The following is a 72,089-nucleotide window of genomic DNA, read 5'->3' as shown; positions in this document are numbered from 1 at the left end:
TTTATTTCCCATCCTCAAACGTATTCTCTCAGGTCCAACTGTGAAGGACAGCACGTTTGACTCCTAATTCCCACATCACTCCTTCAGCATCCTTACTCACGTGTTCAGAACTGCTCTAGGCACTGAGCTACACTTCAAAGAACAGAAGACTCCCGCTGTTGATTTCCTGGTGGCATGTTGAACAGGTCTGGCTGCTTACTTCCTCTCTGATGAGCACATTTCTTCTGATCGCTAGTCCCTCACACTGGCTTTGCATCAACGCCATGCACCCAGGTACCAATACTAGACCTCTACTCCCAGATCTGCACGCACTTCCTAATTCCTGGATTTCTGTTTGTTGGCTGCTGCTTCAAGCTCTTTTCCTACTTGTACTTGTTTTTGCTTTAGACGCTTCATTAGAGTTAACCACTTTGCTTTCTCCCAACAGTCAAACATCCTGGTTTCACCAACATGTCCCCTTCACCAATAACCTTGATCCATGTTCTAGAGTTGGCGAGTTGGCTTCGTCCTGAGCCCATCCATTGTACCTCCTAGAGGTCTTCAATCTGACCCACTGAAGAGGACTAACTCAGCCTCTTCATTACAGGGTCTATGACAGTATCTTTCCACATGTGTTTCTTGTTTCTTTTTTCCCCCCAGCTTCCACTGATGTACAACTGAAAAATAAAAATTGTGTGCAGTTTCTTCCTCAAGATGATATTGTGAAAAATGTAGGAGATAACACATTAAAGTCCTATGCAAGTAACCAAGTTTTATATAAATGTAATTATCATTTTATGAATGAGCCATCTAAAAACTAAATCTGTCAAGATGATATTCATTCAACTTGAAATAACTGAAGTTTTGCATTAGTATCAGATGATTTCTTCCGGTCTTAGTTGCTGGTGAATGGCCACACTTGTTGCTGTAAACAAATGGGCATGAGGATGTTTCTAAAAAATACATGTGGCCCAAGATTATGCTTCTTCCTCTTTGTGGTCTCACATGTCTGACCACAGCAACTATTTTTAATCATGGCCTATGCTTTTCAGTGACATCTAACTCCACGCGTAAAGTCGTCACCCTTATCGAGACAGAGATGTATGACGTGTTTAACTACAATGTACTTCTTTTTTTGTTGTTGTTTTGCTTTTAGTTTTCATTCTTATTTTGACATGTGTTTCAATTTGGGTCATTCTGAAAACATTCCAACTACCTCACGATATTGAGATAAGCAGACCACCAGTTCCTCACGGCTCTAAAGTTCGGAATGAAAACGAGCCAGCAATTCTTGGCCCAATTCATTTCACTAATAGAAAGGTTTCCTAAGAAAGTATATAAAATGGCAATGAATTACCATTCCTTCCAACTCCAAATGAATTTTAAAAAGTACTAAAGGCTGAACAATAGTATGCTGATAAATACTTGGAATCCCAGCTTTGGTTTTTTTCTTATACATAATGGAGGTTCTTGGACATGTCACCTGCTGACGGTCTTGATGGAGAAAACATGGCAAAGACTCATGAATATTTGGTCCGTGGAATTGCCACAACCTCACTAACATTATGAGATTATGAGTTTTGCAGAGTGTTTTAGAGTGAACAAAGAGCTTACACATACAGTGCATTGTCCTGGACTGAGTAGCAACTTGGGGGTTCAAATCCAAATCATTCTATCTCCTAGCCCCGTGAACCCTGGCAACTTAATTATTTGTATTATTTGTAAAAAGGAGATAATATTTATCATGAAAGATTATTTTGAAGAGTCAATAAAAAGCTGAGTTAAGATTAGTTATCGTGGTACCTAATATAATAATAAAATGTAATCTTCCCCTTCTTCCTGTTATCTGCAGAAATTAGGAGTTATAAAACATAGGTGTTCTTCTATTCTCATGTAGGATGAGGTTCAAAGTTCAATGACTTGCTCACTGTCATACTGATTGCAAACAGAAATGGGACAAGATCCTAAGTCTCCAAGATCAAGTCCAGTGCTCTGTATAATATATCAGAATTCTAACCTATTTTTCTTGAATTGGATTAGTCATTTTACATCATTTAGCCACTGCCCCCCAAAAACCTACCAGTTGCGTACAGCACATGTAACTCACTGTAAAATCTACATGTGGGCAGTGACTCAAAAACATGAGTGAGGCAATGGCTGATATTGTCATGTGTAGGTATAGATGTCATGTAAATGGTTGTGTTATGAATTTCAGTAATGTAACCCAATTATGTCTCTATTTCTATTCTATTTCTAAGAATTGACATAGAAACTGTGGCTCCATTTTAGTGCTGTTGTATAACCATATCAGAAAATGACACCCATTAGAAATAAATACATCAGAAACCCAAAGTTAAGGATCAAGAAACCTTTTCTATTTTTACAATGTCTAAAAGCATCTATTATTAAAATGTTATTACTGGGCCAATTAAACTTCCTGCTAAATACCTGTGGAGATAGGCCAAAAGCATAAATTTCACACATGCAGAATCATATGGACTTTTTGTAAGTCCACAGATGATTACAGAGAAAATTGTTCCAACAAAACTCTCTGGGCTGTCAGAAAGGATCTGTGACCCAAATAAAATCCCTACCATTAGAGTCAAATCCCTCATGCATACAGAGTCATCTGCTGCTCTCTTTATTTACGCATTCAGATACTGCAGCTCCCAGAACACATAAGGATATGAGAAGTTAGCCTCCTAAAATGAGTGCCCCCCACAGGTAAACACTGAGAGGAAGGTGGGGGCCAGCTACCCATACCACAGTATGGAATCAGCCTCCGAGGCCATTTTGACCCCAAAGATGGAGAAAGGAGGGGTGGGGGTGTGGGTTGTCAGCAGAAAGATATCTGCCATTGACTATTTCTTCTACGTCATGCTTTCAACCGCTATGGCCTATCTGTAAATTTTTTCCAAATAAATATAGTACAGTTCAAAAGAATTGTGATGGATAGAAATGTATTTTCCTTACCACTATCCTTCTAAACATAACAAAGGCATTTTTTTAAGAACAAAATAGAATATTAGAAAAGTTGATAGCCAAGAAAATCCTCAATAAATTCCCCAAAGAAGAAATTATACAGACCACAATTCTATAAAGATTTGCTATTAAAAATACACATTTAAACCAAAAAAAAAATGTTTCTGATTACAATATTCTTAAAAAATTCTTAAGTCCAAAGGAGAAAATAAAGGGCTATTTGTACTATTAGACAACAAAAATGAAATGAAAATACTATGTATTAAATCATGACTTCACTGTGTTTTAAAAAGGAAAATAAACATTATAAGTATTTATATCACAAAAAGAATGAAGAAATAGCCACAAAAGATAGCAATTACTCAATGAACAATGAAGTTATTCAATGAAGAAAATATTAGAGTAAAAGCTGAAAATAATAAACTGTAAATTGATGAATTTAGGAAAAGTTAATTGGAAGAAAGACAAAAAATAAATAGAAAAACCTCTGTTAATTCTAATAAAACAGAAAAAAAGTAAATATGTTTCAAAGGAAGTATAATAACTAGGGGAGGATTCATCTTGCATCCATTCATTTGTTCATTCAAACGTCTACCGAGCGTGAAGTATTAAGTGTAAGTGCTGGGGATATAATAAAGAATGACACAGGAAAAGTCCTAACCACGCTGAGCCAACATTCAAACAGAAAGAGACAAATAATAATAACTAATAATAATAGAAAGATGGACAGAGGAAAGAATGATAGAAGAAGGAAAAAGAAAGAAGAAAAGAAAAAAGTGAAATCACTTGGGGATGAGTGCTGAAATTAAGAATAGTGGGATTAAAGGCGTAGAGAATACGGGGACAGAGAAGTTTCCATCACAGGTCATGGCAAAGTCCCTGTAATAAAATGACACTGGAACCTGCAGGAAGTGAAGAGGGGACGTTTGTGTATTTGTGGGAAGAGCGTTTCAGGGAGAATGAAGAAGTACAAAGTGCCTGGCCTACCAAGGGGTTGGTGGTGGGGGAAGAACACTACAAAAGCCCCAGGTGGTTGTCGGGAATCCAGGTACTGAGGGAACGTGACGGGTAGAACCTGAAAAGGCAGCTCCTCTGGCAGAGATCACCCATATCCAGGATGCCGCTCGGGTTCCCAGGCTGCTGGGCCCAGGAAGCCCCAACATACCCGTCTCCTTGCTCCATGGAGAAGCATGGAAATAGCCGGAGAACTGGACTGGAAAGGCCTTGCAGACAGACCTGAGGAGAACTCACTGAACCAACGAGTGAGACTACACAAGACCAGGGATGACCAGGGCTCCCATGAGGCTTAACCACCAAGGCCCAGAGGGCAGTGTGCAGGGACACCGGCATGAACAGAGGATGACAACCGAGGACCAGAGGGTCTCTCCTGTTAAAAACAAGACCAGAGGCCCAAAGTGGAGTAGTTTATGCCACGCCCCTTGTCACCCTACTGAGACTTAATTACAGTTTCAGCTCTCCCAAAAAGGGAATTGCAGCCCAATGAGGAATCTCCTCACCACCAGCTAAGGAATATGCGTCATAGACCCCTACCGTCCCCTAAAGAAAAGTCACTATGCAATAACCAACCCACTGTCTATAAAAACCTTTCATTCTGTACAGCTCCTTGGAGCTCCTTTCTATCTGCTACATTGGATGCTGCCTGTTTCTAACTGATTTTGCTGAAATAAACTCCTACAATTTTTAGCATGCCTCCGTGCATCTTTTCACACTTCCCACCCCGATACCACAGTTCAGTGGAAAGCCCCAAAACAACCACAGGTTTTTAAATTAAGTTAGAAGAGATAAGAAATTTCAATTTCTTGAATACTTGAGTTCATGGACTGAAATTCATACTCACCCAACTGTTGAGGGCAACGAGAATGCCAATGATGTATTTCTATACGAATATAAAATACGCACCTGGCGTAGAATATATTCACTGCGTGGCCAAACATCTATTTTTCTTGCTCTATTTTCTTGGGGATTAAGGTTACCTACACTCTGGCTATGTCATCAATCTCAGACAGACCAAATCCTGGACGTGCTAGGCCAATAATATTCCACTGTAATTAAGGAAATAAATTTCAGCAATGAACTGCTGTGAAGAAGTAAAGCGTCATGGGAACAGATGCAGGGACATCTGACCTAGGCTGGAGGGAAGGTTTCTCAAGACGGCAGCATTTTAACCCTGTTTCCTGAGTGAAAGAGCCTCACCACAGCCTGTCCAGTAGGTTTTATCACAGCCAACTTACAGGTGAGGAAAGGAGTGCCATGTTTGGGGAAGGCTCTGGGGAAGGTCAGGCTCTGGGCCACTGCAGAGCTGTCAAGGACTTGTCTAAAATTGCTCACTTTTTATAAGTAGAATTATTTTGAGTATTACATGTGTAACTAAAAATCCCTTTCTACACAAGTTTACGTCGCTCCTGCCTGAGATCACCTAGCAAGCAATTGCCAACAGTGGGATTTGAACTCAGGTCTTACCCAACATACTCTAGGAAAACATCTAAACTTCCAATACTAAGGCAATGTGCATGTAAATCACACTAAAAGGCATATGGGATGAGACATTTTCATTTGGGGTTCTGAGGCTCGGAGGCTTCTGATGTGGAGAAGGCATCAATCTGTCCTGGAAACTGGAAGTATTTAAGTCAGAACTCTTTGTTGTAAAGAAAAATAAGACAAAACAAAAACCTCACTGAGCATGAAAGGAATGCGTGCGTTAGAAGTCCACTGGGTGGCTCTCACAGCCTCCAGGAGGCCCAGATGCTGGAAACTCCACCCCAAACCTTGCTGCACAGCTGCCCCACAGACCAGCCGCCACCACCCCCACCCCCCGCCCTGGGCACACGCACTGCTGTTTGAGGTACCATGCTCCACACACCAGGTGCCATGTGCTGCCCCCTCACCACTCTCACTGGGAGGATGCTGCCATTTCCTTTTTCTTGTGACTCACTTATGACTCACACCCCCGAGCAGACACATCTGACTGGCAGCTCCTGACATGTGCCCACGCCCTCGTTACAAGGGAGGCTGGGACATTTTGCAGCTTCATTTTAAAAGTGAGAGACAGGCTCTTTCTTATCACGTAGGGGACTCTACAAGGGGTTCCAATATTGGGAAGTAAAACAGAATGACCAATATCAACCCAAGAGTGTGGTAGTGATGAAGAGAACCCCAAATGTCTTCTTCTACCCTAGTTTTCTTTTGTGAAACAAGTGACTGAAAAGCCAAAGAAGTCAATGAGGGATGTGACAGACCCATTCTGAAAACTCCGTAGCACCTTCCTGTTTGGCCTAGAGGAAATGAGTATTTTACTTGTAGACAGGAGACTTCCACAGATGGGTGAAGGGCACCATGCATACCGGGGTCCAGGAGAGAAGAGATGTCAGCCAGGCCCAGGGACATAACCTTTGAGCACAAAAGCTGCTGTTCCTGCAGAACCATCAGAGATGATATTCTTCCCGCACCCCCCGCCCCATCCCCCCCAAACAGAACCATTCAGGGCAGATCTGGGTCCCCCACAACCTTCCCTCTCTCGTGAAGCAGCAGCACAGCAATGGAATCCCCACATGTGCTGACTCTTGTCACTGTATCAGTGGGTCACTAACATCCTCAGTGTTATACCTATTCCTAGGCCATGGACCATGAAACCAACTGTGTGAAATCTATTCCTCGTCAATCTGTCCACCAAGGGCTTAGATGTAGAATCGTGGAGCTGTGTGTTTAGTTCTACCGAGGTGTCACTTAATGTTTCATCAAAATTGTCACTATGGCCTTTTCCTGCAAAAGTATCATACTGGCTTTTAATTATAATGGTTTAGGAGGACACCTAGTGGCTAACGGGCATATTTTGAAATTTCAATTAATTGAATGAATTTTCTAGTTCCTTGTATTTCATCATATTTCCATTTATGGATCCTGACACATTTAAAAAAGAAAGTAAACAGATAAAAATTTTCCCTCTTCCATCACAAAGATAGAAATGCTCACAGAGCAATCTGTAATTAAGAAAGGACGCCTTTTACTGAAATAAATCTTCAGATATTAGCTACCAATCATAAATTGAAAAGACAGAAAATAAAATGATGCACGTTCAGAATGAACGCATGTATTGCAATCAGTTAACCACCCCCCTCACAACAAAAGTATAAGAATATGAGGCAGAATCATTTCACATAAAACTACAGGGAGAGAAGACACAAAATTCTAGTCCTGACTGTGCCACTAATTAGCTATTGTGAACTTGAGCAAAGTACGTAACCTCTCCGTGCCTCAACTCCATCGCTGGCAACATGAGGAGGATAGAATTTGCATGACTTTTGAGAGACTTCCACTGTGAATTTCTACAAACTGCTGTCGGCCACGTGGTCCTTCTTATTTTGGTCCCTGTTCCTAACACCACAGAACCTAGATGCCCTGTTCTGAACTCCAGATTAAAGATTTAATTAATATATATATTTTGTGTGTGTGTGTGTGTGTGTCAGCATTTCTGGCACATGAATTTCTTTTTATGTTCTAAATTCATAGTGTCTCTAATATTTAATTCATATATAATCTTAATCTTGAATAAGAGTTTCCTAATTGGGTTAGCTGTTAAATAAAGTGATACCTGCTTTGAATGTTTTCTCAGCTCCACTAAAGTGAAAAAGGAAGCCCTAGCAGCCTTTACCTAATATTTAATAAGCAGATCTTTTTTTCACTTGATCCAGAAATTCATAACTTTGTGTAAGTCCATCTAGTCTTCCCACAGGCTTTTGCTTTCTACGTCTGAAAAGCCCTGGTCCTGTTAGTTTGAACTCCTTCTTCCAATTGAAGTAGAATGATGGGAGTCCTCTTTTTAATACCTTGAGACTCTCCATATGCATCTCTACCAACAGAGCACAAGGGTTCCAATTCCTCCACATGCTCACCACCACTTTCCTGCCGTTCTTTTGACAATGGACATCCTAACAGGTGTGAGGTGACATTTCATGGTGGTTTTGATTTGCATTTCCCTGATGATTAATGACGCGGAACACCTTTTTATATAGCTGTTGGCCATTTGTGTGTCTTGTTTTGACAAATGTCTGGTCAAGTCTTTAGCCCGTATTATAATGAGGTTATCAGACTTTTTGCTGTTGAGATGTTGGAGTCCCTTATGTATTTTGAAAATTAACCCCTTATTCGATATATGGTTTGCAAATGTTTTCTCCCACTCCATAGGTTGCTTTTTCACTCTGGGATTGTTTCCTTTGCTGAGCACAGCCATTTAGTTTCATTTAGTCCCACTTGTCTACGTTTGCTTTTGCTGCATGTGTTTTTGGTGTCATATCCATGTTTAACTGAATTTCAGTCAGAGGACAAATGATATCCACTCCTTGATATTTTTCTAGACGTGCTTTGGAAATCTTAGGACGATACATTTCTACTTTTTATTCATCCACACTGAATTTTACATATGTCTTGTAGATCAAGTTGTGACTTGTATTATTCAATTTTATAAACCCTTCCTTACATTCAAATTGCCTGATTAATCACTTCCAAAGGAGGGGGGATTAACATTTCCCACTATTACTATGAATTTGTCCACTTCTGCTCATGATTCTCTCAAGTTTTGCCTTATATTTTAAATTGTTGTTATGTAGTGCCTGAAAGTTTTGAACTTCCTAGCAAATAGTTCTTTTTATTATCATGGGATGACATTTACATGCCTGATAATGTTCTTGATACTGAGTCTATTATCCATCTAGCATTACTTGCTTTTATATGTAGTTAGTATTTGCCTGACATCTTTTTTTCAGCTTGTTCCTTTCCAATTTTACTTAGATTGACATTCCTTGGGGTTATTTACTAACTGGATTTGTCTTCACTATTTGTTAGGTCCTAGGCAATCAAAAGATATTTGTTAAAGTAATAAATGGACATATTTTCATCTGTCCTCATGTCTGGGGTGGAGCTCTTACATAAGTAGCATATACCTGGAGAATATTAACGTTCTCATGTGAAACTGTTGTTTTAATTCAATCTGACCACCTCCCTCTTATGACTAAAATGCTTAATTAATGTTTCTCTTTATTGTGACTGGTGATATATTTGGATTTATTTCATTCTTTGTACTGTGAGATTCATCTTTGTCCCAAATAAAGATTAAATTCATTTTTAAAAAATGCAAAACGCAATCAAGAGCAGGAACTGTGCCTTATTCATCTATGTAACCCCCTTCCTCGCTTAGTACCTGATTTTACCAAATAAAGTCAGAGCGATCTGAAAACATTTGATCTCTTTTAAGTACTTTGTAAAGCACCTTACAGTTCATAAGTAAAATGTATCATAAATATAACTCTTCTTGGAAATAAATGAAGACTCAACCCTTAGCAATTATGTCTACAAAACACGTTGAGGTCTAAAATTTGAAATCATCATTCTCTCCTGTAGCAATTGCGTCAGTCAACAAATTCAAGTGTGCAAAAACTTCCTTTTTCTAAAGTGAACTTATCGTCTTTAGCAGTAGGTTTAGATTTACTACAGAATAAACCAATGAGACTTATTACCTCAACGTAACTTAGGCCCTGTGGTCTCAGGATTAAGCTCTTCTCTATGGCCCTAACCAAAGAAAGTGGGCATGTTTCTACCATCCCTAACCCTCCATCCTCCCCAGAACTGTCCTTGAAACAGGAAGGCACAGCCCCTGCTCAGTAACTACCATCATCTCCTCGGAACAAAAGGTTCCTGTTGCTACTCAGACTTTCTGGTACCAAGATTCTTTATTTCATCCTGGGACAGAGGGAGCAGAATTTCTACTTGTCCTCTAAATCTGTATTTTATATTCTGAATGCATTTGAACTTCAAAAGCCAATAACTGTATTTCCTTCATGCTATTCTCTCTCTCTGTGCTTGTGTATCATCCTTCCCTGAATAAAGAATGTTGCAGGCCTCACAGATCTCATGACTGCAACAGGTGCATGGGGGCGGCGGGTGGGGGGAAGCAGAGTATGGAAGGGTCAAAAAATTTCCAAAGAGATGAAGTGATTTGCCTACTGCATCGACAAAGACAGAAGTCTTAGAAGTCAACAAAAACTGGCTTGACACATGAGTAAAGATATTAGCTTGAATCATAGAAAATATCAATAACCCCCCATTTTTTACCTTTAAAAAAAAAGACAATTTCCTATGGGCCTCCCTACTGGAAGTGCTGCAATCAGCCAGTTCATCCAGCGTAACATATTCTCTCTTTAACAAGGAATTCAAGCACCATCCTGAATCTATATAATCCGTGTTTTTCTGGAGAGGAATACACTTCCTCTCGTAACACCCAATGAAGAGATGAAGGTCAGCCGCCCTCCAGCATCAGGGAATTTTTATAAGGTAAAAGCCACGTGGACAGAGAGAATACCCAGAGGTGGTACAATGTCCTCGGCGTGTAAAAGCAAGGACACTGGAGCCAGATGGCCCGGGTTCTAAACCAATCCACTATTTTCTAGCTGTTTGCCTTTCTGTACCTCGGTGGGGGTGGGGGTTAATCTATAAAGAAGTGATAATAACAGTATTGATCTCACTGGGTTGTCATGAGGGCTGAAAGAGTGAATGCTGAGTAGCGCTTGGCTCATTCTGTGCCATGTGAGTGTCGTTATTATTATTAGATGTTAGGGGCTGAATTACATTCCCCACAGATTCGTATGTTGAAGTCCTAACCCCCAGACCCTCAGCATGTGATCTTATTTGGAAATAGGGTTGTTGCAGATGCAATTGGTTAAGATAAAAATCACACGGGAGCAGGAAAAGGGGGGAATTGTGGACACAGAGACAGACATGCACTTAGCAGGACATCCTGGGAAGATGAGGTAGAGATCGGGGTGGTGCGGTGCCAGCCGAGGAACCCCAAAGACTGACAACAAACCCCCAGAGCCAGGCAAGAGTTGTGTGGTAGACGCTCCTTCCCAGCCGTCAGGAGGAGCCGACTCCACTGACTCCTCAGTCTTGGATCTCTACCCTGCAGAACTGTGAGACACTGTACTTCTGTTCTTTAAGCCACCCGGTTTGGGGAATTTTGTTATAGCAGTGCAGGCAAACGGATACATTCGCTAAGACACCCCTTTCTAGAAATATGACCAAGAAGTCTAAAGACAAATCTCCTTTTTCTTTTAAAAAACATCCACTTCCTTGAAACACGATGCAGTCTGACAGAGAGTGGCTTCCTCAAATATCAGCCAGGGCTCTGGAGAACACTGCCTTGTCACCTGGACAGCACACATGGAGAGCGTGTTAGGGCACTGACAGCCGGCCAGTTCTCCATACGTGCTCAGCAGGCTTTGTGCACTCGCCCTGATGGACAGGTAAGTTTCAGTACGATGTCGATGTGTGTGCTTCCAACTCAAGCGAATGCCTGGGCAAACACGTCAACATCTAAAACCAAGGTCAACTACACCTCAGGAATGCCTTTAGATTATCCCAGTAAATATGTGTTTCCTCACTGAGAAAGGAAGAAGTGGAGGGATTATCACAGCACTCGATCAAACATTTTCATCTAAATTAATTTGACATTTCAGGGGAAATGCCTTGGTGTTTAATATCCTTGTTTCATTTTGTCATCTCTCTGCATGTAGAGCGTGGGTCCCTTTTTAGCTCTGTATCTGTGATCTCTATCCGGAATTTAACCCTTAAGTTTATCATTCACCTCTGAAAGGACAATGTTACTCTCACTTTCCCTAGTTGTATATGAGATTTTTAAAAACAAGAAACAAGCTTTACTCTTTTCTTAAAATATACTCTCCATAATCACTAATTCATAGAAATCATTCAAAAATCATTTGCTGTGAAATGTTCAGAGCAGACAAATCTACAGAGACAGGAAGCAGACTGGTGATTGCCAGGGGCTCGGGGGAGACTGAAAAATGGGCATATGGAGACTTTGGGGAGAGATGAACACATTTTAAAATTAGAATATGCTGATGGCTACAGAACTGTACATATTTACTAACATCATTGAATTTTACAATCAAACTGAGTGAATGTTACGTTATGTGTAAGTTATTCCTCAACGAAGCCGTTAAAAATAGTAATGACTTGATCCTTTTTAAATTAAAAATATATATATATGCTATTTGAATTTTTATAGCCAGGAATATGGACCTGTAGACACAGGAGACAAATGGAGAAGCTTAGGGTTGTTTTAAAAAGCTGTCGCCATAGTATAGCTAATTAACATATTTAATATCCATCCATTTTCCTCCCATTACACAAAACAGCTCTTGCCGGGGAAACATTCCTAGTGTTTGATTATGTGTGTTACTTAATTATGTTTTACAGTCTTTAAGAAAAAGACTGTTGATCCCTCAGAGGGACTGACTGCCTAATATTTAGATAGCACCCACTAGTATTTCACATTCAAGACACTGCTGTTTGAGGAAAGATTATTTGCCATGACAAATCCTCAATGGGAAATGAAACAAAACCTTAACTAGAAAAATGTTTCTATGCCACAGTCATATGTGCAACTGCAAGAGGGAAAAACAAAGTTCCCTTTAAAGTGGTTTTAATTATTCAGAGTCTCTGACGTGATTTCAACATAATACAACCCAAATGCTGCCTTAATCTGCCAATTCCGATGAGTAGTGCAACAATAACCTCCACTGTTGGGGCAAGGATCCTTTCCCTTCCAGATCGTGTGGATTCCATACTCAGAGCGTCTGACTGCCATGAAAAACTGAGTCACTGGACTTACGTTAATTCAGTTTCCTAAGCGTCTCTAAATGCCCCTTTTGGTTCTTCTCTAGAGCAAACTTTTAAAGGCCACATCAACACAGTCTAAAACCCCAGACTCCGGGGCTGTCGGCCACCCATATTGAAATTCTTTAATACTTCCTTAGAAAGACACAAAATCTCACTTTATCTTCTCAGAACTATGCTGCGTAATTATTTCTTAGATGCTTCCTCTCGTCCACTGTTCTCTGATTTCTATCCCCTCATTCAGTCCTCATTTCTGCTAGGAAGTCTTGGCTATTCTCAAAGACCATGCCTTTCCTCATCTTCAAATGCCCAACCCATGAAAGTGTTGGATTTTGCCCATTTTCCAAGAGCCATACCATAATATACTTCTATCACCAACCAGATAGAATATCTGACTCCTTTTATATCCTTTCTATATTGTACCATTTTCACTACATTTATTATGTACACTTAATACATGTGTCATACAGCAACTTAATTGTCCTCTTACCCCATTATACTGTAAGCTTGTGAAAATAAGAGGCACGTTGGACTACCTCGTCGTGTTCTTCCTTCTGCTCTAACCCTCAGGCTCACCCAGTAGCATTCTCAGAATTAGAAAGTGGTCTGTCTGGTGCAGCCGCTATGGAAGGCAGTGTGGCGGGCGGTTCCTCAAAAAATTATGCATAGAATTACCATATGACCCAGCAATCCCTCTCCTGGGTACCTACCCAAAAAATCTGAAAACATTTATACATAAAGATACGTGTGCTCCAATGTTCATTGCAGCTTTGTTTACGGTGGCCAAGACATGGAAACCAAAATGTCCTTCGATAGATGAATGGATAAAGAAGTTGTGGTATATATATATATATATATATATATATATATATATATATATATACACACACACAATGGAATACTATTCGGCGGTAAGAAAAGATGATATAGGAACATTTGTGACAACATGGATGGATCTTGAGAGTATAATGATAAGCGAAATAAGTCAGACAGAAAAAGCAGAGAACCAGATGATTTCACTGATATGTGGTATATAAACCAAAAACAACAAAAGAACAAGACAAACAAATGAGAAACAAGAACTCATAGACACAGACAATAGTTTAGTGGTTACCAGAGGGTAAGGGGGGAGGCGGGTGGGACATGAGGGTAAAGGGGATCAAATATATGGTGATGGAAGGAGAACTGACTCCGGGTGGTGAACACACAATGGGATTTATAGATGATGTAATACAGAATTGTACACCTGAAACCTATGTAACTTTACTAACAATTGTCACCCCAATAAATAAATTAAAAAATTAAAAAAAAAAGAAGAAAGTGCTCTGTAATGTCAATGACATCAAATAGTGGAGGTCATGCCATCCTGACCTATGATCACAACCCCCACGTACCCCTTCCAACGGCGGGAACACTGCACAAACAGGCCTTACCTGCTTTATGTGTCTAAGCAGCAATCTGCACTTAATGAAAAGAACGTCTCTGTACAGACTTTGAAGGGGATGCATGTTGTTACCAATGCCCCCTTGCCCGTGTCCCTACAAACCTCCCCGTCGCTCATGTTTTGCAAGTTTCCATCAGCACCTGGAATGATTTTTATGTCACTCTGCTGTCCTGATACACAAAGCACGTGGTGTAGAAGATGAGGTGTGGACTTCTCTGTGACAAGGACTCAGTGCCACATGCCATGGCTCGGCGGGACGACCTAAGGACACTGTTGTCCCTGAGTGTCACAGTCCTTCTGTATAAGTAACAACCTCCTATGTTACTGTCAGGATTACAGGGGGAACGTGCCCAAGGCAGTCTTTACAATGCCTGGCAGAGAAAATGTACTAAAATATGTTCAATTGAAGGTACCAACTCAATTCAATAAATGTTTATCAAGTTCCTTACCGCTTCATGTGTTGCACAGTTGAAGATGAATATGAGGGCCACGCAGGAATTTGCTCTGAGGAACCCAAAACAAACAAGCACAGGCCCTGTTGGCAAAGAGCTTAGAAGCTAGCGAAGGAAAGAGAGTTTTGCACATGCAAAGGAAGTACCTTGGGACAAGCCCAGCGATTCAGAAATGTGTGCCGAGTGCTTTTAGAGCACAGGCGAGGGACACCCGTGGAATCGGAACACACATTTTCTCTCTTCCGATAGCTTCACATCACAGTGAAAACTCAGTACCTAGACAGTATGGTCGTTATGAACAATGAAATTGCTATGACGATCTGGTGCTGGGGACACGATGCAAGGTGCCAGGTATTATATGACCACATTCCAGAAGCATCATGCCTTGTAGGGGATGCCACATGCTGGAAACCACCAGTGCGGTCTCATGGAGAAACAGGACTCAAATCTGCTCACAAATGTGCAGGCTTGAGATGTACAGAAGAGCCTCCGGATAAAAGCATAATCGATACATATGCCTCGCATGTTTTCCTATTTCGGGTGATAACTTTACACTCGATGTGAAGACACAGGGACAGATGCATAGTTTCTGCAAAGCAGATGCCCTCGCTATGCTTCTTAAAGCCTGCTCTCTTTCTTTTCTAAAATAGCACGTTAATTTTAAAAGGCCAAACAAATAATAAAAGACATACAGAGTGGTGTGTGGAAAAGTTGCAAAGCTCACGAGGCCAATTTCTCATTCTAAGTGGCCCCTGGGGAGGGAAGAGAAACTTCACTCTGCTTGTCGGACAGGAACCTGTGTGGCTATTTCACACTTCACTGGCCTTACAGCAACCTTCACCGACGGAGACTACCATACGGGGAACAAGACATGGTTAGGTAAATGAGGTCTAGTGGGTGACTGTTTAGCATGCATGACAGTGCTGGAGGAAAGGCCACGTCCTCTGCCTCTGAACCAGGTGACAAAGAGCCGCGGTGGGGGTAGCCCCACCTACAACCCCGTCCCCAGACTGGCATCCACTGCACTCCTCTTCCTTTGCACCCCCTCCCCCGCGTGCTCCTCTGCACCCAGCAGAAGGTGAATGCACCTTTTCTGGCTTACACCCTGATTCTAACCATCTTGGGAACAAACACAGCCTACAGAAGCTTCCATTTCTGGGCAGCTCTGCCGAAACCAATTTCAAAGACTGGTCCTGCTTATAATGGAAATCCTTTTTGCTTGACTATGCCTTCCAGGAGGTTGGCGCATACACACAGGCCACCATAATGGTTCCATTAAGTGACCCATCATAGCGCTTTCCCACTCCCACTTCTCTCACCTGTACTCTGTCAAGGCGAGTACGCATTTCCCCTCAGTAATGGGACCAGGAGGAGTAACGAGAGCCAGTTCTATGTCATCAACTGGAAAAAAATAATAACGTAAACTACCAGGAGTTAATGCAAATAACAAAAGTCTAAATGTTGTGAAGTAAATATCCTCGGAGTTAGTGTTCTCTGTCTTGCTCGGCGGTGAAGGATAGATGGAAGGGCTCCCACCGAATGCACTGGCCTCTGCTCACAGACCAACAGCTGCTAAACTCTTCGGGAAGGCTGGTGAAACCCTGAAATTGATCTAATTTAGGGCCAGATGACAGTGAGTCCTGATTTCCTCTTCTGAAAAATGAAGGGAATAAGCTCTACCTCTGATGGTTGGGGAAAGGATTGGGTGAAGTTCAAGATCACTGTGCCCATCGTAGGTCCTATATAAATGGTAATTTTTGTTATTACTCTGATTAATAAACACTCCATAATAACAACCTGGGGACATCAGTCAACACCGAATGCACCAACACTCCTCAAATATACCGATAACCAATCTGACTGCCTAGAAGGCATGTGTGATACAAGGAAGAAACATGGAGCCAGAGGCTGAGAGATCTGGCTCTACACCCTGAGCTGTGACACCTGACTCATTCATTACCCGTCTCTCTTTTAATTTTGTCGTCTGAAAGGCAAGGAGATGACCTCAATGGTTTAGAATGCCCGGGACAGCTCACAGACTAGCATTTTTATGAACCGTCTGGATTAAGCCGGTCCCCTCTACAATATCTGAGAGACCATACTGAACTCTATGAGGAAATGTAACTAGAGAATATCCTGGAGCATTGGGGGTGGGCGGGGGGTGACTGCTACATATAAGGTAGCTCCCTGGAGAACTCACTAGAACATGTAAACTACTAAGCTTCTTCAAACCACATCCTCCTTGGTGACTCTACTAGACCCCAATTTCACTTCTTTCTGTTGGTAGGAACAAACTGCTGTGCTGCCTGATAAAGCGCCTATCTGTGAGGGGTTCAGAGCATTTGACAGATGCTATCACATGAGAACTGTCAGTGAGGAGAGGGTAGCCAGCGGGAAAAATCACTCTACTGATAAGGAAGCTGAAACACTGAAAGTCAAGTGACTTTCTCTGGAGCACCAAGTGAGTCAAAGGCAGTGTAAGTCTCCACATCCACATCCTGTGGACTCGTCAGGCCTCCCACTTGTGTCAACTGCACACGCCCAGGGAACACTGACGTCCCCGGTTATGGGCCTGTCTCCTGGGGGCCTCAGCTGCGCTTCTCCCTCTCAGACCCTTCAACCTCACCACCTGCACCAGGTGACATTCAGCACTGCCCTCCGGCCACCAGGAGCACCTGTCATCTCCACCGTCATCACCTCTCCGCCCTCAGCAGCTCCCCGGTCAACGGCCCTGCTGATACCCTGATATCTCATCCCACTGTAACACCAGGAGGGCTCCCTGAATGTCTTCCCTCTACACCTTGTTAGAGAACAGGAGTGTCCGCAGCCCAAATTAAAATGTACACAGCATTTGCCTTCTCGTGTTTATCCCCTGACCTTGGATGTTTCCTTCCGGCAGGAGCAGCCAAATAATGTGTGGGACCCAGAACCAAAGGAAAACGAAGGGTCTTTTCGTTAAAAACCATTATGAACTTGAAGGCACTACCAGTAGAGCACTACACCCAGCTCTGGTCCTGTGACTGCGGGACGCATCGCACACACCTGAAGCTGGCCCCGCCTCCCAGGGGCCCTTCTCCAGGAGGTGCACACCCCTCTAAAGATGTACATTGTGCTGGCCTCTCTCCCACAGCCACCTCCACAGAGCTTTGGCCAGTCCCTTGTCTGCACAGGTTTATTTGGTGCCCAGCTGCCATCTGTTGTTCCCCTGTGTCAGCTCCTCAGAGACAGAGCTGTCAGCCAGTTAATTCTCTAGATTCACGGGCCACGTGTTTCCCAGAAAGTCATCCTCACATTCCCCTTTCCAGTACGGACTCCATGACCCGGGCTGCGTTTTCATGGACTTGTTGGCCCAGCGGCAACTGTGTGAAGGTCACTTTGCATGTGGTCCACCTTGGGACAAGGCTTGACCCTGGACAAAGTCTCCTCGGCAGAGGGCTCAGTTCCTCTTCTCCAGGATAACAGACACTTCCTTCCTTCCTTATTATCTAGAACCAACGAAACATCTGCAGGCCAAGAGCAGCTCTGCCAATTAGCAGAGGCCGCAGCCTGAATCAATAAACTGCAGCCTAAAAATAAAGCCATACGGTCCCTTTGGAACACTGCTTGACTTCAAACAGACCGAAGTGGAATATTCCTTAATGACCACTGTTTCATAATCTTTTTTTTTTTTTTTGACCCTCTTTTCTCAGGCACATTTGACTCTCCAGGGTATTTCTAGGCATTGCAATTTAGAAATTTAAATCCATTAGCGATCTGCAGATAGCGCCATTCATCCTGCCAAACAACCCTGGGCCTTGGCAGAAAGTAACATACTAAGAATATTACCGGGCATATTATTGTTTACATTCTCCGATATAACTAGTGTTTTGAACTGTTGGAGTCATTTAGAAAAGCTGGGGTGCTCTACACTGGCCGTCATATTCAAGTACATTCTGCTTGACGTTATGTTCTAGAACTATTGGGCATCGAATGAATCTCAGAAATTTAAACTAGAGGAATTCCGTACAGGAATCCTTATGGGATTCTTTTGCAAAGGAAATCATTATTTTGAATGTAAGTAATGATCCCTTAATCTATCTTTTGCTGTAAGGTATTTTATAATATGTTCCCAAGCTACATCATTTGAGACAAGTTACATTTAGAAGCATGACATTCCATTTATTCAACTCAATAGAAACCGTGTTAAAAACCCTCAGGTGGAGAGACCAAGTTCTCAGTATGAAGTGAATTAATTGCAATGAGTCTACTGCAGCAATAAGGGGGCCGAATTTGTGTCACAGGCCTTCCTGGTAAAGAAAGAAAGCAGCGTAGACACACGGGCACATGTGCCTGAGGACTTGTGGCTATCACAGCAGTTGAACTGAGAATTCAAGATGCACATAACGCTTCAGTTTTCAATCATAAGTAAATCAGAAAGGGAATGTAAGGCCTCCTCCTAATAGAAGCTCTGAACTCGGGCGTTAGGAGGCCCGGGTCTTAGTGAGATTTGGGGCAATCACAAGAGATCTGTGTTGTGCTCAATAAAATGAGAGTTTTGAACTAGATTATCTCCAAATTTCCTTCAAATTCTAAATTTCTGTGGCAGAACTTACATGATAAAATGGGGCTGGAGAAGCAGTCTCTGGTAACAAGTTCCTCAACTTCCTGCACAGACAACTAAGATTTAAATACAGAAACGCCACCCTGATTGTAAAAGTCTCTTTCACAGAGTTGTTCAGCAAATGTAGTAAGACCACCACCAACTGACAGGACTTCCCCATTCCTATTTACTCTCGAAAAGGACTAAGATGGGAAAAATGTACACTAACCTGGAAAAAAACAAGCCATTTTTCCTAAATCACTCTATTTGAAAATTATTTAACAGATTTCAGCTTTTACTAAATATTATTTTCTGGAGCATTTGAAATGTGTTTGGGGAAAAAAAATGGACGTTCATGTTAACTGGCCAAAAATTTTTCTTTTTCAAACTAAACTCATGCCTCTTCTCTCTTGGCCCCCATGTCTGCTTCCCACTCTGCCCCTTTCTTGGTTTCCTTTATAAAAACCATTCAGATAATCTCTGCTGGTGTGATGGGCCCTCAGGATTATACCTTTTACGACAGCATTACTTCTCATTTCCCTTTGGGTACAATGTTCTTCAGGCCAAATTACTTTTCCTTGATGTAAAAATGTTTTAAGGATATATTTTCTATATCTGGAGGGGAGGAAAAAAACAACACTTATTTGATGGACTAGTTTTTGAGTTGTTAAAACAATCCCCAAATAGTCAAACTTGAGGGGGAAAAGAACATGAGTTTTTAATGGAGGAAAACATACCAAAGTAGGTTTCTAAAGCTCTGGGATGGCAAGTTTTAAAAACTCTTTGCCTTTCCTAAACATTGTATGTGTTTTAACCAATGTTGTTTGCATGTCATGCCCTTCCAAAGGTCTTAAAATATAGTTTCATTATGTTATTTGCAGATCCTAAGGACAAATGTTGGCTTTGTACTTTATACTAGTTCCTTATTTGATAGAAACACAAGAACTCCATTGTTCAAATTTGCATGCTTCATAAAAATACGTCTTTAGTAAATTATACTTACAAAGCTTAGCATCTAATTGCAGGTTATAGAAAGGTTGTTGCAGAGACATAGGACTATCTCTAAGGAAGTTTTGCAATGTGGGAAAACATATAAAATATAATCCTTCTTCCCAAACGCCACTCCACAACTTTTATATTAGTAGAAATTGGTTAAAAGAACATCACGGATAGTTTTTATTTTGGATGACTCTTGCTAGAAAGGCAATATATTTGATAACTGTTCAAATATTTACGAGCATCTGCTATGCCAGTCTCAGTGCCATGTCCACATACGCAGTTGAAGGCTGTCTGAAAAAAGCCAGAGATTGCTTTGGGAACGGAGGGAGCAGGCACGCAGGCTAATCCTGGGTTCTCCACCATCCTCTCCACCACCTGCCCGCTGGTGGAAGGGCCTATTTCTTCTTCAATTGCCCTTGCCTCTGCCTCTGAGTCCCTGCCTCGCCATCTGCTTCCAGGAGTCCCCGGGCACCACACACACCTCCATACGTGGGTGGGATGGGCTATGTCCATCACCACTTGCCACTGCCCTGGGGACAGATCTGTTGCAAGATTGTCAACGAATTTTTATGCAGTGCTCTACAGAAGAGCCATTTTCATCACTATGGCTTTTAAAAAATCGTAACAAAATTGGAACTATGGCATGGGTGTGTTGGTTCTGACCTTCTAGAGCAGAAAGTTCATATGCCTTGGTGAAACTGACAGGCTCCCTAAAGACGAAGGGCAGTGAATTGTTTAGGTGACGAGAAACCGGACAGGCCTCCACATCACAACTACACACCGGTGGGCCGGTCTGGGTAAGGCGTCCCTCATTTCCAGAAGCAAATAATGGCGCTTTCCATGTGTGATAACAAGGAAATTCTGAAGTTCCAGTTTCCTTGATTATTTCATTGCATTGGGTTTTATTGAAAAATGAATATATCACATTATTTCATATAAAAGAAACTATGGATTATGGTAAATAAGACATGTCTTGAAAGATCTTCTTACTACCACACCCTTTGAAATGCTAGAAAAAAACATAACAAATACCCCCTTTAAATGCATACAAAAAGTAAGGAAAACCCCCCCAAGGACAAAGAGAGGGCATCTTACATCTGAGTGGTAAACTAGCATTTCACGTAGAGCTGAGCTCTGCATTTGCTGATCTCAGTTCCTAGAGCACTGCCTGAGGAGTCCGTTGCAAACCAGAAAACGAGGTCTCGGGGTACACCAGGTAGGATGATGCGCTAAGGACCCTCAAAGCGATACAGCCTCAGTAAAAGAGGAAAGAGGAAAAGCCAGATAGCTTCCGAGACTGACAACAAGGAAACACGGATTCAGCATAACACCAGGTATGTGCTCTCTTGGGTTTATAATTTAAATTTACCCTCCCTGTGTCGTCCAGGAACCCGACAAGCCAAGAAAACAGCACCACAGGCCTGGGATCTGAGAGCCCGGGCCGCCTGACAAAGCCGGTGCCAATCTTCTTCAGAAGGGATGCTCCCTCTGCCCCATTCTCAGAGGGTCCCACCCATGAACATGAGCTCACGAAAAAGCTAACAGACACAGCCTTCTCCCAGTGAAAGAACCGTGGGAGGTCTCCTTTTTCCCAGGAAAAGAGCACTGCTTTCCTAGCAGTGTGGCTATTGCATTACATACCCTAGGAGGAAACATAAGATTCCAGCTGAGCTCCTGGAATCTACTTGGTAAGGACGGAATGAGACCACTAAGTGCTCAGGAGAAAATGGAAACCAAGTAGGTCTGCTGTTCCCTTTTAGTTACAAACGAGAGCAGAAACCAGAAAGCACCACTGATTTCCCAGGAAGGCCCTGAGGATGGCTTCAGGGCAGCTGCCACGTGGAAACCACCAAAAGTCTGCGACTGAACTTTTTAGAGTCTGGCAAACCGTGACTGTAACAAAGGTATCTTTAGAGGAAGCCATTTGAATAAATGCAGACAAAACTGGCAGCTAATTTTAACTGCTTAATTTAAGTACATTTTTATGCTGGCAATAGCATCCGGTGTTCTAATTTCTGTTGTCACTATGTTTTTACTTCACATAAGGCAGAAGCCAAAGTTATATTGTTTCCAGTGGGCAGCGAGCCAGAAGACAAAAGCAGGTGAGTCAGGTCTCGGGCTGCAGCATGTGAGGCCACACGCTACGGCAGGGCATTGAGTCTGTGAAGACAGAGGTTGCTCTGCAGAGATGAAACACAGGATGGCGAAGCAGGCAGAAGGGACCAAGGGGAAAGAACGGCGAAGGGAGTCAGGTCTGGAGTTCAAGGAAAGCAGGAGTGGACACCAGACGTCCAGACAAAGGGTGCGGGGTGGGAGCACGAGGGAAATAAGAAACGACGACGGGTATTTCCAGATCCAGGAAAGACAATGGGGCCCTCACCAAACAAGACCACGCGTGTCTTCTCAAAGGAGCGGGGTGACGTATCTGACTTGGCGATAGAAGGAAGATTCTGGTGAAGAAATTAGTCGTTGGGCAGTTTCTTGAGCAAAGTTCTCCCTACAAATAAAATGATTTCTTTACTTTTTGTTAAAATACAGTTTTTGTAAATGTGGACTTGAAAAAAGTATCTTTAAATCCTTTAATGAAGGAATGTAAAGCTGAGATAATTGTTTTTTTAAAGCAGCTGTGAAAGACTGGGGAGGCAATATCTGACACACTTCCATTAAACACTGCTTTAGACAGATTGTTTCATTATGTCTTTCTTTTCGTTTTGTCCTCTTAGGTTACTAAGCAGGGACTGCTATTTTTATTCATTACTTAAGTATTCAGCACTACAGTATAAATGTTTTCATAATTTATTATCTAACCCCTTAATTTTCAGTTTAAAGGAAATGAAAGCATATTCTAAATGAGTTTACTTAAATATCAGATGTACATAGCTAGAGACAGCTGCTGAGTCACATTATAAAATCTGGTTTGGAAAGAAATATCCTTCTGCAAGAGGGTAGAAAATAAAACTATACAGTTTGTGCTTCTATCTCAATAGGAGACTCTCCACAGCAGTTCATGTAACCACTGGGCAGGGCCCCAAAGTAAGTGATTATACTTATGGATGCGTCAGAAAATCTCTCCAATGTGGGAATGAAAACTGTGGCACCAACTTCTGTCTACTGGATACATTTCAGCTACTGGAAGAGCTCACCCGTGCCCAGGACTGAATTCACCAGGGGTTTATGTTGCCTCTAGAGCATATGAAAAAGTACGATATATTAATTATATAATAAATATATACTAAATTACTATTCTATTATATTAAAGTATTATACCTTAAATATATACATTGTATTATTATAATCAAGTATGATATATGAATTGTATATTCTAACTACTATATATTAAAATACGTAGCACATATTTGAAGGTTCGCTGGGTACTATGAACAAATGGCAACAACTGTACCACATACATAGACTGCTCTGCAAACAATGGGCTTGTTTCTTAAACCACCACCAACAACCACCAACTTCTAACACTTCATGATTGTATTTATGTGAATGAGTTCATTTGGATTTTGACCATATGAAAGTCCAGTAGCAAATACTCTTTAATTTTGCACATTTAACTGTGTGTTACTTTGTGGACTGAATTTGGCTGAAACAGAAACAGAGTGGAAGTGCTCAGGAGGGAGCAGATCGTAGTTGATCAAAACCACAGCCTTTCCGACCCTGCACCAATGGAAGCTCCTCCTGACCTGCCTGCCCTGCCATCTCTGACTCCGTCTGACCCACCTATGTCCCCAGGATTACACTGTTCTGATCTCCAGATAGATCACACTTGACCTATCTGCCACACCACCCAAACCTTCGTCTGGAATCCTCCCAGGATCACCTTCCACCTGCTTGTTCTGTTACTTTTCACTCCATGACATTTTTGTTTCTCAGTCCCTGTGGGTGCCCAACTGTCACTCCATAGGAAGACGCTAGTGTTTTACTGACATTCTTACAGCGCATCACGTCCAGAATCTTCCCACCCACTCCCTGCACCCAAACCATGAGAAAAAGGAAACATTCCTGCATGTCAGGCACAGTACCTGGGGAGACTCCCGAAGGTCCTACATTAGGGATGGAATTGGACGGCTAGAAACCAACAGAAATGAGTGCATTCAGCGAACAACCTGGATCCTTCCCACATAATCCAACCGCCACACTTCACTTCCAGCATCATCTAATGAGCTTCACACTTTATGAAGCTTGTCTGCCTTTTCTACTCCCAAACTTACGACCCTCCAAATCATGAAATACAAGTAAAGATAATCCTCTACCTCATTAAGCTCAGAAGCACTTTAAAAAAGCACTCCGTCAACCACATTCTGGTCTTCTTTCCTGCTGTTTTATTCTAGCATTCCTCAACACCCACCCACCCCACTGTCACACACACACACACACACAAACACATACACAACACAGTTAGGCTACACATGGGACACGGCATCAACATTCTTACTAACTACTCTGATGCATTAGACCTCACCTGGGGGACTGTGGCCCCTCCAGATTTGCACGGGCATATTCACATATGGAAAGGACTCCCTGAGGACCGGCTGGAGGTACTAGACAGCTTTACCTAGCAAAAAGGCCTCTTGAGATCCTTCAAGTGTTACGAGTCCTTAGTAATTTGACTATTCCTTAGTAAACTGACAGGTTGATTTTAATAATTCTCAACAACTTGATAAGAAGTGCTTGCAGGGGTAGGTATGGGAACTGGAGTTGGCATTCAGTTCTCTGAAACTACAGAAAATGAATTACTTGGTGGGGGGAAAGTTTGCATATCACGTTGAAGAGTTGGTGGGGCTTCTGCTTGCCATCATCTGATCTCTTCTGATGGGCCGATGCTTAGAGACAAAAGTTCTTTATCAGCAATGCACTGCTTTCCATATTCAACACAGCCTCTCTTTGCATAGATACGTGTATAAAAACAGAACATTTGCACAGAGGCCAGCGCGCCACCAAAGGTAATTACACGGACACTAAAGTTCTTCTCTGCCAGGAAAAATAAAATGCCAGGTGTCTCATGAAACTTCAGAACCTGATTTCAAAAGGCTCATAATGAGAGGAAATAAACGTTAGCCTGCTGGCACCGCTCTACAGGATACATTTGTAAGTATGAGATTCTAAAATAGTTGATGGATACAATGATATTAGTTTGATTTAAATGACTAGTGGGTGTTTACTTCAAAGGTGGGACTGTGAGAAGTGGAGGCAGGTTTCTTCTAAGAAAAACACGTATGTTTGCCTGGCCTAGGTTTCCTATACCCCCCAAAAAAAAAAAAAAAACTGACTGTCACACATGCATAAATGAAGCTTCTAAGTTGGGAAGGAAATATTCCAGTTTTAGAGCACAGTAGGGTCTCTCATTTTATGGGGCTTTTGGGTGTATGTGTGTCTATGTATGCAGAAAAAGATGTATTATAAAATCTGGTATTTTACAATTTTTGTTTTTTCAAAGATCATGCACTACCAAATAATTAGTTTCATCAAGTAAGTGGCTAGACTGATTCTAGGTTATGAGGTTTATATGAAGCATGGTTAATCTTGATTTTACAGAATTTCTTCATTCTTTAATGCTATTCCTAACACAACTACACACACCTTACTTGGGTTTTAAATAGCAAGAACTTTGTGTGCTATGGCAAACAAAACCTCATGAAAATGTAAATTGCTCCAGGTTTTTTCTAAATTTTGTGACATGCTACATCATAATATAAAGAAATACACATATTATATATGAATAAAGAATTTATCAGTTGCTTATCAGGATAGTCAAACCACTTAAACAGGTGAAAAGTTTCAATTTAAGAGAATTTATTTATTTTCATATCACTTTGAGAAAAATTTCTTTTAAATGCTAAAGAGCACTTGAATCTATTTCCAGCATAATACTTATCCAACTCAATTCATCACTAATGCATTTATAAGCACTCTAAGAATTAGATTCCCTAGATAAAATGTATGCTTCCTTCAAAACAATCAGGAGAAAACCCTGGGGGGGGAAATAATTATGGAGACCTAAACTTGTCTGAAATTCTCTATGCTTAGACGGTAAAAATACACACTAGTTTCACCAATAGGATATTGAAAAACAAAAAAAGGTAGGCAAATTAATGCGCGATGTTAACATAAGATGAACTAAAAATATTTAAAGAAAAAACAATGGAAAATATAAAAGTATAGAATTTTTACTTTTTGCTTTTTACTTTTTTGATAATTTATAGAATATCAATCCACAAAATTAATAAAATTCTAGTTAGGGAGTTAATAAATCAAACATAAGGATAACCATAATCCAGTACTTACAAAGTGAACAATTTACTTAAAATGTGAAGCAGGGTATTTATAGATATCTTTGACAGATATGCATTCTCCAGGAAGCACATGATAATCGTTTCATTCTTTTTGTTTATTTTCAACATTATTTTATTTTTAGGTCAATGGAATTTTTCCACATACCATACCTCCAACATGAGAAAGAAGTAATTATTGCTGATTTGAAGCTCGGTGAGTTTCTCCAACTTAAATCAATTCTATATCATGTCGGTTTAGGTCATTCTTTCACAGGGAGCTCTGTTTTTGCCAAAACAGAATTGTTGTTCTATGGACTATTTGAGGCTAATTTTACTAATACTAGGAAATGACCACATATATTCTAATTACAAGGGTATAATTTAATTGAAGATGGTCTTGATTACACTGTAAACAAAATTAATTTGAGTTTATTTTAATCAAATTCTAATCCTGAAAAACTATACTTGTAAAAAATTAGAATTTACTCTTTTTGGAATTACCAAAAATATTTTCTAAAAGTTCTCAATTATAAATGTAAAAGTGCTTCACTCTGCCACTCTATCCTTTGGTATTATTAAACTGTAAATGCAAATGTACACTTAATGATAAATATTGTTGAATGTAGGAGAACAGGCATTTCTCTTTAAACCACAGGTTATTTTGGAAATTCTTTGTTCTCAGGCTCTAACTTATGTTTTCTTCATTTTGTCAGATGAAATTCCCAAGGCTGCCTTCTCTCCTCTCTTTTTAGAGGTATGAGCATTTTAATTTCTACTCTTTCATCTGCTTTCCATCTTCCAAAATTAGTTTGAAATCTTTTGTTGTTTTCTGAATCTGTGTTTAATCTCCTATTTTTTTCTCCCTTCATGTTAAAGCCTTCTACATTCCTTAACTATAATTTTATCAGTTAATTTTGGTTGGACAATGTAATACACTCAGGGACCATGTGTTCTATTCCCGGAAGCTGGGTTAAATACTTGTGAATTTATCTCTTAGCTTCAGTGTAGAACATGGTGGGGGTGGGGGAGTGGAGGGGTCATCTGTGATGTCCCAGCAAAGCCTGGTGCATAGAGATAGTGAATCCAGTAGAAATAAAAAGAGGGATGTGCCAGCATGCGAGGGGACACTCAGTCCCAGAAATCTTAGAAGACGGGCATTGGGCCTCCAGGTACCGGGTGGGACATGGAGCAGAATTCCAGCCACTGAGGCAGCATCCAACAAGGTCTATTTCTTAATGGACTAGAAAACCAGAGAACTTCACAAAACAAGACTGCTTTGTGACCTGTGTATTCTGTGCATAAGACGTCTTGTACATAATTCTGCCACTATGTTATTTTTAATTTAATTGTTGCTACTGTTATGTCATGATATCCTATTGGTATTCCATACTGTAATAAGTCAGTGAACGTTTGACCAAGAATACTAAACAATATATACACAACTACTCATACAGGGTTATCAAATAGCATTTGAACATAACACACTCTAGGGAACGTATAGCCGAGGAGTAGATAAGTCACAAACACGAATAACATTATTTGAGTATACTGTGTATTTTTTTTTTCAAGTGTGGATTTTTTTTTTTTAATTTATTTTTAATTTATTGGGGTGACAATTGTTAGTAGAATTACATAGATTTCAGGTGTGCAATTCTGTATCACATCATCCATAAGTCACACTGTGTGTTCACCACCCAGAGTCAGCTCCCCTTCCATCACCATACATTTGATCCCCCTCACCCTCATCCCCCACCCCCCAACCCCTTTACCTTCTGGTAACCACCAAATTACGTTCCCCAGATTAATTTTCAAACCCCGTGGCCATCCTGTTATACTGTGTATTTTTATATTACCTTCCTTTCCCAATGTCACTCAGTTAAGGAGACCTGTCTCTGAATCAGTCATGCAGCTGAATCCAGGGCTGCCACTGGTCTATTCAGAGCCTTTGCTGGAGCTTACAGAAGTCGCCTTTCCCTGTTGACGAAGCCCCACTTGGAGACCCACAGCGTGGCAAGGGGAGTATGGGTAGATCCAAGCATCTCCTCTCCTCCAGACCAGGCATCTCTATAGAGGAGACAACCCCACAATTGCATGTAGGGGAAAGCTCTGCCTGGTCTGTCTTCTCATCCCTTCCCCCTCTACCACTCAAGCATGCCCAAGCTTTTCTGACCAAATGAACCTTTCCTGGGGGCTTCGTCCCTTCAATACGGTACACTCACCCCAAAGTGTCTGAAGCCCTATAGCAGACCCAGGAGATTCTAAAGCTGGAATTCCAGCTCCTAATGTGTGACCAGCTGAAATACAGAGACACAGTCACAGACAAAAATGAAAAGAGAAATGTCAGGAAGGAGGCCAACACATCGAAGAATGTGTGAGGTTAATTAGGAAAACATAGGAGGTCTGAGTTTAAATTTTAAAAGAGGAAGGAATGCGTTCTGACAGCATGTGTGCTTCCTGTACATAAAAAAGAGCTTAGGAAATATTTCCTGAGTGACAGAGGGCGAGAAGGTGAAGGAAGATCAGATTAACTGAAACAGGAAGTTTTGGCATGCATTTTTCTAATCTTCACTGTTCCGTTTTAGAGAAAAGGAAATTGAGAATCCGAAAGTTTAATTACTACGCCCGAGATCACAGAGCTAAGAGCCTGAACTCAGGCACACGTCTGTCTGTCTTCAAAGCCCAGAATTATTTTAATATCCTCTGTCAGCTCTCGGGGGCTGTAGGAGTCCCCTCAACTCTGGTGCCTCTGGGAATTACTTCACCTTTGCTGTATTTCTGACCCCAGTGGGTGTTGCATCCTGAGACTGTTCAGCCTTTGCCAAACAATCCCATTAAAATTGTAAAAGAAAATACGATAACTTGTAACAGACACGAATTTCAGCTACAGGAATCACCCGAGGTGCACCCATAGCTCAAGCAGACCAAGTGAGGAGACAATGCCATGTAAACACGATCGTGACAAGTAGTAAGTCGTAAGGAGGGAGAAGTCGACGCTCAGTAGAAGGCCGGGATGATCGGTTGTACTGACAGAAAAGACATATGAGGACAGGAAGTTCTTGACCGCCCTCTTCCTTAGAAGATAAGCAGAGACCCGTTGGGGAATCCACATGTCTTCAAACTTGAACTGTATTCATGCAGCTCAGGATCCAATCCACACGGGATCAGCCCTGGATAGCCAGCCAATGTAACTTTCTTTGGGCTCAATTATTTCAGTGTCAATCACCTGCAGCCAGATACATCTTTCTCCAAAGGACTCTTCGTTGCATCACACTATTAGTTAAAGAATAGAGCCCAACACGTATGGCCATCCAGAATCTAACTACACACACAAACCATCCGTACAGTGAACTCTCCCTTTCGCTACAATGAGTCTATCTTTGCAATCAAAAGAGTCCTAGTTTTGTGACTTCCTCTGGATATAGGTCACTACCGTGTCCCTCGGTCCTCGTCAGCGCAGAGGCACGTACATACAGAAAATGAAGTCCATCTATCGCAGTGCCCATCCCTGCTCAGCCCCAAACCTGCAAATACACTTCGATCTGCACCTATGCCTCCCTCACTCCTTCCAGGGACAAGGAAACAGGACCTTCCTTCTCCCCGTGCCCCCGCTTCTTCAATGTCCTAATCCCCACATGCTGAGTTCCAGCTCCTGCCAAAGGGAGCTCAGGAACCTGAGAGGCTGCTGATGTTCACGCTAGGATGTCTTCGATCTCTGTCCTTAGCCACCATTTGTCAGTTGCAGGGTGTGTTGCTCCCCCTGTACACTCTACGGCATGAATGATGGACAGATGTACACAGACGTACACAGACGTACAGGCCAGAATGATCAGATGGTATAGTCCTGCCTCTCCATCTCTATCATACCATTCTGTCCACAGCTTCTGTGGGGGGGGGAGAGGGAGAGAGAGAGAGAGATGGAGGGAAGGCGGGAGAGAGACGGAGGGAGGGAGGGAGGGAGGGAGGGGCAGGAAGGAAGGCAGGCGTCTACTGCCACCTTACCGATCTAAGCCTGCAGCATCCCTCACCTGGACTCCTGCAGTCACCTCCTCTGGTCCCCCACTTCCACCCTGGCCACACTATAATCCATTCTTCTCACAAAACCAGTTTCAAAGGCTAACATGTCTATTCCATATTTTAAAATCCCCTCAGTGCTTTTCCGACTCCTGACTATGAAATCAATGCTGTGTGAGACTTCACACCCTGCTCCTGCCCGTCTTCAGAACTGGATCGCTCACCACTACCTTGCTGCAATGAACACTGTTGAACGTGGCCAGTGGTCCCATCTTAACTCTAGCCTTTCTCCGAGCTCTCACCCTGCCATATTCTAGATCCCTGTGGCGACTACATTCCTTTCTTTCTTTAACTAGGACATGATCCGTGGCCTCTGAGCTTGGCCTAACCTGTCCCTCACTCAGCACATCCCTGCACTTCCTGTAGGCTCCAGCTCAGCTCTCACCGCGCTGGGGCGCCTTCGCTGACTGTCTGCAGGCTGCCTAGGGCCTCCTCCTGTGTGTATTCACAGGCTCCTCTGCTTAACTGTGTCACATTCCCCATCACGTGAATTTTAACTGCTTGTCAGTGAAAATAGGAAGAGGAAAGAAAGGATCTGTGTAGATACCGTGTTTCCCTAAAAATAAGACCGGGTCTTATATTAATTTTTGCTCCAAAAGACTCATTAGGGCGTATTTTCAGGGGAGGTCTCATTTTTTCGTGTACAACAATCTACATTTATTCAAATACAGTCATGTCATCTTCCGGAACATCATCATAACGTACTAAATGTGTCCGTCTGGCTGAAGATCTGAACTGGGGCTTATCTTCAGGGAAGGTCTTATTTTCGGGGAAACACAGTAACTGGCAGCCAGAACTCGGCTGCCATAACAAGCGTTCAACAGATCTCTCCAATGAATCAATAAAGACTGACATAAAAACTCGCTGTATGTAAGTGTGAATATATGTTTAGCAAAATATTTCCAGCTCTCATTGTAAAGTGTGGAATTAATTACTCTTAACACATTTTTCAGTTGTTTTCTCAAAGTCCTGAGTTAAACAGGACATACACTATACTATAAAGCCTGAGCTGAGTAAACGCCTCCTGAATTTTAAAGTCAGAATGACTCTAAATGGGGAGAAGCAGGAAAAAAAAACTCCCTCTCATAATTCACTCTCAATGAGGTCTAGTTTTCATTCGGCTATTTACATTTTACCTGGATAACTATAACAAGCCAAATTCTTGTTCAATACACCGAGAGATCTTCCTGAAAATAAGAGTTACCCAAGAAAGAGGGAAAAAAAAAAAGAGTTAAACTTAGGAAACATTTTATTCACTGTTACAAAATTTCATAATTAGGTTTAGCATTATTTTCAGAGGAAAGGTTATTATTAAAAATGGCAATTTTTCTGAAAATAAATAAATAAATAAAATAAGAGTTACCCAAAAAGAGAAATCTTGGGAGTTGAAGAACTCGTTGTTGTGGGCTTAAACGGAAAGATCCTTTTCTGAGAGCCGCATTATCTAAATGCCATCATTTGACAAGAAGGTGGGCCAGATGGGTTCTAAAGTCACAACACTAAGAACCTGCAAGCCTATAAAATATTTATGAGATGAGTCCTTTGATTCTTTCTCTCCTCTCCACCCACACCAGTAATTGTGGTCCATTACCTTCAAGAACCCATTGTTATTTTGTTCATGATTTGTAACTCTGTGTGCTCTTCAGCAATTGACTCTAACACATAATTTATTCTAACTGACTTAATTATACTAAGTGCGTGCTGTCTTTCTTTAGAAAAATGAACAGGCGGAAGTGTTGGATTTGTAAGGTGTGCAGAGATGGATCTGAGAGGCCCCCCTCAAAGTAAGTAGCATTTAAATTCTGTGGCCCTTATAAAGCGTTTTATCACGTGATAAATAGGGGCCTGTGTATTCAACTGCTATCTTAATAGATTTTGTTCAGCAAGTGAAACTTGCATTTACACGTGAGTAATTTCCCCAGACGAGCAATCAGCTATCACACTAAGGTTCCCTTTTCATTATTCATGGTTTACACTTGAGAATTCAGCAAGGTGAATGTTTTTAGAGAGTCTATTATGAATAAATACTCTTAGATTTAAAAAAAAAAAAAAGTTTTACATTGTTGATATTAAAATAACATTCTTTGATCCAAAACATTTTCATGGTTCTAACCCTCCATCTGCAAAGTGCCAGGAACTCCTGCCAGGAATCTCATCCCCAATTGGAAGAGGTGAGATGAGGGAGTAACCAAACGCTTACCAGCCTCCTAAGTCTCTTTGACACTGTGGCCATTTGGCTGGGAACAGTGACTGTCTCCAAATGGAAAGAGTGACGCCTGAGAAGGGTAACGGACCTTGATTGGATTTGCTCGCCTCACAAAATTCCTGGGTGAGGAACTCTCTTAGGTTAATTCTGTTTCCCCAAAAATAAGACCTAGCCGGACTATCAGCTCGAATGTGTCTTTTGGAGCAAAAATTAATATAAGACCCGGTCTTGTAGTAAAATAAGACCGGGTCTTTATAATATAATATAACAATATAATATAATATAATATAATATAATATAATATAATATAATATAATATAATATAATATAATATAACATAATACCGGGTCTTCTATCATATCATATCATATCATACCAGGTCTTACATTAATTTTGCTCCAAAAGATGCATTAGAGCTGATGGTCCAGAGAGGTCTTATTTTCAGGAAACATGGTCGTAAGTGCCAATCCCAGGCCACGTGGAGAGCTCTGTTCTGGCCACATCTCCCTCCTGTAGCCAGAGCCCCTGGCATGCATGCTCGTGACCTGGAATAGCCCCAAATGCTTACAAGCCATTGTATGTGGGTAAAGGAGACAGGAAAACTCAAAGCTCAACAAGTTGACTGACCAGTTGTAGCTGCTGCACTGCATAGGCCTGTGCCAGGCGGAAACTGAAACAGGCTAACTGGGGAACAGCTTGCTTGACTTCTGCCAAGTATTCCTGCAGAGTGCAGCCATCAGGGCTCCTGTTTCCTTCTCCCTGCCTTGTAGACCCACCCAGGGGAAGGGACGACCAAGGAAAGAGAATTCACGTTCAGGGCAAGCTGCCAGGTAACAGGCATTTGATAGACGCCTTACATTCATGACCCAATTTCATTTTTATAATACTATCTTTGATAAACATTATCCCCATTTTAGAGATAACACAACTGAGGCTTGCAGATTTTAAGCAAAGCCCAAAGCAATTAAGTACAACACTAGAAACAGAAGTCTGGGCTGTCAGACTCCAAACACTCGTCATTCCTTTTTCCACCATGATGGCTTAAAATGTTCCCATGTCTGGCTGGTATCCATTGCCTCTCTGTCCAAAAGAAAGGAGGGGACACAACAGACAACTCTTCTTGGGAACTCTGGGTGGGCGTGCGGACAAAGGTATATAGAATAATTCTGATAAAGACACTTGGAGCAGTGTGAAACATGTGAGATACTAAGGAAACATTACAAGCAAAAACGGGTTATTTCACAACTTTCCTCTGAACCATAATCACTCCAATTACTAGCTGTCTCCATAAATCTCATGAATCTCAGACGCAGAGGAAATCTCTCACCAACAATTACCAACAGCCAATTTTAAGCTAAACCAAGGCATTAATGGCATCTTCACTCATGCCGTCGATTTTATTTTCCTAAATAATGAAAGTGGGTGAAATGGACAGATGTGGAAGGGACCTTGCCTAGAACTTTTCATTTCACCCGGCTGAAAAGGTTGTTTTAGGTTACTGTTTTTTCAAGTTCTAGTAAAAGAACAATGAGTCAAATACCATTTCATGGAAATGTTTTTTTGGAAGCAACCTTCACAGCAGTACACTGTTAAGCCCGGGGTTGATGCACACAGTGCGTTTCAAACTGACAAGAGCCATCTAAATCTTGAGAAAATAAAAGACAGTTGACCTTTTTTAGGACTCCCAATATTTTTCCCTTCATTTTTTAACCTCTTGAATTAATCTGCCTTCATTATGTTAGGTACCTGATAATGCTGATGACTGGTCCTTCAATTCTAACTACCAGGCTAACTCTACCAAATATAGCCAATGGACGTGCTTGCCTGTAATCTATAGCCGTCTCTCATTATGTGCGGTTATTGAAAACAGAAAACTTAAGAATGGATCATACACTGAATGGCAATGAACACACTGAGTGTTTTAAAAGAGGGAAAATGAGGCCACGTGTATGGAAGCAGACTTGGTCACTTGCCAGTTGACCTCAAAAACCCACCAACATGAAAAGAAATGAAGTCTCACAGCCAGTGTCTTTCACAGATATTTTCTAAATGGTACATGCTTTTTTTTTTTTAATACTGTGTAGGTCAAATGAAACTTGTCATATTTTTCACAGTAATAAAATCAAAACCCTCAACGTGTAAACAATCATTATAGCAACTAACAGACTGAGAAAACATCTATATGTAATCGATAGGAAGTCACTAACTTTACTAGACGAATGCCTGCAAATGGGTTTTGTGGGTAAACTCCAGAGAGTTAGAGATTCTGGTAGATAAATGGGCAAACACCACTGGTGGAAAGCACAGAATGTATAACCCTTGGAAAAGCAATTTGGCGATTTGTACCAAGAACCTTAAAAATTTGCTTCTTCTGACCCACTTAGATTCTACTTCTACTGATCTCCTAAGGAATTGCCCTAAGCATGCAGGCATGGCAAGCTGTAATCACAGCTGGGCCACCTTTGTTGTTAAATGGTGACAAATGAGAAATAATCAAAATAATCACTGAGAATCATTATGTCAGCCACAGCAAGCCCCCCTTGTGGAATACTCTACTGTCACTATAAATGACAGTGAAGATCGGGGATTCTAAAGTACAACTATAAATTGCAACATTACAAATGGTTATTAAGGCAGCTGTGAAGACATAAAAAGTTCATTATAAGGACATATATATGTGGATTTATATATACACACACCCACGCACACGCAGAAGATAAGCACACACACAAACACCCAAGTATGATTACTTGGTTAAAAACACCCAAACACGCATAGAACAGAAAGACTAAAAAGAAATAAATCAACATAGATCGTGGTAATTCGGGAATAGGGAGATTACAGCAATCTAATCCTTTATCTTTTAAAATTTGTTTTATCATATTTTCAAGTTTATACTACTTTCATAATTTTCTAATTTTAAGCGTTTAGAAAGTAAAAAATATAATGTAAAATATCACAGAATGATAAACTTCTATCCAAAACCATACACAAATGGAGTGTGATTACATTTTGGTGTTATTTTCAAGATAGTATATTTTTACTTAGTTCAGCATAACCTTGAGAATATTTGAGCGCAGTATCTTTTGTTTCTTTTCAAAGCCTTACTGTGGAGGAAGTGTTACAGTGGGCCCAGTCTTTTGAAAAGCTGATGGCCACAAAATGTGAGTATTATGAATATGTCATCTTTGAAATTGTCAGTGTCATTCTTCGGGCAAAATGGGACACTCAGTGAGGAATGTATGGCCCATTTCTCACAGCCTTCTAAGTGGCAACTGCCACAGTTAAAAAACGAAAACCTGAAAATAGTTTGCTGTGTCAACCACCATTATTTTCTTCGATGTTAATTAAAACAAGATTACTCACTGAGTATTTATTCTTCTCAAGTGTATGTGTAAAATCCCTTGGAAAATATGCTTACATAGTGACACATACTGAAATATACTGCCTTACCATGGCCTTCTAAAACTAGAATTCTCTTTAAATATTAACACTTTGCTTTTCTTCGTGCCTTCAAAGTAAGAATATATTTGAGTTTTGATGTTACAAAACTCAAAGTTCATTTCTAACTTGATCACTGTCTCATTTAAGTGGAGCTTTATACAGTTGTATATAAGAATCAATATTCAGATGTATAAACCAAGAGGACAGTAATGGGTATGAGGGCAATAAAGTCAGGTTCAAGGCAAAAAAATATGAATGAGTGTGTGCATTCATGTGACTAAGCAATTGTGTTTGGGGTAGGAAACTGGGAGGTTGTAGAAAATGATAAATACCAGGAGACAGGTACAGGGGGAAAAAATGTAGTGGGTACTCAAAGAAAATTCTCCTGTTTGCTAAATTTGGTACCTTTTTTTTTTTTTAATGGAATTTGTTCCCCTTAAACATTGTTTAATATGTTTTCCCAAATGTTTGCTAATTTTCACCCGTCGAGCTCTTTTTATGCAAGACTCCCTGTCAGCCTCTCTGAATGTTTCTTTTATTTATACCTCTGGACGGTGGGAGGGGAGTGAAATGCCTCCTGATGGTTTAGTTAGTGGGATGTCCGGGTGGTTATTCTGGGTAGGGTTCTTCCTGGTCCCCCTGGGGGATGCCATGCTCCCAGAGCACGACGTGCTCCCCCTGACACCAAGGCCCCTTCAGTTCTGGAGTCAGCTGTCACCGCCCGGCCTTGAGGGCACTGGCAGGAGGTGTGGGCACCCCTACCCAAATGCCGGAATCTGCCATTCTGCCAATGTACTCCCCGGCCCCCACCTAGTGCTAGCACCCACACTGCCAGGCTTGAGTCACCCCCTGGGTGCCCTCCGTTCCCAGCAGGCCTTCCTCATAAGCATTAGAAACCACAGTCTTCTTCTTTGCTACAATCACTCCTGCCTTTTCCTTTTCATAGTTTGTGATCTACGTAGCAGCCAGCATGATGGTGAATGTTTAGAAAATATATTTTTGGTCAATTTTAGGGCATTGGCATGAGAGGAAGAGACAAAACTATGTGTTCACTTAGCTATAGTGACTGATGGATCCTCTGCTAATAACTTAGACTCAAGGACCAACCCCCCGAGATCCATGCTTTGCCACGTTGCCAGATTAATCTCCCTCCTGGAGTTTTATATTCTACATCCATAGAAGGAGAACAATATCACCCATCTTTTCAGCATTACTGTGCAGGTTAAATATAAAACCCCTAGCTCAATGCTTGATACGAGTTGGGCACACAATCACCGGTAGTTATTTTTATTAGTCATAAGGGTCATTTTTGTGAATGCCATTCATTCCTTTTCCTCTGCAGCCTTCCAAAAAGTTCCAAACCTTCAACTTGTGATTCAGGACTCTATCCCCAAACCTGACACACTTCCCAAAGTTTCCCTCTAGCTCTGCGCCTTCGCATGTCATGCCTGCCCTTCCGCCATGTCCACTAAAGCTCCATTTTCTGCATCCATGACTCTCCACTCCTGGCTTTTGGGCAAAGTCTTCCCTGTGTCTCCTCTAACTACTCTGCCCGTCCTTGAAAATAAAATCCAACTTCCACCTTTTCCAGGAAACCTCTTGGAAATATTTTTCTTCTGTCTTCTCTTTTGTTAGGATCATTATTTATTCTGCTTCTCATTATGGCTATTTTGTGTATTGGGTTTTTTCCACAGTTGCTTTCTCACTAGATTCTGAATTCCCTAAGAGCACAGATTACCTCTCATTCACCTTTTATCCCTCCCTCCGAGGAACCAAAAACATGCTTTGTACCTAACGGGCATTCAATAAATTTTCGGTAAATAAATACAAGACAACTATTAGTCAGAAAAGATCAAAGCACCCAACCATATTATGTAAGAGTTTCTGTGCCATTCCTGGAGGTCTCATAAATAAAGTGCATAAAGTTAATTACTTCATAATAACCTCAGGAGGGAGCCCAGCTAGAATTAGTGATTTAGACATCCAGTGTCATGAAAATAATCAAATTCTACAGCAAAGATGAGGACAGGGAGAAACACGGTGGCCTTATTAAAAACCAGCAAAAACAGGGTAAGCAGCCTACCAGTAATTGAATTTCTGTGAAATTCATGTGAAAATTCAATAATCACATAATGAAAACAAATCGTTCTGTGGACCATCCAATCAGGAAGATAAAACTAAGCATCCAAACATTAAATGTGCCAGAGAATAAAGTGTGTTTAGAGTAACCAAGGTTACTAGAAAAATGCATCCTTTAGCTCAGCTATGCAGATGCCTCTTTCTGCACAGATTAAGAGTCTTTTTCTAAGAACACATGGTTCAGAAACAAATATAGGAATCAAACACATTAGGCTTGGTCTCAACAGATGAACGGGGGTTGGGTTAGGAGCCATTAACTGTCATCATAACACAGTGAAATTCAATTTCCTCCTGGGAAAAGGGGAGCCAAGAAAATCATTAATTTAAGAACAGAACCATGGCTAAATTAAGACATTAGAAACTAAGAATGCTAATAACCTGAACACGCTCCAGATGTTATTTAATGATACATTATTGACAAACAAGCTAATTTTTTAAAGTGTGTACCCTTGTGTGTATATATATATATTATTAATTATATTAACTATATTATTAATGCATATTAATTATTAAGCACTTCTTAGCTGCCAGACAATGTGCTTGGGGAAAAATTAAAAGGAAATCTCATGTGCCCATGAAGCACATAAAATAACACAGAAAAAGAAGATTTTTCAAAAACTGATTATCACGCAGAAGAGAACAGGGAAGCCTGCCACTTACGGTATGTTGGCGTAAAGTAGAAATGGTGATTGAAGCAACCTCTCGTCACACCACAGGCTAGACAAAGACACGCTTTTTAAAAATAATAGCCTTCGACAAACATTTTCACCAAAGTCTGTCTAAGGGGCAGATTGGCAGTAAGGTTTGTTACTTGTTTGTTGTTTGTTTTGCGTCCACAGTAAAGATGGTTTGAAGAAGCTATACCTCTCCTGTGAAAAGCCTATTGTTATACTGGACAAGCAGAAGGAAGCTCTAGAAATAGAAAGAAAAACATGTACAGGCATGGTTTGGACATCCAGTGATTTGGGAGGCCCTGTGAGGACACCTTATAGATAATCAGCATTTTAAATATTATCCGAAAAGTGTGGCTGGTGACTGTAGTAAATGTGTGTTTACGAACCGCCGGGTGCAAAAGGTTGAGAATCACAGGGCTATATAGGTTGCCCAAAAAACTGTGAAGAACCAAAAAAACTGCTTTGAGTTTCTGCTGATACAATGTGCAGTGTGATCTCTGAGCAGAGAAGCATTCATTGAGTTCTTACTGTATATGATGCAGACAGTGATCCTTTGGGGGAGTGGGTGTGTGTTCAAAAGACGGTATAAATGCTTTCCTGAGCCATTCATAATTAAGGACAGATACAATATATATGCATCCCGAGCAGCTTGAGAACAACCATGAAGCAGGGAGACCAGAAAGAACAAAGCGCGAAGCACAGACCTAGTCTGTGATATGCTGACAGGTAAAGATACATGGTGGCGGATGGCAGGTCTCCAGGGGAAAGAATCTCACAAAAGGCGAATTTTGAGGCGGGACTTAAAGAATTTAGATTGTTGTAAAATGATAAGGAAGTATGACTGGCAGTATTTTAAAAACAGGAAACTGAGAAGTAAGCTCAGTAAAGATAAATGAGTATTCCTTTCAGTAAAGAAATGTAATATAAAGGATTCCTCAGGATTGGGCGTGAAAACTGGTCTACTTAAAAAATATGCACAATGAATTAAGCAGAACGTACCCTGAAAAATTTCCAAATCTACAGATGATAGAAAGCCTTCTAAGTTTCCAAATAGCCAAGTTTTTACAGAAGAATTTAATCATTTTCAAATGGACGTAAAAGGAATAATAAGTGTTTAAATGAATCAGGGGAAAAAATGTCTGGGCTATTAGTCATCTCTTCATAAAAATACATGAGAATTACTAAAGGTTTTTCCTGGAATATTGATGACCCAAAATACAGCACAGCACCCCAAAATATCACAAAGTATTAAGCATCCACCACAATGAGAAATGAAAAAAAAAAAAAATTCCGTGAGTATTTCTGATGGCTAAAACTAGTAGAATTCTGTATTTCTGATGACTAAATCTACTAGAACTAAAAAAAGATACAGAAACATGCATTTAAAACGATAAGGGGATTGACCAATCACTTAGATTTCAAGGGTTAGACCTCTTGACTTTTCTTCATACCGGAAAAGTCAAGACTAAAAAATTAATCAAATTCAAAAATTTGATGAATCGAAATTTTATTTTTGATTTCAATGAATCAAAATTAAAATCTACTGTATTTTAATTGTCCAATGTGGGATAATCTGTCCCATGAAAAGGAGAAGCAATCTAAATATTCAATAATAGTAGGGTGGCTAAGTATATTAGTTTGGTACTGCAATGGCCTATTAAAAGTCAAATGGAGAAAGTGTTCAAAGCTACATGGTATTAAGTATGAAAGAGTGATACAAAATTGCTCTCCTAGTATAATGCCAGAAAAAATTACAGACAGCCAGAAAAAAATACGGACGGCTCATACATACATGTACTGGCCAGATCTCAAAAGATGGGAATAAAGGTTGCCCACTGACATTTGAGTACAGAATATTTAATATAAACAAAGAAACACTTAGTAAAGCCGCCACTCCCTTCAAGGACTCATTCAGTCCTGCCCTGTAGGTCTGGCTCACCTCCTGAGCCAGGGGACACTGAGGTCAAAGAGCCTCACCGTGACTGTGCTCAGCTCATGTGCCCCCTCTAGAGGGAGGTGGGAGGAGACAGACAACCAAAGAAACTAATTAAGTAATAAATTAAATCCAGAAAGCGGTGCTTGGAAGAAAACAAAGCCAGGCCGTGTTGTAAGAGGGCAATTCCACTGGATGCTTGGAGAACAGAGAAAAACAATTAGTAGAGACGAAATCTGAGCTAAGAGCTGCATGACGGGAAGCACCCAGCCATGCTGGGGTCTGGAGGTCCGAGCGGCCCGAGCAGAGGAGTATACTGTTCTTAAGGCCTGACATATGACTGGGGTTGGTGTCTTAAAATAACTGAAAGAAGTTAACACGACAAGAGCATAGGGCGGTATAGGCCACGGGAATGATCGTAAACTGCAGAGTAGAAGAGTCCATGTGCTGTTACGAGATCCCTCCGGTTCTCTTCTGAAGAATAAAAGCAGACAGACCAACGAAAAGACTGTTACAAAAAAAAAAGAAAAACCAGAGAAGACCAGAGTCGGTGGGAAAGACAACACTAGGAGCAATTAGCACACGGACCCCGATCAAAGCCAGGAGGCCGTGAGATCACTTGGAGGGAGGGTTCTGAGAGAGGAAAGCAGAGATGCAGACGGGGAGCTGGGCGGCCCGCGAATGTTTCCCAATCTGGAGAAGACGGAGAGTCAGCGAAGGAGATAGAAAAAGGCATCGGGGGAGTTCAGCATGACCAAACCAATCTATGATCATGGAAGACAAACAAGAGAACATCCTGGGAAGCGGGCTGTGAACTGTGCCAAACGCGGCTGAGACGTCAGCTTAGACGAAGAAAGAACCGTGACCATCGGCGATGACCACGTGGAAGTCAAAGTGCATGACGCGCAGTTTCAGGGGCGCGACGCAGATGAACACATCAAGAGGGAGCAACACAGATAATGCAGAGCATTATTTACGTAAGGTCTGCAGTGAAAGCCAGCACAGAAAAGGGTAGCCATTGCAAGGGGACAGGAGGTCAACATTGGGGGTAGAGAGTCAATAGTTGTTACCGGTTGTATTTGGGAAACATGGCAGCATACTGACAGAGGATGGCAACCATTAGAGAGGAAGAAACTGATGACACAAAAGAGAGTGGGGACAATTTGAAGACCAATGGGAAAAATGCGAAAGGAATGGAGAAAGCACAATTAGATGGGAGCCAGAAAAGAATTGTTTGGCCCAAAACAATGAACAGGAAGGGCAGGCACCAGTGGACGGAGGTAGGTTAATTTGGTGAAGGGAGATGCGGGACTCCCCACCTGATCAAATCCACGTTCTCAGCCAAGCTTGAGGCCAGGTTATCAGCAGAGAGCGGAAAATGTGCTGGCATTTTTAAAAGGGGGGAGATATGAAATAGTTTCTGGAGTTTTGGAGAGCCTGACGATATCAGGAAGGACAGCAGGATGACAGGGTGATGCTGAGTGCCCATTTACAATGATTTCAAGTGAGAAAGCACAGCTGGGTATATTCCCATGGCCGGTTCAGTTTGCTCCATCACAGACGCAGGGCAGACATACAGTTAAGCCATTCCAGATAGGCAAGTGTTCCGAACCACTTTGCATCGACCTCTTAATTTTGGTCAGTGTCATCCATGAATGGACACTGTACCTTCCTTCCTTTCTAAATTATCATCACCTGCAGACAGCCTTGGAAATGCCAGGTTGAATCGTGTAGTAGTTACTGAGAGATACTTGTTCCCTGGTGTGCATCCTGGTCCCAGAGGCAGAGCCGTTCTCTCAGCTGCCTTCATCTTGGAGAGACGCTGTGCAGCTGCGTGGGCTGGCTGTGGGCCACGGTAGCGTTTGTTCGAACCTCTGCTAACCACTGCTGTTGCCATGGTCCCCTTCACCAAGCCTCCTAGTACTTACAGGCCAGTCTCCGCTTTCCGCACTTAGCATCTTTGTTAATTTCTCATGCACTTCTTCACTTGCAGGGAAAACACACACACACACACACACAGACAGACACACACACAACCTGGCCTTTTAGAGACATCGGTGTCCGATGAGGACTTTTTTTTGGTCTTGCTCTTAGAAAACCCAAAAGGAACAACATGCCAGGGGTAACCCTGAGGTTTTTGGTGCTTCCTGGATGCTGAATCATCAGGACCCACTTCTTCACGTCTCAAAACCTGTGGGGAGTCACTTTACAATAGAGAAGCACGAGGGCTCCAAAAGCCTGAGGGACAAACCTTTGTGCACTCAGTACCTGCCCCCATCAGGCTGTGTGTAGGCCCTGGGCACCTGGAAATGAGTAAAATGCAGTCCTGATTCTCAAAGGGTGTGCAGGGAGTGTGAGAGTAATAGAAGCAAACAATAAATACAATCAACACACTGAGGGAAAGTGGGAATGACTGAGTAAGTGTGCCTCAGGTGGCCTTTTGTCCACTGACAGGAAGCTGGAGCGTTCAGAGAAATTTTTCCAGAAACTGAGATACCTAAGCTGAGTCTTTGATCAGGGTATAAAGTCGGCCACACGGGAGGAACTCACCTACAACAGTGTGGGGGTAACGGACAGCTTGGCCAGAAATAGGCTCACACGACGACCGTCCAGGAGTGACGAGGGACAAAGCTGCAGAGCAGTGCACCCTGACGGACACGGCAGCCACTTGCCACGAGGTCTGGCTTCACCAGGAGAGTGAGGAGAAAAGGCTCAAAGGTCATAAAGAAAGGGTCGTGGCCAGATATGTGTTTTTAGAGATTTTTCTCTAATAAAAGTGCAGAAAAGATTAAAAGCAGGATCAGAGATGAACTGAGTTTGTTTTCAGATTAGACAGTTTACAAATATTCCTCGAAAACTATAAAAAAAAAGGGAGAACACAAGATAATGCAGATAGTGTCTGTTATACACATAGAAAGAGACCTGAAGACGTAGGAAAACACTAACAGTACGAAAGAAAAATGGACCAGAGATTTGAAATTCACAGAAAGAAAACAAATGGAAGGAAAAAATGTCTAAGCGTCAGTAGTTTAAAAATGCAAATTTTAAACAATTACAAGTCACTGATGTCACCCCAGAAGACTGGAAAGGTTGGAGTGAGTAGACACTGCTGTTAGTAATGAAAAATAATCAACTCATTCTGGAAGCAATTTTACAATAGGTATCAAGAGTCTCCAAAAATATTACACTGTCAATCTAGCAATTCACTCCTTTAAATTCATTCCAAGAAAACAATTAGAGATGCAAAGATTTATAAACCAAAATGTCCAATGTGGGATAATCTGTCCCATGAAAAGGAGAAGCAATCTAAATATTCAATAATAGTAGGGTGACTAAGTATATTAGTTTGGTACTGCAATGGCCTATTAAAAGTAAAATGGAGAAAGTCTTCAAAGCTACATGGTATTAAGTATGAAAGAGTGATACAAAATTGCTTTCCTAGTATAATGCCAATAAGGTAACTTGTGTGTGTATCTGTGTTTGTGTAGATGAATTAATACTAGTTAGATAGGCAGTTAAACATGACGGAAGACTAGAATAAAAGGAAATATACAAATTGTTAACAATGGTTACTATTTTTAGGAGATATTCTCCGTGTTTAAAAACAGTGCATACTACTTTAAGCTACTTTTATAATAATAGAGAGCAGAGAGAAGTTAGGAGAAAAAAACCTGAAATGATTCCTCTGACGGAAGCCCAATCAGAGAATTTCAATAAAACAGATTTACTTTAAATTTTCACACAGGCTGGTAGAATTGTGGAATTCATTATCTCCAGCAGAGCAGATGGAAAATAAAATGGATTTAAAATTGTTTTAGACACATTTCTAAGGGAAGACTGTAGCACAGCCTAAGGGAAGGATGTAAGCCTTGACGCCTCGCAGAAAACTACCCTGGAATAGATGGGCCACTGTTCTGACTCAGCCAAAAGGAATGTCACCTTTCCTTTCTGCATCAAGATACCGGCGTGTGTCACCTTGTGTGTCACAGAAGCGCTAATTTCAGTGATTAGTTTAAGACATGCATGCTAGAGAGGCCCAAAGGCACCAGTCTCTTTCTTCAAGGAAAAGGCATACACTGTCTATGACGTAAACCTGTTTCTTCCACCGTCTCAATTTAATGACCAATTCTGCTGTTTATCCCTATTCCCTCGGCTCAAGCAGAATCACGATCTCTGGAGCATAATGCTCGGGAAGGTACCATTTACAACTTGAGAATGGGCTCGATTGCCTGATTTGGGAAAGACTGGTTTTCAACCTCATAAGTCACTTGTGTGAGTCAATAGACATTCTAGACGGAGCAATTCAGTTCCTACTTTAGCAATTACTCAGCTTCCTGGAACACTTTTATACATAGGTGTTTTCAGCTGCTAACTTTGTAAGCTAACTTAGGAACATCAGTCCAGTGAAGACAGAGGTCTGTAAAACATACCGATTGGGTGAGTCCTTCCTCTACACACCAGAGTCAAACCTGAACTATCAGACAGGTTCGAGGGGCCCAGGGCAGCTTTCCCCAGGTTCCAAACCATAACATAACAGGAATTTGCAACAAGGGGGGTTCGTTTCGCGTCCATGCTACACAGTGACTGGGGGGTCAGCTCCAGCTTGGTGGCATGTCTTCATCCTGATTTCAGACTAAAGGAGCAAGTCTTTTCCAGAACGTGTCCTTCTCGTGGCAGGGGAAGGGACCATGGCAGCACGTGATGGCCCTTAAACCTCCTTGAACTTGTACATGGCACTTTGCATGTATGTCCTTGGCAAGCACAAGTCCAATGGGCAAAGTGGATATAAATGGGCCATGAAAGTATAACCCTCCTGCAAGAAAGGCAGGGACTAACTGAGAACAATACTACAACCTACCACACCGAGTAGCTACCTAAAAATACAGGTTGCACTGCATGGATGGCTTCATTAGCAAAGGATTTGGGTGTGTTGAAAATCGGTGAACCCTTTGGCCAACCCAAAAAGATCCTTCCTGCATGCAGTGAGGAGGGATGTTAGAGAAGGCAGATACAGACGCAGGCAGGTTCTGGAATGAGAACTCTCTAAACAGTTCACTGTACAAGTAAGCTCAACTTAAATACAGATAAACACAAATTCAGCGTACTGTATCCTTGGTTCCCAAATCATCTTTCTAGTCCCACCTTCCCATCCCAGCAGCCTGGTGGCTCACTGTCACTCCACAATCTGTAGGTTTGATCTGGATTCTCTTTTTTTTTTTTCCCTGTTCCATGGCTCATTGCTTTACTTAACGGTCCTTATTTTCTGTTCCTGATGAAGCACTCAGTCAACATTCCTGTGAGTATAAAGCTTATCAACTTGCTCTTTATTTTCTTAGAGAGAACCTGTTTCTTTCAATATACACTGAAAATTACTAGCTTCCGGCTTGACTGGTTCAGCCAGAAATGGTTTGCCTCGCTATTCAACGATTTCTCTACTAGGAGCACTGACGGCGACATCCGCATTGTCTGGCCACAGCTTTCTGTGCCTGCGGCAAGGCAAGGCACATCCCACAGTTACTTTGGTATGAAAGTAAACTTCTTGATTGTAATCTAAACTAAAGTATGTCCCCCATTGGGTAGGAATATCTAATCTGTGTCATTCCCTACGTTACATTTTTATATGTGATCCCCCATCTGGTCTGCCCTCTCCACTCAAGTGATACTTCTTTTGAACCATCTCCCACACAACGTCATGAAGGCTACTTGCTCGTGTGACAATAATAGCCATGCTCTAAAATTTTGTAGTCCTAGGATGGCACATTTCTTGCAGATTGCCAGGTTTCCCCAATCCTAATGCTTCCTTAGAAAGGATCTGCCTCTATTTGAGTTTTTCTTTTGGATACAAAATACCTTCACTGCTATCTTTATTTTTGTGTTACTACTGACAGAGCCAGGAGAACACCAGGAGTCAAGGAACCTGGCTTTCTAGTACCAGGAAACTTACTCTAATCTTTTTACGTGAAAAGCAAAGAAACAGGATTTTACTCAGCATTGCCACTCCATCTGGGGACCATTACTTCTTATAACAGTTAATGACGCTGGCCCAAGATATTGTTCATAGGCCAAGCAAAGTCCTACGCTTCATCAAATATTAAGTGTCCACCCACCTATTTCTACGACCATCGATTGAAAGCTATGTTGCTTCATCATTTAGCAATTCAGTTTCTCAAAGATGCCAAGAGACTTCCTAGTCACCAAAAGAAGTCTAATATTCATCTCCGAGTGTTCATCTTGAGTCTTGAGAATACTTGGTCATCCCAAAAGTTCTTATGACTGTGTTAGATTTGTGAGAGCTTGCCTACGCCTCTTCTTCAACGTCTAGCACCTACAAAATTGTGCCTCAATCAGAAAAGCTCCTCTCGCATGTGTCCCCACTCCAGAAAGGCAGTTAAGACCAGGGCTGCGGATCACCACCTCTGGCATCGAGTGTCACTGGATCGCTGTGCTGTGCAGACCCATTGTCCTGTTCTAGACCGGGGGACAGTTTCCAACACCCCGTCTGAATTTCATTCTTTTCCTGGTCCTCCATTTTTGGCTTGCACCACGAATGTGAAATTGAACTTTTCATCTATCCATGTTCTCGTGCTTTCATTCGATACTGAGAAACACCCCAGGTTGGACCACCTAATCCGTTTATTGCTTACATGGCTTGGACTTTTCCTTTCAACTTTGACCTGCCTGTTTAGAGTCTAAACCTCGCTCTTACCCTCCAGGTTGGCTTGAGATCTGAGATTTTTCTTATCAGTTTTATGGTCACTGCGCTACCTGCTGATTTGCTGTTAAGTCCTGTTTCTGGGTCCCTGCAACCTCTCCCATCCTAGACGCACCCACACTAGTGGGCATTTGGCTCTGTGATTCAGAATAAAGGAATGAAGGGTAACCACAACACTGACTGTCATTATGAAAACATGCTCAGTGTGGTACATATATATACAATGGACTACTACTCAGCCACAAGGAAGGATGAAACACTGCTATTTGGGACACCCTGCATATACCATGAGAGTATCATGCTAAGAGAAATGTCAGGTGGAAAAGGACAAGAACCATACAGTTTCCCTCATGTGTGGGATCTAAAACAGAAAGTAACAGATGAACAAACAAACTCATAGACACAGAAAGCGCCGTGGTGGTCACCAGAGGGGAAGGGGGCGGGGGGAGGATGAAGAGGGTAAAGGGGGTCAAATACATGGTGAAGGAAGGAGACTAGATTTTGGGTGGTGAGCACACAAGGCAATATACAGATGATGTGTTAGAGAACTGTATCCTTGACACTTACCTACAGTTATTAACCAATGTCACCCCCATACATTTAATTTAAAAAAAAAAAAAACATGCTTCAGATGTATAGATCTAAGTGTACGGTGAGGTGTGGGTCACAGTGTCACATTCACTTGTTAAATAATTTGGGAACTTTGTTCCAGACTTTCTTTCTGAACCACATGAAATACTTGTCATATTTTTTAAACGGTTTGACCCATGACAATAAACTGATTTCCCTGCTACTTTCAGATGGTCCAGCAGTCTATGCGGCATACCTGAAAATGGAGCACAGTGATGAGAATATGAAATTCTGGATGGCATGTGAAACCTATAAGAAAATTGCCTCACGGCGGAGCAGAGTTTCTAGGGCAAAGAAGCTGTATGAGATTTACATCCAGCCAGAGTCCCCCAGGGAGGTAACTACCTAGCAGTGACAGCAAATGGAAACCAGGGCGTTAAGATCTGCGAAGCACACACATGTGCCAGGCACTTTACATCCAGCATCTCCTGTCGTGTCGGAAAGGCCGTATCGTTAGCCTTATGTTACAGATAAGAACCCTGAGAGTCGGAGCAGTTCGGTAACTGGTTCGGTTAAGTGGGAAAGTTAGGATTCGCAGTTCGGTCTTCCTGGCTCCAAAGCCTATCCTTATTAAAGTGGTTTAAGTCCCAGGAAAGTTATTTAAAACGAAGATGTCTTTGCAAAAAGAACTGGCTTTGCTGGAAGGAAGTGCAGATACCATCAATCGGCCTGGTGACATCCCCAGAGCTACGGGGCAGGTTGTGTCACCACACCAGACCTCGCTGCTCACCTGGGTTCAAAACCAGCTGGCTAATTCTAACTACAAAAATTTTCACAGTAAAAAAAAAAAAAAAAGCAAACACCCAGCAAAGTCAGCAAAATATTCACGTTGATATTGCTGCCAATTATTTACAATTGCCTAAAGAGAGTCAGGAGTGACCCAGATACACTGAGACTCCTGGTGGAGGGAGAATAAATAAGGGAGAGGACGGCATAGACGTCTCCTGTCACTCAGGATAATCCGCCTACGGGTTGGTTCTGCTAATACTCGGTTTACAGAAATAACCACTTCTCTCCGTTATGTCTCCACTTCTCTTCACCTTCTTCCCATTTCAGGACACGTTCAGGGAAAGCAACATTCATGACTATGAAGGAAGATAAAGTTTAAAAAAGCTCCCGCTTCCCTTTTTTTCCTTAGAAAAAACCTCCATCTCATTCATAAACTTCCTGGTCTGCAGACTCCACTGACAAGCCACTTGCAACCTCTGAAGTAAGCAGTGGTTTTGGAGATTTCCCTGGTCTGCGGCCTCATGTTATTTTTATCTGGGATGTGGAAGTGGATGTTTACTTTTCAAAAAGCAAAGAGTTTATCTTTTATGTCTTTTTACATACCTATGAGACTGCAAACAGAGTAATCCTGTTCCACTAAAGAGGAGGAGGAGGAATAAATGAAACCGTTGCATTATATTTGCATCCTTAACTATGCCTTCCTGTCACTTCACTTTTCAGATTAACATTGACAGTTCAACAAGAGAAGCTATCATCAGGAATATTCAAGAACCCACTCAGTCGTGTTTTGAGGAGGCACAAAAAGTCGTGTATATGCACATGGAGAGAGACTCCTACCCCCGGTTTTTAAAGTCAGAAATGTATCAGAAACTCTTGAAGACTATTCAGTCCAACAACAATTCCTGATGACCACTCAAAATTGGAAGCTGAAGATGGCTGGCTTTGTTCTTTTAATTTAAACACACACACACACACACACACACACACACTCACACACACACAGAGTCAGAAACAGAGTAAGAATGAGAGAGAAGAAACTAACTATAAATTGATTTCTAGTTCCCAAAGAGAAACAGATCCCACAAGGCCCGGACTCCAGGACTCTTATCACATGAATAACACAATTTCTGGAATGCCTGTGTAATGCTTAGTTAATACATAAGAAAAAGGAGGGTCTTTCTTCGTGACACCAGTAACGGACCGTTTTTACTGCTGGCATCAAGGAATACCTGTTTTCTCATTAATGAAATTTTGCTGCCATAATGTACAGATTAGTCCTTTAAAAATTGTAGTTATATGAGTTGTGTCTCTAGCATGAATGTATTCTAGAGTGTTCTTCGTAATGTTAATTAATCAACAAACTGGGTACCCATGGTACAATCAATTGTGTTATATCATTGAGCAATGTTAACATGATGTGTTCCTGAGAGATATTTTATCTGTAAAATTTTCCTACTATTATGTTCATAACTGAACTTTTATATTGGATATATCTTCTACAGATGAAAAATTCTTGATGATTTTAAGCTATGTAAAATGCACGGCTTTCTTCATTTATTTCTATACTTTTATTGCTATAAGGGTAGAAAATTTGATTCCTATACTTTGAGATTTTTTTTGCCCTCCCTATGTGAATTCATCGTGGTCCTGATAATCAATAAACCCAATTTTTAAAAACTTAAAAATATGTGGTTTTTAGCGAAGACACAATAAAGCTATTTTTCCAGTAAAAGACTATTTTTATCTGTCCTGTCATAGCAGCTTCTTAGTATTTGTCAGAAGATTCCAGAGGAAAGAACTCATGTGTGTTTCATTTTGTTTAGCACAAAGCATAGGATAAATGTTCTATACAAATGGATAAATATCTATGCTTTCGATGAAGAATAAAATCCCTAAAATATTCAATATCATTTTTCCAAAGAATTACTATAGGAAAATTTTGTTCAAGATCTTTAGTTTTCTGTGAAAAAATGTTTAGGTCTCAAATTTGACCAAAATATTGTTACTATTTTAAAATGCCTAGACACCTATGCCGTATCACATGAAAATAAATATTAACTGGAACTTCTCAGTAAGCATATTACAACAGAATATTTGGGGGTTCATTTCTGAAAAACAGAATTACCGTAGCTGTGCAAGAGAACATTTGGGTTAAAAAGTATATGGTTGATTAATGCTGACTCTAGTTCATTGCAAAAAGTATGACCACAGTAGTCCAATTTTATCTAATTCACTGAATTATATTTATTTTCCCTTAAAAATACCACTATAAGAACACAGGTTGAAGTCTTAGATATCTGAACTTGATAATGATTTCTAGCCACAGTAAGACAGAAAAAAGAAATGTTTCCACGTGTTTCAGAGTCTCCTCATCTCACTCCATCAGCCAATGAGTCTATTTCTGGGCAAGGAGGAAAGCTTATACATATATGGACATAATACCCACGGTTTCAGCAGTTTCAGAACACCTGGGACCCTTCTCATTTACACTGTACTAAACGGCCAAACAGTGATCTAACTAATACATGGAATTAAAATAACCAGGCTTCTTTGCCACTTATTTCTCCCCTCATACTCCAACAGAAGAAGTCTAGAACATTCAGTTTTGCTTATACAGTGATTATACCTCCCAAATACAGTCCCTCTGCTCAGCTCTCGAAACACCTTCACCTCATGTTGGGTAAACAAGGGACCACATGGTGAAGTGAGACAAAAGCTTTGGACGGAGGTACAAAGCCATTGGCTTAGAGCCCATTCACTCACCTGCTGGCCATCCCTGTACCTTCCGGGCCAGGAAGCCTCAGTTTCCTAACCCACAAAATAAAGCGGTGGTTGAGTAATCCACACAATGGGATGCGTTCTTACATCCCGTTACTAACCTAATCTTCCAGGTGGGACTCATTCTGAAGAGTGATTCCACCCAAAATTGACGTTATCATGAAGAAGTGAAGAATGAACTATTCATTTTTCTGTTTGACGTTGGTTAACAGAGTTCTGAAACTTTTTTAGTGAGGAACAGAATCAACTGCTATTTAAACAGTGTAACCAAGAATTCTACATGGAAGTGTATGTTTCATGTTAATGACAGTTAAATTGGTTTTCAGATCATTTAACTCAGGAATATCCTGAATCCTATTCCTTCTTCTTAGGGTATTTTTTTTTAATTAATAAATATTTTAACAACTGAAAAATGATCTTATTTATCCAGTGGTTACAAGGATATGTCCACAGTAACACATTTTCGCATGGTACTTCTTTTCGTCCTTTGTACTTTGAGATTAATTTAGGGAAAACATATTTAGGATTTCCGATATCAGAACCTGGATGTAGTTATGATTTTCTTCTATTTTTACATATATATTTTCAATCTCTAGAGATAACAAATGAGAGAGGCCTTCATTGTCTCTGCTTAAAAATAAAGTCTTATCTTCAAAAGGAGACAGTGACAAAGATTTGCACAATTCAGATTCAATGCTGGCAGAGACAAACACTTTCCTATTTATAATTCATCAGTCACTCCATTGTTTCATCAACTGCAAAGGGGTTTTTACCAATTTTGGAAAAAAGAGATACATGAAGTTTCTTCAAAGACAGAAGAGGGTGCAATTTGAAGGCAATCATAAGATCTCACTGTTCAAAACTATCTTCCCCATCTCTAGGACCTGGAATTCCCATCACTGGTCACACAGAAGATTAAAAACGGCACCTGAATTCAAGTTTTAAGTGAGGAGTGAAATACTAGTACTGACGCTTTACCTGCTGTTGAGCAGAAAGTAAGACTTGGGAAAACAGAATGCAGGCATATAGGGTGGCATAAGGAAACAGGCTGAGAGAACAAAGATATTAGGGTAACTAGACTAGAGGTCATCAGATACCAAATAGGATGTAGGAACTTGGGGGACAAATGGAAACAAATCGCTTATTAAAATCTCCGCATCCTGTTAATAGAAAACCCAAGGGTGGAGAGGGGTGCTTTGTTTAAAAAGCAGGTATTCTAAATTACTGATTATACAGTTCAGTAGAAAAAAAATGAACAGCATTCCTATAAAAATAAAAGAGCAAGTTTTAAACCCTTCAACAAACAGTAGTTATAGAAGCATTCCTTCAATGCAAGTCTACCCGGATCTTTTTTAAGTACCGCGATTGTACATACAAGCATTAATTAGGTTAAGGTTTCTGCTCTCCAGGATGTGTGAGCCGATCACTGAAATACAAAATCATAATGGCCAAGGTTGACAGGTGTGGAATCCTAGCAGAAACACTGACTTCTACCCAGCAAAATTTGGACAGAAGAGGTGCTGTTTAAGGTAATTCTTGACGAATAATGAAGAGATCATTCGGAGGAAAGGGAAGGCAGCGAGGATTAGGACCAGGGCTGAACGAGGGAACTCCGTGGTATTTAGGAAGGTGTGAGAGACGGGGGAGGCTGTGTGTCTAAGTACAGGTCCTGGCGCCAGCCAGTAGGAGCGTTGACAAGGAAATGGCTCAGCCTCTCTGAACCTTGTTTTTCCTTCATCTGTAAAATAACAACAATAACATTTAATAACACCTGCCTCGCAGGCTCTTGCATATTTAAATGCATATAAAGTCCTGATACTGGGTTCAGTAAAACATAACCGTATCATGAGTTGCCGTGAAAGTCCAAATGAGAGACAGTGACAGCCTCGGCGAGGCAGATGAGGAAAGAGAGACATTTTTGGAGAACAACTGTGAACTGACGAGATATGGGAATGGGGGAGAGATCAAGGCTGACCTCACTGGATGCCATTAACTGACTAGGGGACCCCCTGAGGGTGAGGCGCCTGCGTGCCATACGCGGAACTCCAGAGAGAGGCAGAGAGCAGGCATGGAGGTCTTGGGACATTAGCACGGCCAAGTCTCTGACCAGAGAAGATATTATGGGGAAACTGCAGGACAGAGTCGAAACGCAAAGGACCCAATGAAACCTTAGGGGGAAAACAAAAGCAAATGTATTAATGACTCTTCAATTCTAACTGTCAGCTCATTGGGATATTTACAGTCATGAGAAGCATCGTTTATTGAGTTGATGGGGTGGATATTGTCCTAAGTGTGTCGCTACATCACTCACGCATTCAACAAATAGTTACTGAGCATTTCCTGGATGCCAACATGGTCCTCAGAGAGAGTCACTGACAAACCAAGGAGAAACCGTGGCTGCCCTCACGTAGGTTACGTGAACTTTATAGGATAACAATAGTAATCAAATAAAGAAAATCACATCTGACTATGAATAAAGTCTTCCCAGTTCATGAAGAATGTGTACATGCATTTCACTAGAGCCTCAAAACAATCCCAGTCGGAAGCATTTTTAGCCCTAATGCTCAGAGGAAGAGAGTGGTCAGACCCAATGAGCAGGAGTCTGATGCCACCTGGGCCAGCAGCTGAGTGGTGAGATTCAAGCACAATGAGCCGAACCCCAGTGGCAGGACGGTCACAGGAAGTGGTCTGCAGGGTGATGCATGAGTTACGTGACTTGGTGGCTTCAGAGCACCTTCCCTGGCAGATCACTATGGTGCTAAAACGGTAGTTTGTTGAGAGCACACGACTTCAGAGTGACGGCTTGTGAGAACCAAAATGGATGAAAGCAGAAGTTAAGATGTTAAGAGAAAAACAAAATGAAACACGTCAGGGGAAACAGAAGGAGCGGTGCAAACTGAGGGGAGCCGCAGCCTCAGATGTCAAACGCTAGAAGGAAGGAAAGAGAAACGGAGAAATGAGCCCCAGGCAGAGAGCGTGATGGTCGTAAACAAGCCACACTTACAAAGATAAACACCCTTCATTAGAGAGCTTCCACTCTTAATAAGGAAAGGAAACTTTTCAATAGAAGCAGAGTGTATGCCAGGTCTATAAACACACTCAGTTTGAAACTTACTTTAAAAGGCATGGTTGACAGAAAGATGGGAAAATCTACTGGATAATATGACTTCTTGACAGCTCATCCTGCGGCTGCTGATTAATAATGCATTTAGCAATATTATTAGACGCTTCGATGTGCTCCTCTGGCAGCACTTGTAACTCAGTTCTTTCTCACAGGCCTCCGCGAGTGAGGAGGAGAATAAAAGGCGGTGAAGGTAAAATACAGTCTGTTATTCCGCTGTAACGCTGCCTGAGTAGCACGCTAGCCCTTTGGTGATTCATACGCAAGCTACATCCCAAGCAATTAAATCTAAAATTGGAGTGTATGTGCTAGCTGAGTTTCACGTCTTGGTTTGGCAGTTTGTTTCCAGAATTGCCACACATGAATGTTATTATTAGCTTATAGTTTGGGTGAAAGTGTCATCAATGCTTATTCTTTGAGAAGAGAGGGGGGAAAAAATTCTACAGTTCTGTTTTCGGGGGTGGAGGAGAGTTGGAATCCACTAGGTGTCAGGTGCTGTTTTCATTTCTTATCTCATTTAAGTCTCACATTAATACGGAAAGGTATTATTAACTACATTTTAACCTAGAGAAAACAGGTTCAGAGCTAAGCTCTAAATTCTAGTATGTCTAAGCTCACTCAAGCAATAAGCCAGAACTAAAATTAAGAACTTTCCAACTCTGAAATCTATGCTCTTCCCATAAATCAAGTGAAATTTTGCTTGTGAAAGACCAGAATTGAAGCTATATTCCGTCCCATGCGTGCAGATCAGCTTCTGACATTGATGAAACTTGTGTGACTGAGAAATGACTGATTTTCTTGATAATATGCCAAAAAAGCTATTGCCATCCTTCACAAGACATCATAAGGATGGTTGCAGCCATCATCCTAAAGATAATACAAATTAGGAAATTCTATGCAATATGCAACGGTTATTGCATATGTGCACTCTAACGTGCACTTTAAGGAAAAAAATAAAGACCTGATTTTAAGAGAGATTACTGTCTTCAGCAATTCCCTGTCTTCCCAAAGGCAGGAAAATTGTTCAGATAAATGAAACTGAATAACGTGCATGGGCTGAACTGCGTAGTCATTCAGATAATAGGAAGATGTTCAAAAATCATCATGCCTCCTCTTGCTCGCTCGACTTGTCTGGAATCGTCTCTCAGCCGCGGCAGGAGCGTCAGTCATTTACATCCCCCACCTAATCTCTGCCCTGAACCCCAGACCTGAACTGTGCAACGGCACCACCTTTCAGAACCTCCGTTTATGGTGCAGCCTGTGTGCCAGGTACGGCGCTAAAATACGTGAAGGATTATCACTCATCCTCAGTAATTCTGCAAAGTGGGTGATCTGAATCCCATGTTTCTATAACTTATCTGAAGTTGCAAACCTAACAAGTGAGGGAGCAGAGCGACCAGAATTCAAACCCAGGTCTTTCTGATTCTAAGGTTGATTCTTGTTCCCCCAGCCCTCGCTGCCCCTCAGGAGAACCCCCCGTTCTGAGCTGTGGTTCCAGAGCTCTCTGAATCTTTTTGTGTCTAGAAATGGATATATCATTTCTCTTTATCACTCATCTCTGTTTTCTTTCCTGCCTGTATTCTTCATCAGAATGGATGGCATCACTTATCAGCTGTAATATATCTGTATGTCCTCTTGCCCATCTCTGTCATTGGACTCTTAGTTACCTTCGTGTGCCCAGAACCTGACAGAGAGCCTGACAAATAAAGACACACTTAACATATAAATATTTGCTAGATAAATGATGCTACCCAGTCAGTTGAGCCAGAATCCCAGGAGTCATCCAAGATCCTTCCTCTCCCCTGTCCCCAAAGACCAGTGAGTAATCAAGACTTGTCCATTCTACTAAATGGCTCATGAAATTGTCTTTATTTTGCCAACTTGTAGCTACTGCCTCGCTTCATGGTCCCACCATTCTTGCTTGAATGACTAGTTTTCTTCTGAAAGATGGGAACACCCTTCTCTGTCTGTAACATTGCCAACCAAACATCATCCAGCTCTTCAGTACCTCATGACTCCACCATGACAGATGGCTCTTCAAAACTCTGACCTCAGCATTTGCTGGTTCTCTCTCTCTCTCTCTCTCTCTCTCTCTCTCTCTCTCTCTCTCTCTCACACACACACACACACACACACACACACACAGTATGCTCTAGCTATTAGAAACTGCTTACAACCTCACAGGAACCTAGATTTTCCATCTTTATATTCACCAGAGACCACATCAGTGGTTTGCAAGGAGTAAATGCCGAAAACACATTTGATATGGTATTTTATCCTTTGGTGATGATGATGATAATAAAAATAGCAATAATACACTTTCCTATGTGCCAGGTGCTAAGCCAATCACTTCATGTGGATTATCTCCTTTAACTCTTACAACAAACTTATAAATTTGGTTCCATTATTACCTTTATTTTACAGCAGATAAAACTAAGGCTTCAGAACTGTTGAGGAATGTCATGTAGAATACAGAGCTAGCAGTGAAAGATCAGGACTTAATTTTATCTCTATGCTAAATTTCTACTTGTAGGAATCCACATCTAATACTGCCTCAGGCACACAAAGTTTTATTATCTGTTTTTTAATGTCATTCTTTTAGGAAAAGTGTTCTTTATCAATAACAAACCTCCATTCAAGTGTCTACATCACCCAGGAGGAAGCCACTGTGAACTGGGCTCCATAATTCATAAGGAGATGACGTTCAAGTTGTTGTATGGCTTTAAGGAAGTAATATACATTTTCAGGAAAAAATAAGATCACATTAATAGAAGCCATACTGAACCAGAATTCTGCAATCAATAATGATACATATTAGACAAGGATTTCTAACTATTTCATAAATACTAGTCAAGGATTTCTAAATATCAGAGCAAGAGATAATCCTGAAAAAATGACCAAGGACTTAAAAAGTACAACGTGGAATGAAAAAATAATTGTCAGTTAAATTACTGTAAGAGAGAAAGTGCCTTTTGAAAAACCTCCTGACAGGATCTGGAGTTGGTGAAATTATCTACACGTGAATCATGACTAAAGAAGACACAGACAAAAGGATTATAAAGTACTGTCAGTACCATTCTATCCATTCCTGCTTCTGACAGACAAAGAACTCTTACAAACATTATTGGAGTATGAAATGCTTAAGGCGTCTAATGAGACATTTCAAAACTGCTACGTCCAAAAATGAATTATTAACCTCCTTCCAAAATCCATTCCTCTCCAATTTTCTTCATCTCAGGAAACACCATTGCCTCTTCCCACGTGTACACTTCGTCCGGTTAGACTGTGCCTACCTGCCTGCCTTCTCCCCTTTGCTTTAAAAAATATCCTGTTCTACCATCAATATCCCATGCAAATCTCCTGTGTGTTCCCAAAGTCCTCCATGATCACCGCAGGTTAATACACCATCTCTTGGTAGATGAGGGTAAAGGGGATCAAATATATGGTGATGGAAGGAGAACAGACTCTGGGTGGTGAACACACAATGGGATTTACAGACGATGTAATACAGAATTGTACACCTGAAATCTACGTAACTTTACTAACAATTGTCACCCCAATAAACTTTAATTTAAAAAAAAAAAAAAAATATATATATATATATATATATATATACACACACACACACCATCTGTCACCTCTGAACGCTTACAGCAACCATTACCATTATGGCCAATGCAACCCATGGGCCATAAAAATCTAGGCCCCAACCCTTGGAATCTTCCTGAACTCCACTCTTTCTGACACATCCACATGCAATCCATCAGTCAATCTGGTCATCCCTTCCTGGGAAATATACCCAGAATCCTATCTCTGCTCTCATCTTCACTCCTAAGACCTCCTCTTAGCCACTCCTTGACATTGCAATAGATATTCCGGCTTCCACCTCTCTACTGCCATGACTTTCCCCAACACACACACACACACACACACACACGCGCGCGCGACCCAGAGTGTTCATTTGAAAATGTGTCAAACTGCGTCACTCTTCGAAATTACCCAGTGATTTCAACAGCACTCAAGGAAAACATCCCAAATCCTTGCCATGGACGCCTGGGCCCACCAGTACCCCCCACCCCACCTATCTGATCTTCCTCCTACTGCTCTCTACTGCTCCACCACCACCAACAAATACCCATCCCCCTCTCCTCTGCTCCAGACCCCGGGGCCTCCTTGCCCGTCCAGTCCCTTCTCCCTCTACCCCATCACCCTGTGCCTGGGTCTCTCAGTTCGGTTCTCCGCACAGGACCTTAGGGACACGTTCTCCGATCTCCCTACATAAAGTGCCATTATCATCACCATCCCTTTCTATTAGGCTGGTGCAAAAGTAACTGCGGTTGTTACAATGATTTTTAATCTTTAAAACCTCAATTATTTGTGCACCAACCTAATCGTTCCCTGACTTCTTTATTCCTCCTGACACTGGTCGAGCCCTAATATCTTATTTTTGCTAATTTTCTGTAGACCCCTAGTAGACTAGAGCTCGCCAAGAGCAAAATGTTTGTTGAAAAATTTTCTGATGGCCACGTGTACATTAAAAATATGTATCTTCTTAGTTCTCAAAGTTTCAAGACAACTCTGTGAAAAGAACACAGACTTTGGTTAGGCACATGTGGATTTTTATCTGTATCCTACTACTTTTTGAACTGTACTGAATTTAGGGAAAGTATTAAATATCTGTGCGTCTCTGGCTTCTCTTCACCAGTAAAGAAAGGGTTACAAAGGGTGCTACGAAGTAGGTCTGATGAAGAGAACACTTAGGGATTCAAAGTAGTGTCAGTGAAAACTTAACGTCCACATAGACACCTGGACACAGATGCTTATAGCAGCTTTATTGATCTTTGCCAAAATTTGGAAGCAAGCAAGATGCCCTTCAGTAGGTGATGGATAAATACACTCGGTCCACCCAGACACCGGAATATTATCAGCACTGAAAAGAAACGAGCTACGGAGCCACGAAACGAGGTATCAAAGGGGTATCAAGCCAGGAAACTCAAATGCATATCCCTAAATGAAAGAAGCCAATCTGAAAAGGCTGCATACTGGATGATGCCAACCATAGCACATTCTGGAAAAGGCAAAACTATGGAGCTGGTAAAAGATCAGTGGTTGCCAGTGCTTGAAAGAGGGAGGATGAGTAGGCAGAGCTCAGGGATGTTTAGAGCAGTGAAAGCGCCCTGCATGACACTCTAATGATGGATACGTGCCGTTATACATTTTTCCAAACCCATAGGATATACAACAGCAGGAGTGAACACTAATGTCAACTATAGATTCCGGGTGACAATGACGTGTCAGTGAAGGTTTACTGATCCTAACAAATGCGCCACTGTGTTGGGGGCTGGGGTTAGTGTAGGCAGGGGGGATGTGAGGCATCTCTGTACTTTCCTCAATTTTGCTGTGAACCTAAAATTGCCCTAAAAAAATAAAGCCTTTAAAAACAAAAAGTGTGCTAGTGGACAAAAGTGACTTCACAGAGTTGCTGTGAAGACTGTATTATCCTCAAAAACATCTGTAAAGTCTCTAATAAACTGACCAGCCTGTTACAAACCTTCAATAAATGTTCACACACACACACTTTTTTCGATTGCTTCCATTCTCTGTTCTGTCAATGGCAAAATACACCCGCCTAGAGTGTGACCATTCCATCCTATAACCTGAGAAGTAGGAAATGCAGTAACTGTCAGTCTGCAAATTGAAGAGCGGTAAGTGTAGGCCTCTTAGACTGCACTGTTGAAAATAATAACCGACATCGCAGGTTGTGTAGAGAAAGCAAAATAACTTCATAAAACCCAGAATATCATGGTCCTCATTACATTAGGGGCTGTTTTCTCTCCATGTCACACCTACATGATGTCAAGCTGTTTGAAGGACCAATTTCCAGAGTAATTTTATTTCAGTAAATGTGTTTATATTGATGGTATTTATTTCGCCTAATATTTCCTGGAAACTGTTGACTTAGAAATAAATTAGCAGATCCTTTGTCAATAAGCTCAGGCCAGTATCTTTTGCTACCTAATGTTGTAAGAATATTTGAGCATTTTCTGATTACAATTCAAATAAAATGCTAAGAGTCAAGTAGCAGAGAGACCCAATTATCAGCTTTTTCTGCCAGCTGAGAGGATAAGTACCATAATGAGACACGTTCATTATTTGCTGTCCAGCTGCTGTGATTGATTCATTTTGACTGGTACATCTTGCTAGTGTGAGAGAGTACAGTGAATATTAGGGCTTGTTATTTTTTCCAGGGCAAGGAAACCATGGTGTCTAATGGTTTTCTCTACAATCTGCCAAAGTGATGCTACAAGTTGACCTCTTAGCAAGTGAACGTCCATGTGAATTTCATGTTAGGAGACCTATCGTCAAGGCTGGCGAGTCTGCGAAATTCTGAGAGCCTTCTGTCTTGGAAAAGTCGGTCTCTCTCTCTTTCTCTCTCTCTCTCTCTCTTTCTCTCTCTCTCTCTCTCTCTCTCTCTCTCTCTCTCTCTCTCTCTCTCTCACTCACACACACACACACACACACACACACACACTCATGCACACACATTTCAGCTTCTGACTTAACAACATATAGAACCAAGCTGATGGAGGTAGTACTAAGAAATCCCAGCTACCATATGTACGTTGCTTTCTTTCTACATAAGAATAACATTTTAAAATGTTGTTTTAAACCTTTGGTGAGTCCATGAGGAAGAGGAGGAGGAGAAGGAGAAGGAGGAAGAGGAGGAGAAAAGAGAGAGAGAAGGAAGGAGGGAGAGGGAGAGGGAGAGGGAGAGGGAGAGGGAGAGGGAGAGGGAGAGGGAGAAGAAAGGAATTCAACACAATTCTGGTACCAAAATGTCCTGCAACTTTATTGTCTTCTGTTAACAGAAATAAACTATTAGGTTGGTGCAAAAGTAATTGTGGTTTCTGAAATTGTTTTTAACCTTTTAACCTGCAATTACTTTTGCACCAACCTAGTATTAAACCAGGATACACAAAAGTCATTTATTCTTTCAAACAGTCACAGAAATCACAAGTTGGCAGGCTGGCAAAAAAATTGTTCAGTTGGGTTTCAAGCTGTCCTGCAATTCTTCAAGGATAGAGGCCCATAGAGGACACAGTTCTTATAATAATAAAAAGTCATGTGAGTATGTCATTTACATAGCAACCTATGAAGTTGCCTGTATTAGGCAGTGGGTACAGGAGATAATGTTTTGTGAACTACTAGCTAAAAAAAAAATGTTAACTCGCGTCTCTAAAAGTAAACCCTATCACATTATGTCAAAAACATCATAAAAGCACATGTTGGCTAAATACAAAGTTAGGTGAACGGTGGCTGTTCTCAGCAAGGCTTGATAAAAATAGCTGGAGTTACAACAAATTAATGATTAATAAAAGTCTTGTGAAAATGCAGTGATATATCTGTGCATACATTATAAATTTAGGCGAAATCACTGAAAAGTAGTTCTATCTGAATCTAGCTTGTAATACGTAAGGAAAATTTTACAATTTTCCCTAAAATACAAGTGAGATAAAAATTCAGCAACATTTTACTAAAATATCTTATTGTCTTTATATTTTTAATGTCAAAACCCTTCAACAGTGCACAAAATCCTTCCCAAACTAAACTACACATCCTAGGAAAACACATGTATGTGTTAAGAGCTCTGTGAACTATCTCCTTTTTGTAACATAAATTATGTCCATTGATTATCTCACCCTGTTCCTTTTACAACTGAAATCATTCTATGTCTCCTTTCTGTCTATTCTTAAATCAAACGCTGTACAATGTCACAGCAGGACCAGACACCTCTCACCCAGGAAAACCTCTTTTTAGATAATATGGCTTTTGCTAATCCTCCCAGCCACTGTTGGAGGTAGTTACAGTCAGCTTGTAAAGAGGGAAATGAAATCTCAGAGAATTGAAGGATATTGTCTAACTTCCTTAGTGGAAAATGCAGAACCCAAACTCAGGCATATCTGACGCCCAGTCTGTGCTCGTTAAGCTGCTCACCAGCCTGTCTCACTTTCAGCAGAAGATTCCTGACTATGGTAGTCCGTAGGGTCTATCCCATTCAGTTATCCGTATATAACCAATCCAAAGGGTTCTTTTTTGTGATTTTTGGCACTTTATAAGGTAACCAAAACTTTATTTGAGAATGCAAAGAATGAATAACCCCTAGTATAAGACATATACGGATATGTATGGAGATATTAATATACAGAATGCTTTACACAAGAATGGTATGTGTCACATGCATAACATTTATGATGAGTATTTGGTGGATAAAAATGAGGATTTGAATAAACCTCCATGCCTTTCTCACAGAGGAAGTGGTACAACATTTTAACTAGTATGACTAATAGTTTCCATTCTGGTCTGGATTTCTCTCTCTCTCTCTCTCTCTCTCTCTCTCTCTCTCTCTCTCTCTCTCTCTCTCTCCATCTTCATCTTCTATTTCTTTAATGAATACTTCACCATGTTTGGACCGCTCTTTTCAGTCTCTAGCTTTTCCCTGCTGAAAGTTCAAATATGAGATCTCTCCTTACATCCTAATCATAGTTTCTCATAATGACGACTCCATATTTGCCCATCACTATCTTAAACATGTAACATTTATTATCTTATAGTATATGCCTTGTGCAAGGTAAATATTCTTCCTTCAACTCTGTAGCTGAAGAAACAGGCTTACTGGCGTTGTGTGAATTCTAAAGTCACACGTTTAGAAAATGGTGGACTGGAAATCAGAAATTAGAAGCAGAACTGATTTCCAGCTCTGTATTCAACCCCACGTGACGAGGGACTGTTTCTCCAGGAACAAGCTTAGCAAAATGTTAGCTTCCTGGCTCACAGGCTAACCGACACTCACTCTCTTGCTCTGTTTATGTGGCATTCTGAGCTTTGGCTGAGGCAACTACTCCCCGTGCCAAAGGAAAGAATGCTTTATTCAGTTCCCTATGAAGGAAAGAGGTGCGATGTTGTTGTTGGAGAAAAGTATAACTTCGAGATTAATGAGCAACTTGAAAATGGATCATCCTTTGGGCAAACATTTCCTATCGTGAAGCATTAAATGTTCTCCAGGTACAATCCTTGGGGGCTGTTCTGAGTTCATTCTGTCTAAATGGAGTTTACATGTTTAATCAATGCATCAACTTTATCGAATTATACATTTCGTGCAATTTATATAATTATGTTCTGCACATCTAGTTAATATCATTTTAAATAAATAATGTAAAATGATCTTAGCTATATTAAATAAATTGATTTAAATGACATAGAATTTAATTTCCCCTTAAGTCCAACTTTTCCTCGATTCAAGGATATGAAAGAGCCTTGAAAATGCCTCACGTGGAAATTTGAACTTCCAGTGGGAAATGCTATCATTCACATACTGAAAAAATACGCTTGTCACCTGCAAAGATGACACCCATGGCCTCCGTCAATATGCTACGTTCAGTTGCCCAAGAAGAGAAGGAAGGGTTTTGCTAATCTGTCTCCATTTCTTACCCGGTTCCTAGTGAAAGCAATGATGGGTGCTCCAAGAAATCTAATTCTATAATATTATGAAGCTAACTAGCCTCCGAAGCTACATTCACAAACTCAATTTTCTTGACACTGTGCTAAAACCAACCGAGGTACCTGGTCTGCAAAGCACAAAAAGTTTAGTCTGCTAGTCTAAATGCCTAGAGAAATCAGCACATAGTAATATTTTTAGCTTTTAATCCTCATTAAATGTAGTTTTCAAGTTTATACTGAGAAATCTATGTTGCAGTGGAAATGTACCACTTGGCTATTTAGTCAAGTTTTTCTTCCTAAATATTTACAAAGCAGTATGCTAGAAGTCACATATAAGGAATCTATCAAAATACTTTTCATAGACACATGGATACATTTTAGCCAAAATCCACATACTTGGCTGGGAATAAATACATCTACTATTTACAGTTAAATACTTCCTCTACCTGGACAGATTCCTGTCCTGGAAGGCATTTTGGAACATAAAGTACTAATACCTTTTTTAAAAAAAATAGAGTAAGTGAATCTTCTAAAATCCTTTCCAAGAAGAAGAGAAATGCTAAACATAGACTGAGAAACTCAATCTCATTTGGGAGATCAAAATCATACCTGTGTAAACACCTAAAATCATTGAAACTTTCCCTCACAGACCAATCAATTGTGATATTTTCAAAATTCTATACTTGCCGTGTGTTATTTTATAGTGCACTTTGTAATCATTGCATCCTTCCCAAACATTCCCCAAGTCCCAAAATATTGCTCTTTACATACATTGAAAAAGCTCAGAAAAATTGATTCCCTAGCGGAAAGGGGTAATCACAGATTAACACACTAAACAGGATAAAAAACAGAAACGCACGGTATTCTAATGGAAAAGAAAATAGCAAGTATTTTCACTTAAGTTTCAAAACATTCACTACCCTCACGCAGCACGTAGCATTAATTCCAACACTCAATGTCCCTCTGTTGCATTACATCATCTTTCTCATGCACGAACGTATTTGATCTTTATAGCCATTCCTTAAAGAGACTATTACTATTATAACCCCCATTTTATAAATGAGAAAACAGTCAGAAAGTTGAAGTTTCTCCTAGGAATCGAACTCAGATCTCAGACAAGATTCTTTCTACTTTCTAAGGCAGGCCGGCCTCATCGAAAGAGAGAGTAAATCATGACCAAAGAATACGGAGAGTCACTGGGGTACAGGTCGAATTGCACTTTAGGAAACGCACCTGCTTCTATGTGATTTTATGGTTACAGATGGATTCCTGATGGAGGGTTTCTCCCAAAGCCCCTCAGGTAGCAACTAAACCCTATAGTCCCACAGGTGTCAGAGACGTGGAGTGAAATTCACCCCTACATCCAGAGCAGATATTTTGGCACAGCTAAAACGTCTTTTTCAAAGACAACGTGTGTAGATAAAATGTCTGAACTATTTATCAATGAAAGGTACCTTTCATGCTGAATGAAAGGTAGCTATTGTTATTAGAAACAAAATCACACAGTGTACTGACTCTGCCGGGCTACTTTTTCACTAGATACAGAAACAACCACACGGGCTGGCAAACAGCATTTATTTCCATTTCCTTATCCATCTACATATTCAATGAAAAATCAGAGCTGAGGTCAGTACCACACAGACTTTTTACAGTCCAGAAAAAAACTCATCTCTGTATTTTCCATTTGCAAATAAATGACCATAGTGTGTTGACTAAAAACGTAAGTTGATACCAGTGTGCATTTTCATTACTAACTAGAATTGGTCTGCCTGGACAGATCCTTGGGAAAAAACAAAACAAGGGAAAGCTCATAAAGGTACAAATTGAAATCAAAGGCCCATATCTGGATTATAAATGTACTCTTATCAGTTCGCAGACAAGTAAAACAGAAAACCACACACTCCTTTCAATCCTAGAATCTAGTGTTGAAACCGAACTCCTTCCCATCTGTCCAAAGAGACTGAAAGATGGGAGGTGCTCAAGGATGGAATATTTTAATCACTTAAGAGTCACCGTGGCATCAGCATTCTAGGCTGTGGTCCACCCTGCAGATATATAGGACGGCAGGTCACAAGGACATACGTCCATAGTTCCATCTCCCCAAAAGAATAATAACAACAGCTTACTTTTATACATCACTTCCTGTGTTCCAGAGACTGCTGTAAGCACTGAGTGTGTGAGACAAACTGTCTGTGTGCCTGTGTGTGTGTGTCTGGGAGTGAGTGTGTGTGGGGGAGAATGAGTGTGTATCATATCATCTTCACAATAACCCTACGAGGAAGCGACTATTGTTACCTTCACTTTACAGGTGGGAAAACTGAGGCCCAAGTGTTCACAGCGTGAATGTGGCATTTACACGCAGGCCGTCTGAACTCTGGTGTCTGTGTTCGTAACCACTACATGCTACTGCCCAGAGTGGATATTGACCCAAGAATGACAGCAGCGGGAGGGCACATCTCAAATCATTTCCCCTGAAGTGCCAGTGGAGCAAGTTTTACTCTTTCTGAGAACAAGCGTGGTGCCGTTGTCTCCTACTTTTTCGGGCTTTCCTGGGGCCTTGGGATTTTTCAGACTGATTATGGCTGCAGCTTTCAGTGGTAGAGATCCTGTGTCAGGTGGAAACGTTCAAAGACTGAAAGGGTTACTTCTTTAGGGCGACAGTACATGTCTGAATTCCTGTTCTCCAGGAAGGACCTCCCTAGGCCCTGAGAACTGACAACGGAAAGGGAGACGAGCCTTGTGCCACAATGAACTGAACTGTGTCCCCCTAAATTCATATGCAAAATCCTAGCCCCTAAGGTGATGGTGGCAGGAGACGGGGCCTGTGGGAAGTAACTGGGTTTAGAGAAACAGATGACGGTGGGGACCTTATGATGGCACTACTGCCCTTCAAAGACACTCCAGCATGCTGACGCTCGCTCACTCTCTCTGCCATAGGCGCCTCCCCAGAAACCAACCACGCTACCACCTTGATCTTGAATATCCAGTCAATAAAACAATGAGAAAATATGTTTCTCTTTTTTAAGTCACCCAGTCCTTGGTATTTGATTTCGATAGCCCAAGCTAAGACAGATACAGACAGGATGTTGAAATGACAAAGATGGGACAGTTATACCTGTGTTCATGGAAGAGAGTCAGATAGGAGCAAGGCACCATATTTACAGGTTCACTGGTAAAAATACTGAAGCTCTTTAGTAGAGACAGGGAACAGGGAACGGTCCGTGTGTGTCACTGAGGTAGACAATTACTATCGTTATCACGGTTGCTACCATTTATTGAATATTTGACATAACACTGTCTCATTTAATCTTCAAATCAACCCTAGGTGAACCTGAAACTTAGGCTGGGTAAGTTCCCCAGAGCCCAGAGCAGTAACTGGCAGGACAAAAACTGGACCCTGGCTCTGACGCAGCCCTTGCGTCATGGAGAAGGTGGCAGGACAGGTCTGGGCTTTTCGGACAAAGCTTCCAGGGCAGCTGAAATCTAGACGGGTGAAAACCCAGCCAACCCTGCCTACATTCAAAGCTTTCAAAACAGAACAAGAAGGTACTTCTTCTTGGCTCCTGCCAAGATGAAGAAACGTAACAGTTTCTTCTTTGTAAAATGATCCTCCCTTTTAAATTAAGCCAGGGTGGCTAAAAAGATAGCACCAACCAAAATTGCCCGTAGAGACGGCTATCAATCTCCAAAGATTCTGAAAGGGACTTTATCTGATGGAGGATAATCACGTGCTTATGTTATTTAAGCTTAGATCACTTTCAGGTAAGTGTGAAAACTGGCAATCATTTGATGCTTTACATTTAGTAACAATATACTATATCAAGGTTTAGGATGTGAAATCCCAAGGACTCTATTCTCCCTGCACTCAGAAACCCTGTGCTCCTACGTGAATGAGCTGAGGATTGAAAAGTCCTGAACGCCTATGGAGCCACTGCAATGTGGCTGTATTTTTCGTCTGAGGCTCTCTACTCATTTGAGCATTTTGTTCTCAGGAACAGCCCAGAGCTTAAGAAAAGTTGCCCCACAAATCAGTAAATGCATTCTTCATCAACCATCTGGCAGACCGTGAAATGGATGTGTTTTTGTTTTTGTTTTTCCTTTTTTTCTCAGCCAAATGATTTCAACACAATCTACTACCAGATGTCGTCTGTTTCTGAATGACTGATGATAGGAAGCCATTTCTGTCTGCCCACAACGGCATAAATAGTGAATAATCTTGGCTCCATTTAAAGGGTAATTAATGTAACAGACTGTGGTGCTTTGAACTCTGAGACACACTACTCAGTTTCCTAATAGAATATTTTCTATTTCCCAAAAATTATTCTAAAGAATAAGGGAAGTGATATATTCAGAGACAATCAGATGACAAACGTTGGCTCTATTTGTTTTGTTGTAAGAATAAAGTTTACCTCTGGAATTATAAATTTTTCATATATTCTCATATGAGCAGAATTCAATATCGTAACGAAATATGCCTTAAGAAAATGTTCCTCAGATTAGCATTTAAAGAGATGCATAATTTGTTGTTGCTCTGCTTGGTAATTAAGCCAACTGAACTTTATATTAATAAGTATAAGTTTTAATTTTTACACAAATTGCTTTTATGTGTCAAATGACTTGCATCCCTATTTGCAAAAGAATTTGAAATAGAATACAACAAAAGATAACTAAAAAAAGCAGATAATGTCCAGGCAAATGACTGAAAAGAAGATGGAAGCATTCTGACTACAAGATAACATCAGTGCTGGCACTGAAATTCAAATTCAGTTCTGTATACCCTCACTGTAAGGTCAATACATAATACACAGTAGATGATGCATGGATGGATGGATGGATGGATGGATGGATGGATGGATGGATGGATGGATGGATGGACGGACAGAGTGACTGCCATTATGCCATTATTGCATAGAAGAAAACATGTCAACTCTGTAAAGAAGAAGAAATTTTCCTGGCACTAAATTCAAACCAAGAGTTTATAGGTTAAAGGCACAGAATTGGTGAATCAAAAACAAATACTTTCTCAGAACCCCTCTGAATCATCTTCGGAACATAAAACATGGCGATGGACCAACCATGATAACAACTTGAACATTCCCAGAGCTCCAAGATGACAGGCTCACCACACAAAGATGCTGACACAAAGACGGAATGGCTACTATTTTCTCAGGGCCAGAGCAGACGAAGATCACAAACTCAGATGAGCACCGGATCCAGGCAGCTGACAGAGGCCGTGGACGCCATTAGCTATAAGACAGCGGAGTGTGGGGGGGGCCAGAGGCAAAGAGAGAAGGGAGCAAGGTCCCAGCCCCAGAGGAAACGTGATGCCAACAACACATTCTCTGTGAGGAAACTCAACCGAAACGCCATGCAACTGTGTTCCCAGTTGCAGGCAAATAAAAAGCTGTTGTGAAATACACGCTTCAGATTCCCCGTTGGTTATTATATGTGGCATCCAAATGAGGTTTTACGCATCGTGTGCAGGAAGGACTTCCAGGCCAGGAAAGATGTAGTAGGTCGTGGAAAAGCAACTCTCACAGCGATGAGAAAAACCAGAGAAATTACCAAAAGTCATACCTTCAGAGACCCTGGAGAGCTGTGGGAACAGTGTGAGCAGATGTGCTAGAATCACGGGAAGGGCAGATTCCCTCCCAGCTGCTGCGATCAGCGGAGGCTGGAGAATGGAAAGCAAACGCTCGAAGCTCAGGTTTTCCAAAGGGGAAAGGATCTCCTACCCTGTGAAGGTAGAAGAGACAGACCACCAGGTGCTCAAGGAAGAGCCTGAGAAGGTCACTCCCGAGAAGCATGGATGAACCTGTCCTGGGAAATATCTGGTACCACATAACCCAGCATTCTACCTCTGAAAATACTATTTCCTTTGATAAAACCCCCCAATTTAGGAACACAACCCAAACCTCATGATTTTCCTTTACAAGCCAGTGTAGGTTTTCCATCTATGGATTTATCTAAATTCTTTGTTAATCCATTTGTATTTTCAACCTGTGCTCAACCAATGGACAAATTGAGTTCTGTAAGCTCATGCTCCACTTTGTGAAGTAGCAGTTTTACATATATATGTATTATAAATATATATATATATATATATATATGTGTGTGTATATATATATATATATATATATTCTAGACTTTTCTCACTTTTGTATTTTTTTTTGGATTTGGTCAACAAAAATTATATTTATTTTACAATTCTATTCACTAATTCCATTTATTAACTAATTCCATTTACAATAGATTTTTATAATAGTCACTTCTAATTGTTCCCTTTCTAGGCTTCAAAGCACTAAAATATTTAGTCTGTTTCTCGCCGTATTTTTTTTTTTTTTTTCATCTTTGAAGCTTATCTTTTAAATACACAGTTATACACGAAGATAGTCTCTGTGTCGAAATGTTTCTGAATCTAGGTCTTGTGGCCCCATCTAATCCCCAGAAGTAACCTTTTGATGTAAATCCTTCCAGGCTTTTTGAAAATACATTTCATATAAATGCACCTGGAGATATATTTATGTTTTATTATGAAATACTTAATCAAGTAGTACATAATTTATTGTAAGTTGATTTATTCAAGGAAAAAAAAACTACTCCTATGTACAGACACCCCTATAAACACATTACTTAATACCAAGGACTCCTAGGTAGAAAGTAATCAGTGTCTAATAAGAAAATCCTACATCCTATAGGACCCTGGTCATTGAAAGAAGTTCACTCAGTCCCTTATTCTTCCTTGAAAACCAAAAGTTTCCAACCGTATTGTCACTGCAGAGTTTCATGGTTTGGGGTTTTTTCCACTCAATGCCTTATTGTCTGGACACTTCTGTTTGCTTCTGTGCTTGGTCTTCTGCCTCTTCAGGCTGCGTGGCCCCTTCCCACAGGGACACTTGCTCAAGCCCTCCAGCCTTCAAGAGTAGCTCACCGACCCCATTTCCGAAATCACTTGTTTCCTTATTTTCCAGTCGATAGCTGTGCTCTCTTGGACAAGTTACTGAAAACGTACATCTATTTCCCCAGAGAATGAGAGGCTCTTTCACCTTCCCCCAACCTCACGTGCGTGGCCCTGAAAACTCTCCCTCGGCATGCATTTCGCATCTCCCCCCTCTCCGTGTGACGAATAAAAGTCCGTTATATGATGGACAGCAGGTCATCGCCTGGGCTTTCGGCTGCTTGGTCAGGACTCTCTGGTGAAGACGTTACTTAAAAGCCTATGATCCAGGTCCCTCCTGTTTTCTCTTTGTAACAGATTTCTTGAGGTGTAATTGACACACAATAAACTGCATTCATTTCAAGTGTAAAATTCACACTTAGAGGTGTGTATACATGTGTTTTGACCCACTTATGCAACTGAGAAACTACTGTCCCAATCAACATAATGAACGTGTGCATCCATCACGCCTAAAGACTCCCTTTCCCCCTGGGCAATCCTTTCATTCGAAAATTTTTTCTTCGATTAGGTTGCCATATAATTACAGATTCTTTCATGTATAAATTGTATTTAACTACCTCAGGCTTCACCTTGGTTGCCTTAATTACATTTCAGCAAGGCCCGCATTTCGCAGTTTTAATTAGGATTCATCTTATTCCCTAAATTAGGATTCAATCTTTTTTCCTCCACAACCCAATTCTATCAGTGATCTTCGCATTGTACAGTGATTCTAACATAAACTTAGGATGAAGTCCTTTGTCTTGATACGGCTTAACTGAGAGAAGGATCTCAGCAG

The 72,089-nt window shown here is 41.1% G+C and overlaps 1 protein-coding gene across 2 annotated transcripts; it reads left to right on the top strand.

Annotated features, from left to right (window-relative positions):
- The first annotated feature begins 25,089 nt into the window (after positions 1-25,089).
- RGS13 (regulator of G protein signaling 13) lies at positions 25,090-50,594 on the top strand. 2 transcript variants are annotated; one of them, XM_033099362.1, is made up of 8 exons: positions 25,090-25,237; positions 26,565-26,635; positions 27,135-27,175; positions 32,208-32,276; positions 35,801-35,862; positions 46,167-46,184; positions 48,401-48,567; positions 49,680-50,594. In XM_033099362.1, the coding sequence occupies exons 4-8, from the start codon at positions 32,212-32,214 to the stop codon at positions 49,863-49,865; spliced, it is 498 nt and encodes a 165-aa protein (XP_032955253.1). In that variant the 5' UTR covers positions 25,090-25,237; positions 26,565-26,635; positions 27,135-27,175; positions 32,208-32,211; the 3' UTR covers positions 49,866-50,594. The 2 variants fall into 2 exon arrangements, with proteins under 2 accessions (XP_032955253.1, XP_032955254.1); XM_033099363.1 differs by lacking the exon at positions 46,167-46,184.
- Positions 50,595-72,089: the final 21,495 nt, after the last annotated feature.

Source organism: Rhinolophus ferrumequinum, chromosome 27, assembly GCF_004115265.2.
Source record: "Rhinolophus ferrumequinum isolate MPI-CBG mRhiFer1 chromosome 27, mRhiFer1_v1.p, whole genome shotgun sequence".
Taxonomy (NCBI): Eukaryota; Metazoa; Chordata; class Mammalia; order Chiroptera; family Rhinolophidae; genus Rhinolophus; species Rhinolophus ferrumequinum.
This window is presented reverse-complemented; position numbering and strand designations above follow the sequence as displayed.

What these genes read in the sequence shown, in the direction of transcription:
- RGS13 (XM_033099362.1), top strand. Translation starts at nt 32,212, where the DNA reads ATGAACAGGCGGAAGTGTTGGATTTGTAAGGTGTGCAGAGATGGATCT. An exon ending in TCTGAGAGGCCCCCCTCAAA is followed by an intron (nt 32,277 to 35,800) that starts GTAAGTAGCATT and finishes TTCTTTTCAAAG; the next exon opens with CCTTACTGTGGAGGAAGTGT. An exon ending in AGCCAGAGTCCCCCAGGGAG is followed by an intron (nt 48,568 to 49,679) that starts GTAACTACCTAG and finishes TTCACTTTTCAG; the next exon opens with ATTAACATTGACAGTTCAAC.